This window comes from Staurois parvus, unplaced genomic scaffold, assembly GCF_062004578.1.
Source record: "Staurois parvus isolate SC_StPar_1 unplaced genomic scaffold, SC_StPar_1.0 ptg000711l, whole genome shotgun sequence".
In the NCBI taxonomy this organism is placed as follows: domain Eukaryota; kingdom Metazoa; phylum Chordata; class Amphibia; order Anura; family Ranidae; genus Staurois; species Staurois parvus.
In genome coordinates this window covers 636,740-703,861 of record NW_028318507.1, presented here as the reverse complement: position 1 = coordinate 703,861, position 67,122 = coordinate 636,740, and the positions used below count along the sequence as shown (strand labels likewise).

General features: G+C 44.1%; 1 protein-coding gene and 1 long non-coding RNA gene across 4 annotated transcripts; both read left to right on the top strand.

The window, feature by feature from the left end:
* Positions 1-7,519: 7,519 nt before the first annotated feature.
* Positions 7,520-24,425, top strand: LOC149445764 (threonine synthase-like 2). Of its 2 annotated transcripts, none has more exons than XM_089653412.1 (5): positions 7,520-7,653; positions 15,663-15,893; positions 19,302-19,496; positions 21,184-21,336; positions 24,146-24,425. In XM_089653412.1, exons 2-5 carry the CDS (start codon positions 15,671-15,673, stop codon positions 24,394-24,396), a joined length of 822 nt encoding a protein of 273 aa, XP_089509538.1. In that variant the 5' UTR covers positions 7,520-7,653; positions 15,663-15,670; the 3' UTR covers positions 24,397-24,425. The 2 variants fall into 2 exon arrangements, with proteins under 2 accessions (XP_089509538.1, XP_089509539.1); XM_089653413.1 differs by lacking the exon at positions 7,520-7,653 and adding an exon at positions 10,053-10,128.
* A 1,443-nt stretch (positions 24,426-25,868) lies between these two features.
* LOC149445763 (uncharacterized) lies at positions 25,869-54,450 on the top strand. Of its 2 annotated transcripts, none has more exons than XR_016306346.1 (4): positions 25,869-26,818; positions 35,918-36,025; positions 42,721-42,846; positions 52,725-54,450. It is a non-coding gene; the product is annotated as an uncharacterized LOC149445763 (long non-coding RNA). The 2 variants fall into 2 exon arrangements; XR_016306345.1 differs by having other exon boundaries at positions 25,870-26,861.
* The last annotated feature ends 12,672 nt before the right edge of the window (positions 54,451-67,122 follow it).

Sequence of the window (67,122 nt, the reverse complement as noted above, 5' to 3'; positions counted from 1 at the left end):
ATCACCGCTGCCATTTTATTATTAAAAAAAAAAAATTTTTTTTTGTATTTCATTCACTTCACCGGAGAAGACGAACGATCACTCTAGCCAAAAGCCCCACTCATGTTTTGCGACACAGACACCCCTATACACGTGCCTGTACCCCAAACAAAGGGGGATTTGTTGTGGGCCTTTTGAATTATGTCTCAAAAATATGACTTTATCAAGACATAATATTATATGACAAGCAGCTTAGCATAGCCGGATGTTAAGGGTTAATTTGGCTTGGTTGGAAAGTCGAATGACCATCTGGCTGGAGAGGTGTAGACGGTGGGTGAAGGGATTTTTTTTTCCTCCTAGAGACAATCTACTATTTTGAAGTTCTACAGGTGGTCAAACACCATTATTCAGACTTCAATAAGCAGGTAAACATATACAAGGTCTGGACATGACAATAGAGGAACCAAACTGATTGTCCGAGAGCTTACCCAAACCTTGTAGAGTGTGATAAACCAACAGACCTCTGAAACTATCACAATATACTATTGTCCACCAAGGGTGAAAGTATTAAGAGTTGTTTACCGTGACTCAAATACAAGAGCCAGGCAAACAGAGAGTTTTTCCCTACACATAGAAAATGTTGGTTCTAAAACAAAGAAGTTAAATTCAGGACATTTAAGTCTAAAAATTGACTGTATATAACTACAAAGATATACTACAAAAACATATTATAAATGAGATGTTATAAAGGATAGGTTTCACACACCACCAAATATTCAGCAATGGGAACTATATATCACTAACTTGAGTATTGAGATGATGGAAAGTAAGATGTATTATAAACTAGCATTAGTTACATGTCTTATCAGGAAACAAACAGGATGGTATTTCAAGAAGGAATAACTGAATATACACCTATATTCCATGGTCCCTATTTAGAATATTATAGGTATGATCACTTATATCTGGAAAAAGACGTATATTTGATCCCTGAAATTACCTTAAGATTCCACCCGAGGTATGAGTCATCTCAAATACTCAAATTGTTCTATGATACATGACCGCCACCTGGCGGGCAGGTGAGAAATAGCTTATGTACACACATTTCTCAACTAGCCAATCAAGAAGCCTGGTGGGAAGGTACCTTAGAACAATGGATTAGTTGGTATAAAAGCCCTTGTACCTTTAAGAAAGAGGAAACCTCATCAAGAAAAAACTCATCAAAAGAAAAGACCTCAGCAAAAGAAAACCTGACTGAAGAAAGACCTGATTCTGAATAACTACTCTTCCATACTTTCAAACTTCCTAAAACTTTACTAAATTTCTAAACCTCTATCCTTATAACTTCCTACATTCTCCCATACTAAATATCTATCACTTGCCCTATAATATCATTTCTAAAGGCGTTCCACTGCCAGCTAAATCCACGGGAGAGTTGCCTAGTCTGAATGCCGGGTGCGGTGAGATTGTTTATTTGATTTTGTATTACCTATTTTCTCTGTTGTGTGGAATCATAGAATTACCTTAGTGTATCACAACAATATTGGGTAGTTAGATATATGTAGAGAGATCCTGTTTTACTGTTAAAAATTATTTGTTGCCATATTATAATTTTTTTTTTTTTCATATTTCATAATTTATTGAATATTAATAATCAGAGTATAATATATCAAGGGCCAGCTTCTTGCAATCCTATGGCCACGGCTTGTGAGAATATAACCTTTGAGATACTCGAAATTATTAATTATTAATAAATTTAATAAATAATCAGATCATTTAAAAATTGTGATATTGATGTAATTAGTTAGAAACCTTATTATTGTGTCTTACATTGGTAGGATATATTTTTGATTGTGTGTACCAATATTCATTTATCACCAGTCTTTTGCGTTTTGTGTTTATATATAATGTTTGTACATAAATAAATTTTTATATTTATCTATTATAAGGCAAATTTTGTGTGTATGGTACGAAATCATATTGGCTAAAAGAATTCAAGGTATAATAATAAGTGGTGATCAAATTATCAAGGTGTCCAAATTATTGGTTTACTAAATATTTGCCGTATTTTAACGGCTGGAGGCACTGTAATATTTCATCTAAGGGAAAGGGACACGCCCTATATAAATAAAATATATCCTTACATAAACCACCACATACATAAGGGGGGATATGATCACCATATATAATACATAAGGGGGGATATGATCTCCATGTATAATACATAAGGGGGGATATGATCAACATGTATAATACATAAGGGGGGATATGATCACCATGTATAATACATAAGGGGGATATGATCACCATGTATAATACATAAGGGGGGATATGATCTCCATGTATAATACATAAGGGGGGGATATGATCACCATGTATAGTACATAAGGGGGATATGATCAACATGTATAATACATAAGGGGGGGTATGATCTCCATGTATAATACATAAGGGGGGATATGATCTCCATGTATAATACATAAGGGGGGATATGATCACCATGTATAATACATAAGGGGGGATATGATCACCATGTATAATACATAAGGGGGGATATGATGAACATGTATAAATACATCAGTGGTTCATATAGTGAACTCGATGTAGAGCTATTCACCCTGAGGTCATCACAGAGGACAAGGGGGCACTCTTTACATCTGGAGGAAAATAAATGTAATCTCCAAACACGGAAAGGTTTCTTCACAGTAAGAGCTGTGAAAATGTGGAATAGACTCCCTCAAGAGTTGGTTCTGGCCAGCTCAGTGGATTGCTTCAAAAAAGTCCTGGATTCTTTCTTGGATACACAGAATATAACTGGATACTAACATTTATAGGTAAAGTTAATTCAGGGAATATCCGATTGCCTCTCGGGGGATCAGGAAGGAATTTTTTCCCAGCAGGTGCAAATTGGATTATGCTTTGCTGGGATTTTTTGCCTTCCTCTGGATCAACTGTGGGTGTAGGATTATAACTTTTTTTTTTCTATGGTTGAACTGGATGGACTTTTGTCTTTTTTCAGCCGGACTAACTATGTAACTATAATATATCCATAAAGGGCCATATAAAGGCAAATGTAAAACAGTAAAGTCAAAGGAAAGCCAAAGATTGGATAACTCGCCAGTCATCTGCAGTATAATGCCCAAAAGACTTTGCTGCTAGCCCTGGACATGTATTTGCTGCCATGTAAGGTAACATTGGCAACAAGTCTTCTTGATGTAGTCACCTGTGTAAGCTGAGTTTTGCTTTTCCCTTATCAGTAATAAGTGTTTAATGCGTGACAAAGTCCATGGTCATTGAACTTGAACATCCTCAGCCCTGCAGCCCGCTCTATACAGAATCCAGCTGTCATCATCCCACCATCCTCTCCATGCTGGTGAGGATTCAGCTGAGCTGCTGCCTTGTATGGTATCCTCGAGCTGCCGGCTGGGATGTTATTAGCTTTACATAGGAAGGAGGAATTCATAGAAGCTGATGATCTGCCGTATTTATACATATCTGCCTGCATTCCTGAATCCTGGTGAAGAGTGATCCATCCTAACACTAACCCAGCTGAATCAGAGTTCTAGATTTTAAAATAGTTTTAAATGAAATCCTATTACTATCACCTCAGTCAATACAAAAGTAAGAAATCAGATCCTGTCTCATAGTATTAGGTAGAAACATTCTAATATTTTTTGCATTGTAAAATCATAGCATATAATAATAAATACATTTAAATAACCACTTTGCTTCTGGAGCACCTTTTTAAAATTTTCATGGTAAAATTTTAATTTTTTCAGCTAGAAAATTACTTAAACCTCCCCCAAACAATTATGTTCTCTGAAAGCAGAGGCCCCGATGAATAAAATGGTGGTAGCTGAAAATGTTTATACTGCAAGATAATTATACAATTGTTTATCAAATCTATATTAAAAAAATTGAGCCCAAATGAATAGTGCACAGAAACACAATTTTTTTTTGTAAAATATTTAAAAGTTGATTTTCTATCGAGTAAATAGATGCAAAACATGTCAAGCCAACTTTACAGTGCTGTAGAAGTGATTGGGTGACTCTACAGCCACATAGATCACTTTTATGGGATATCTAGAAGCTGTCTGAAAAAATGCTAATGCTAATCCTTTTGGATATATTAAATGTATAAAGTCACATGACTGTGTTTGGTACCTAAATATCATGTCCAGCAAGATTTGACAGACCAGCAAGTACGGTATGTTTTTGTACTTGCAATGCAACACATTCCAATGGGTTTTTTTTTGCCCTAATACAAATTTTTTTTTTAAATAACAAACATGTTATACTTACCTGCTCTGAGCAATGGATTTGCACAGAGCAGCCCCGAACCTCCTCTATTTGGGTCCCCTACTGGCGCCCCTGGCTCCTCCCCTTGCTTGCTATGGGTGCACTTGTGCATGCTCACTCCCAAGCCAGCTCTGTGTGTCCAATGACACACAGAGAGGGGCTCAGCCCCGTCCCTCCGCTCCCTCCTCACTGGCTGTGATTGACAGCAGAAGAAGCCAATAGCTCCCACTGCTTTGTCTGAGCCAGTGAGAAGGGGAAGAGCCAGGAGAGCTGCTGCTCTAGTACCCATCTCAGGATCGAGATCAGGCCCAGTTAAGAGGGTGCTGAGGAAACTGCACAGTGAAGGTTTTTTACTTTCATGCACAAAATGCATGAAAGTAAAAAAAACCTTCGGCCTTTACAACCACTATAAGGCTGCTTTCACACTGATTTGTTTTTTTACGCATGTGACCATGTAATCCTATGGAACTCTTCACACTGATCCTTTTTGGGTCAGTTGTGTCTTTTAACCACTTCAATACCGGGCACTTATACCCCCTTCCTGCCCAGGCCAATTTTCAGCTTTCAGCGCTGTCGCACTTTGAATAACGATTGCGCAGTCATGCAACACTGTACCCGTATGAAATTTTTATCATTTTGTTTCACACAAATAGAGCTTTCTTTTGGTGGTATTTAATCACCACTGAGTTTTTTATTTTTTGCTAAATAAAACAAAAAACACCTGAAACTTTAAAAAAAAAAAACGCACTTTTCTTTGTTTGTTATAAAATTTTGCAAATAAATAAAATTTCTTCATAAATTTAGGTCAAAATGTATTCTGCTACATTTCTTTGGTGAAAATAATAATAATTGAATTTGTAATTTTTTTTCAAATGTTTCTATTATTTTTTTTATTTTTTATTACATTTTTTCTTTTTTTTACTATTTTATTTTTCAGCACACTGTGATCAAAGCAATAAAATATTACCTTAGTAACATTGAACTACTCTGGGCAAGTGATCTGGATTTATTTTTTTAACACATTGCTAATACCAATGTATTTCATTGATATTTGCAATCATTGCTACTGAATGAAACGGATTCATTCAGTCTTTTGTTGTGATTAGCTGTGATTGGGTAAAGCTGATCACATGATACAGATGGGCTGTGAATGGCCCTGTCTGTATCATGTGATTGCTTTGACCATTCACAGCTAACAACACAATTGTATAGAATGAATGGCATGACAGGAAGCCATCCATTGTATACAATTGACATGTGATCTGCTGTGATTGGTCACAGCAATCACATGACACTGGCAACAGGCCGGTGTAGTGATATGTCATCGGCTGTGTCCCATGGACACAGCCGATGACAGATCGCGCCGCTGTGCGACTCGTTTTGACAGGTCGTCATATGACTCCCAGTCGCAACAGCGAGTGTCTCGCCCGGCCATCAATCTGCTATAGGCTGGGCGGGAAGGTGTTAAAATCCCGCTTGCTGCATTTTTGGAGCAGGTTTGGTGGAGTGAAAAAAAAAAGCACACCAAAAAATGTACCCTCCCCATTGAAATGGATGGAAACGTGGCAAAAACGCACTACATTGTGTTTATGGTGCGTTTTTTGAGTTGCATAACCTGTAAAAAAAACTAGTACCGCATATGTGTTTTTGCTACAGATCAGTGTGAAAGTAACCTAATGGCTCATACACATTGACAGAAAAATGCAGCTGCTTTGGGCTTCTGAATTTTTTTATTTTTATCTTTTATGCCTATGAATGCAGCTGCATGTTATTTAGTATGGCCATGTACAACCAGGCGTTTATGTGTCTATTAATGTGTAGCATTTAGGGGAATAAGGCCTCATGCACACATGTACGCTCCAAATATGCCACCAGAAATTGGTAGGAAAAATGTCTCTAATCTCAGGAATTCCCCTGATGAAGCCACGTGACCCGGTGGCGTAACACGTAGGGGAGGGGCTCTGACATCACAACGCTATTCAGAACACACACGGCGAGTACAGACAGTGTGCAAAGCATACACAGAGGAATTATATGTTTTAAAAAGCGCAATTAATTTTAAAAAATGTGAGTGGATATATATGCAGCATTAATAAATAATTTTAAAAAAGGATAAGGCACTATCAGGGGCGGACTGACATTTGGAAACTCGGGCACTGCCCGAGGGCCCGGGGTTAGTAGGGGGCCCCATGAGATGCCCCTGGTACCTTTTTCATAGGCTTTTTTGAGTTTGGCCAAGGACACAGGGGCCCCATGATCCCCTATTGCCCCATGAGTTGTCAGTCCGCCCCTGGGCACTATATATAGATTCTTTTGCATAATAACCCACAATAGGGAGGAATAAAGAGGAGAGGTGGAGGAAGTGCAAAGACCCCTGGAGGACAGAGGAAGAAAATCCATCCATTCATAATACAAACAGGGATCAGCAAGTCCAGGAGACCCCCTGTGGGAAAAGTGCATTACTACATTCAACTACCCATCGTTTTTGGAATATGGTCAAAGCTTGAAAATCACCTACCTGTCCACAGAAGGACACAAAGCTGTTTTAGCCTAACTTCACGGTTTGGCTACAATTAAAGGTGAGAACATAAAGAAGAAAGATCCATTCATTTTCTGATTACCATCATGGAGTGGACTTTTTTGGTTTCTTGATTTAGACACTATTTTGTAAATTGAACACTAAATATTTTATACACTTGATATATATTTTATTTTTTATTTAATTATTTATTTTTTATTCATATTTTATTTTTCATATCACTATAAAAGAAAAATGTTTGGGTATCTTAAATTGATAATTTATAATAATATATTTTACTAGAGCACATATTGCACTGTAAAAATATATTAAGGTTTATTAAATTTCACTTGTATTTAAATACTGATTTTTGCAAAAATATTAATTATTCACAGTGGAGCACGACACAAATTTAATATTATATATTTGCACATGTTTATAACTCTTTAACTCTTCTCCACTCTAACTAAAAAACAAGTTTTATTTTTTATTATTATTATATATTATTTTTATTTAAGTTATATTTTAAGCAGTATGAGCATTCTTCACGTTATTAGAAAATCGAATACTATGACTATTTATTATACTGTGCTCAAGCTGGTCTAGAGATCGATCTGCACAGACAGGACATGTGTGTACTCAGGCTGGACGACTGACGGTGAGCGTTGTCAGCACAGCTGCTCCTTTCAGAAGCCGGTCACATGATTCTGGGAGCAGAGGGCACTTCAGCGTTGGAAGGAAGAGGTTTATGGAAACGCAAATCACAAGCAAGAGACTTCATTTCTGTACATGATAATTCTGTTGCCTGTGAGAGCAGCAAAGGATCCCCTGCACAATACTCATCATACACCGCCGGGGTGAGAATCACTATTAGTGAAGAGTAGAAATGTTTGTTTTCTTTACAAAAACTTTGTCCTGCATATGAAGCGGTATCTTCCATTATTACTCTGGTTCTACAGCCTAGCTCAGAACAGATTCTAAGAAGACCGCAATACGTATATATACGTTCCAGAAGTGGGGAAGAGATCAGCCATAAACTTTTCTTTCAGCCTGGATTTCTGATGAAAGTGGTCTGAGCAGTTCATTAGCCACTGGAACACTTTCTGTACCTGTGCCCCCCCCCCCCCCCCCCTGCTGCTCACCGGTGTTTCTCGGGCTCACTGTTAAAACCAGCGTGCACGAGAAAAGATCCGACGGTGCGGCTCGCTGCTCCTAGAGGCAATGAGAGATTCTATGGTCTCTGATCACCTCTATGGTGTTGGAGGTCCAAAGCGGCATCATGACGTCACATCCAGTCCAGGACAGATGTAAACAATTGTTTTCTTAAAGAAAAAGAACAAAACATTTTTTTTTTAATCTTTTGCTTTTAAAGGAGAGATTTGGAGTCTTTTTGACCCCAGATCTCTCCTTAACCACTTTGCGCCGGCACCTCCTGGCGCTTTAAAAGTTTCAGAAGCCGGGCGGGGTTTTAGGGTCATGTGACCGCCGTGATTCGCCATCATGGTGGTCACATGATCGGAAAAGGTCCCGATCGCAAGGGGAGATCAGAACCAGGGGCGGACTGACAACTCATGGGGCCCCGGGCAATAGGGGATCATGGGACCCCTGTGTCCTTGCCCAAACTCGGAGAACCCAGCCATTATGTACGAAATTGTCCCGCAAAACTACGTAAGTCTCTGACTACCCTGCCTGCTAAACTACCACCTGCAACCATTAGAGAAAGGTGGTACAAAGGATACACATCACCCTGGACTGTAGTGTACTTTATAGTTTTTTTTTATATTACATCAGAATGTTTTGTATTTATGCACTTAATTGTTGCAGTGCAACACATCTGAGTTGATTACTAAAACTGGAGAGTTCAAAATCTGGTGACAACTCATGGGGTGTCTGGGGTGTCCCCATGAGTTGTCTGGTGACAACTCATGGGGCCCCCGGGCAATAGGGGATCATGGGGCCACTGTGTCCTTGCCCAAACTCCAAAAAGCCTATGAAAAAGGTACCAGGGGCATCTCATGGGGCCCCCTACTGACCCCGGGCCCTCGGGCAGTGCCTGAGTTTCTAAATGGTCAGTCCGCCCCTGATCGGGACCTTCCCGTGAGTCACGGACATATGTGCTGGTAGTGCGCAGGGTGCTCGCTCTCAGCACATATGTATTTTCTAATGGCACGCAAATATGCAAGGCCCAGATGCCGAGAGGTCACATATTTGCATGCGCTCGGCATCCAGGGGTTAAAGAGGACCTATCATGCTTATTTCTATTACAAGGGATGTTCACATTTCTTGTAATAGGAATAAAAGTGGTAAACAAAATATAAAAGTGGTAAAAATGTAAAGCTCCCCCATCCCTCCGTGCACGCAGAAGTTAACACATATGTAAGTCATGCACGCATGTGTAAACGGTGTTCGCAGCACACATGAGGTATTGCCCTGAACGTTAGAGCAATAATTCTAGTGCTAGACCTCCTCTGCAACTTTAAACAGGTAACTTGGAAAAATTTTTGAAAGAGTCGCCTATGGAGATTTTTTCAGTAGTTTGTCACCATTCCACGAGTGTGCCCAATTTTAAAGCACCGTAACATATTTTTCAGATTTCAATTTCAGCTTAAAATTTATTTTTTCAAAAAAATTGTGTTTGAAAAACTGCTGCACAAATACATGTGACATAAAAAATTACAACGATCGCCATTTTATTATCTAGGGTCTTTGCTAACAAAAAAATATATAATGTTTGGTGGTTAGAAGTAATTTTCTAGTAAAAAATACTGATTTAAACTTGTAAGTAAAACGTGCCAGAAAATGCTTGGTCTTCAAGTGCTTTTAAAGGGCCACAAAATCTAATCCAAAAATGTTCTTACATAAGAACATGGTCACTAATTTGACTTTTGCTAAACAGAAAATCCTAAAAACACAAAGAAGTCTTCTGCTCCTCACAGCCATTCAGAAAGCACAGAAGCCAGAGCGTCAGTGTAACAGCCAGGAAACCTGCATTTTCAGAAGGGGTCAGTAGTAGCAGTCTATATATTTTTCTCAGGAAAGTTTATCTTTAAAAGTTCAGTCGACTTCTACATAATGCACCCTTCCTACTCCCACCCCCCAGTCACCGGTGTACTTACCTCTGGGGTTGCCAAGCTATTAGCACCCCCACAGCCACTCCAGTGTTCTGAGAATTTGAAATCCCATTCTTCTCTCTCTCTTCCATCCAGTGCTTCAGGGATGGACCAGATGTATTCACTGTGACAGTGATGACCATGATTGGTACAAGTGGATAGCCATCCATCTATCCATAGGCTGCATAGAGCTGTATTAGACCTTGTATGTTTAATGTCCTGGTAAGCCATGTGGTGTGGGGGTGGCTGCGTGCACTGTAATTGGTGGAGGTGGTACAAAGGATACACATCACCCTGGACTGTAGTGTACTTTATAGGTTTTTTTGATATTACATCAGAACGTTTTGTATTTATGCACTTAATTGTTGCAGTGCAACACATCGGAGCTGATTTACTAAAACTAGAGAGTGCAAAATCTGGTGCAGCCAGGGGTGGACTGACAACTCATGGGGCCCCCGGGCAATAGGAGATCATAGGGCCCCTGTGTCCTTGCCCAAACTCAAAAAAGCCTATGAAAAAGGTACCAGGGGCATCTCATGGGGCCCCCTACTGACCCCGGGCCCTCGGGCAGTGCCCAAGTTTCCAAATGGTCAGTCCGCCCCTGGGTGCAGCTGTGCATGTTAGCCAATCAGCTTCTAACTTCTATACTAACATACTAACATTTATAGGTAAAGGTGATCCAGGGAATATTCGATTGTCTCTTGGGGTATCAGGAAGGATTTTTTTCCCTGCAGGAGCAAATTGGCTCTTTCTTTTTTTTTTGCCCTCCTCTGGATCAACTGTGGGTATAGGATTATAATTTTTTTTTTTTAAAATGGTTGAACTGGCTGGACTTTTGTCTTTTTTTCAGCCAGACTAACTATGTAACTTCAGCTTGTTCAATCAAGTTTTGACAATAAAACCTGGAAACAGATTGGTTTCTATGAAGAGCTGCACTGGATTTTATACACTCCAGTTTTAGTAAATCAACCCCATTATTTATGTTTAGTCTGGTTATTGGGTATTCAGAGATCAGTGAGTGCTGCTGTTACCTTCATATGTATATTTTTTGTATGGTTTACACTAAGAGCGGTTTGTGTGCTATTTTTGGTTTCACATGTTGTGCTAATATAATCAACTCTGTGCTGAACTGTGCCACAAGCCACTAGTGCTTTTTATTATACATATTCACCAGCTTCTTGTGATAATCAATGCCATGTGTGCCATTGTTAAGGGATTATCAGTGATCTGTGTTTGAGATATGACAAAGATGCAGCCTGCAGTATCTATATTTAACCATTTAGCCGCCTGGCCTATAGCCGTTTGGCGGCCGCAAAAATGCTGTAGCTTTCCGGTTGCACGCCATTTGGCGTGCTCCCGCACGTGCGCAGTTTGCGCGGTTGCAGAGCTGCGCAGCGGCGCGATCTGTCACCGGCCGTGTACCTCGGACACGGCCGATGACAGATCTGAGTACCGGCCCCCGTTGCCGGTACCATGTGACCTGCTGTGACCAATCACAGCAGGTCACATGACAGTTGTATACAATGGATGGCTTCATTCATGCCATCCATTGTATACTAGTGCCTAGCTGTGAATGGTCACATCAGGTCACATGCACATGTCATGTGATTAGCTGTGGCCAAATCACAGCTAAGCACAAAAAAAAAAAAAAAAACCTGAATGAATCGATTTCATTCAGGTAAATGCTTGCTTATAGCAAAGTAATTCCTTGCTATAAGCAAATTGTGTAAAAAAAAAAAAATACTGATCACTTCCCCAAAGTAGTACAATGTTACTATGGTAACATTGTACTACTTTGGTCATAGTGAAATATGAAAAAAAATCTTAAAAAAAATTAAAAAAAATGTAATTAAAAATAGTAAAAAAAAAAAAAAAAAAAATTTATATAATTTTTTTTCATACTGTCACCAGTCAATGTCCCTGTTCACCGCCATGCCAGTTATATGATGATGCTGTACTGCACTGGTGACAATATGTAAAAAAAAATAGTGAAAAAACTTTTTTAAATTTTTTCATTTTCTGAAAAATTATGACAAAAAAAATACAACTTCAAAAAAACTCGCCATGCCTCTTATGAAGTACGTCGGACTGTCTACTCTGCAAAAAGGGGTCATTTGGGGGATATCTGTACTATTCTGACATTCTTGGACCTCAAGAAATTAGATTGGCTGTCAGTACTTCAGGATTGATCAATTTTCAGATCTATACCATAGTTTGTGAACTCTATAACTTTCCTACAAACTAAATAATACATCCTAATTTGGGTTATTTTCACCAAAGACATGTAGCAGAATACATCTCGGCCTAAATTTATGAAGAACAATTATTTATTTGTAAACTTTTATAACAGAAACAAAGAAAAACGTGGGGTTTTTTTCAAAATTTTTGGTCTTTCTTTGTTAATTTAGCAAAAAATAAAAACCCCAGCGGTGATTAAATACCACCAAAAGAAAGCTCTAGTTGTGTGAAGAAAATGATAACATTTTAGTTTGGGTACAATGTTGTATGACAGCGCAATTGTCATTCAAAGTGTGAGAGCGCTGAAACCTGAAAAATGGCCTGGGCAGGAAGGGGTAAAATTGCCCGGTAATGAAATGGTTAAAGAGGAGCAGAAAACACATGTTGCTCACTTGCAGTCCAAGTTTAATGTGTTAAACTGAAATGGATAACATTATACAGCTAATTACTGGTTCACACTAGCCCGCAGGCTTCAGGCTGGTTGCAGGTTCAGGAATTGCACCTGTTCCCACACCCACAACCACCCACATGTACATTGTGTTTCTCTTGTGAAGAATGTGGGGTGTCATTAATTCTGAATGGCACCCCCACGCATCTCATCACGCAGCGCGATCGTGGGTGCAGGAAACTGCATGGTGCTTTTGCTTGGTGAAACAAGGGCACAGCAGGTCATTCAAATGAAAAACGATGGCCGCACGGCCTTCACTAGTATGATTCAGGCCAGCAGCAGTGGCAGTGCAGGCCACATGGAAAAGCACATTAATTTGTATTAGAGAATTACCATTACTAACATATAGGATACAAAACAGAGAAAGTGAGTGTCAGAACAAACACAAAACTGACCAAAGATAGCATAAACATAGGGGTTGATTTACTAAAGGCAAATAGATTGTGCTTCTGCTCGTTTACAAAACCTTAGAGCAACTGCACTGCAAGTGCACAGTCTATTTGACTTTAGTAAATCAACCCCCAAAGTGTGACTAACCTGTATTTAAAGAGGAAAAGAAAAAACATGTTGCTCACTTGCATTACGAGTTTAATGCGAGCTTATTGGTATAGTCTCCTGAAGTCACTCTACAAATCATTAGAGCTCCCTCTAGCTGCAGCCTAGTAATAGCATTACTGGGAGGTTTATTTTACTTTCTACACTATAAACAGGTGAAGACATGAAAATATATGAACATTTATAACTGTTAACCACTTGAGCTCCTGAGGATTTACCCCCCTTAATGACCAGGCCTCTTTTTGCTACTCGGCGCTGCACTAATTCAACTGATAATTGCGCAGTCATGCAATGCTGCACCCAAATGAAATGTACGTCTTTTTTTCACACAAATAGAGCTTTCTTTCGGTGTAAATTGATCACATGTGCGCTTTTTATTTTTCACGCTATAAACAAAAAAAGGCCAAAAATTTTGAAGAAAAACAATATTTTTTACTTTCAGCTGTAAAAAATATATAGTAAACTCAAAGTTGGTTATAAATTTAGGCCAAAATGTATTCTACTCCATGTTTTTGGTAAAAAAAATCCCAATAAGTGTATATTGATTGCTTTGTGTGGAAGTTATAGCGTCTACAAACTATGGTATAAATACTGCAATTTACACCATTTTTCTGCTATACAGCACTGCACTAGTTTAACGGACAATTGCGCGGTCATGCAATACGGTACATAAATGAAATTTACATCCTTTTTTCCCCACAAATTGAGCTTTCTTTTGGTGGTATTTGATCGCCTGTGCGATTTTTATTTTTTGCGCTATAAAAAAAAAGTCTGACCATTTTGAGGAAAAAAAAACAATATTTTGGACTTTTTGCTATAGAACATGTCCAGTAAAAAAAAAATGCAAAAATCAAATTTAGTCATAAATTTCTGCCAAAATGCATTCTGTGACATGTCTTTGCTAAAAAAAATCCCAATACGTGTAAATTGATTGGTTTACGTGAAAGTTATAGCGTTTACAGATACTGGAATTTTTTATTTTTATTTATACTAATAATGGCGCCGATCAGCGACATATGGCGGCAATCAGCAACATATGGCGGCAACCAGCGACTTATGGCAGGACTGCGGGACTGTGGCGGACATTTTGACACTGGGGGGGAACTGACTTGGGGTCACTGACATCCCCAGTGACACCAATACAGTGATCAGTGAAAAAAACCCACTGAAACTGTACTAATGTCACTGGGGAGGAAGGGGTTAACATTTTTAGAATTTGCTGTGTAAGGGGAGTGTTTTACTAGGCGGGGAGTGTGTACTGGATGGGGGAGGGAGGGGGAAGCTGATCAAGGGAGAGAAACTCTGCAGCTTCTCACAAGCTGTCAAAGAACTGACACAGAACAGGGCTGTGTGTAAACAATGCAGCCCTGCTCTGTGTCAGCGATCACCGTCAATCGCGGGAAAACGGCCGGTAAAAACCGGCTGTGACCTGGTGGCTTACACCCGCTGCTGACACCCGCGGGACAGGTAGGGCGGGCGCGCGCAAGGCGCGCGCCCCCTACCTGGTTTGAAGGCAGCCGTTTTAAAATGTGCTTTTGCCTACGAGTGCCGCCCTGCCGCTGTTTATATGCGGTGGCTGGGGGGCAAATGGTTAAGAAGCAAAGTGTCCATAAATATGTCTTTTAAAAACTCCCACAAATAATGAGAAACTTCCACAAGTAAAAAACGTTTCTGTTTTGTGTTCAGGTTGATTCAATGGACTTTCATCTGGCATGATTTTTTATATGTGATTTTTCATGTGTTGGACACTTGCACTTGTGTATTAGTTGCGTTCCCCTAAAGGGAATCACTTGCCTCACAGTTATTTGTTCCCCCTGATTGGGGTTATTTTATGTGGGGGGGTCATTTGTGCAGTTTGTGACAGCTCACCTATATGTTTCTATGTCTTTTATGTTTATATGTGTTATTGATACTTCTGTTTAGTATTTATTTTAGCGCTACACCATTTTCTTCATAATATTTGTATACTTTGTGGTTAAAAGAGGGTGCTAGCTGCTTAGGGTAGGTTACATCCATTTCAGCGCAGGGGGTCTTTCTCCTTCCACTCAGCTGGTCTCTCACAATGAACATGGTGGATGGCTGTATAGCAGTGGGCCCCTATATCAAGTACGTTGACCACCAGCTTCCTGAACCCTGTCCACTCTTAAGAAACTATTTGAATTCCTGCATGCTTTCTATTCCCTGTTACTTCCTGTACATTATGGCATTAGTTACTAAAACAGAAAGTGATGGGAAATCTCTCCAATGGAGACACAAATGGTAATAAAAACCTGACTGAGGTTCCCTACTTAGGCCGTTGTTTGGTGGACTGCACAGTTGTAGCCATATCTACAGCTGACATAATGCTGCTTACAATAGTGGATCCTAGTTTTAGTTTTTTTGCAGCAATAATTACTAAATATGTGAAGGGTTAAGTCTTTTTAAGGTGTCATCCTTATTTTGTGCCTAGAGTAAATATACTGTAAATCCTGATGCATGTCGTCTGTACATTTGAGTGTTTTTCTTCCCTTTATAGCTGAAAAAATGAAGTACACCAGCACAAGAGGAGCTGTGTCTGGTGTGGGGTTTGATGAGGTCTTATTTTCGGGATTTGCTGCAGATGATGGTCTGTATATGCCGGAGCAGATCCCGAAGCTGGATGAGCAGACTCTCAGATCATGGAGCGCTCTCTCCTACAAGGAGTTGGTGAAGGAAGTGTGCTCTCTCTTTATTCCTTCGGAGCTCATCCCCAGGAATGATCTACATGGTAAGTTACACGTTAACGAAAAGTGAGAGAAATGTATAAATTGCTACTGCTAAAGTGTTCACAAAGGTTGATTGGTGGCCAGGAGAAGTATCTCCAGTTCTTAGTAAGGGCAAGTCGATATGCAGTATACGGCACTATTTAGATCTTTAGTTGAGCAAAAGCACTAAGGAAAAAAAGGTCCCTAACTCACTATAAGCGCCATGTCACTCCTTGACACGGGTGCATTTCAGCGTAGCAACTGGTGTGCAGTGCAATTTGGGTGAGATCAGACTTTTTTTTTTGTTTTTACATTTTTGTAACAACTTCTCAACCGTGCCATAGCCAAAAGACGGTTACAGTGCGGTCTTCTACTTCTGAGAGGGTGTCTATAGATGTCCCCCCAGAACCCTGCGCCCTGCATGCCCCCCGGGTGCGCATTGGGCACGCTCTGTAATCACCTTTGGACACAGTTGATCACAGATCAAAGTAAAGGCTCAATCACAGCGGCCCTTTGCCATGTGATCCCCTGTGTCCAATCACAGCTGATCACATGTAAACAAATCTGCCGGTTATCAGCATTTCAGCATATCGGCTCTCCTTTCCTCACACAGTGACAGCACGTGAGGAAAGGAGAGCTGATAACGGCAATCCTGACAGGCCACATCTACAATGATAATCAGGGCACTGATCTTCAGTGCCCCAATTATCAATGCAGCCCCATCAGTGCAGGTTCTTAGTGCCTATCAGTGCCGGCTTATCAGTGCAGCCTCATGAGTGCCCATCAGTGCAGCCTCATGAGTGCCCATCGGTGCAGCCTCATGAGTGCCCATCGGTGCAGCCTCATGAGTGCCCATCAGTGCAGCCTATCAGTGCCAGCTTATCAGTGCAGCCTCATGAGTGCCCATCAGTGCAGCCTCATCAGAGCACATCGGTGAAGAAGAAAATTTTCATAACGAAAACTAAGAAAAACTTTTTTTCAAAATGTTCAGGCATTTTTCCTTTGTTTTGTGGCAATAGCCGCCCATCACAGTGCCACAGCATCTGCTGTGAATAGACCCTTATTTCAAAAGGAAAAATACATTGTAACTGCTTAAAATGCCTAAAATGTGGTAGCTGGAGTTAGGCTTTAATTTCTTAGTCATTTATGTAAAGTCCATCTAAATCTACTAGTCCATCTAACACTAACCTCACCCTAGGATGACAGCACTGCTGTCCAAGGGTGGCTACATGGCTGCTCCATAGATACAGCTGATGATTGAGTGTAGCCACCCTAAGGCTTCATGCACATGGGTGAATGAATTTATGCTGCCAAAAGGTGGCAGAAAAAAATGCCACTGATTTTGTGTTTTTTCACTTTTAGGTGCATTTTATGCGCATTTATATGCATATGGTGTTTAGAAGCGGTTGCGCACAAACTCATTCTATTGGCTAGAATATTCATTCATTCTATCCATTAGAATACAGTGAAGGAAATAAGTATTTGATCTCCTGCTGATTTTGAATGTTTGCCCACTCACAAAGAAATGATCAGTCTAAAAATCGAATGGTAGGTGTATTGTAACACAGAGACAGAATTGCAACCCAAAATTCAAAAGAAATGCATGTCTAACAAATTATCAAGTATTTGATCCCCTTCACAAAACATGACTTAGTACTTGGTAACAAATCCCTTGTTGGCAATCACAGAGGTCAGACGATTCCTGTAGTTGGCCACCAGGTTCGCACACATCTTAGGAGGGATTTTGGCCCACTCCTCTTGGCAGATCCTCTCCAGGTCATTAAGGTTTGGTGGCTGACGTTTGGCAACTTGAACTTTCAGCTCCCTCCACAGATTTTCAGTCGGATTAAGGTCTGGAGACTGGCTAGGCCACTCCAGGACCTTAATGTGCTTCTTCTTGAGCCACTCCTTTGTTGCCTTGGCCGTGTGTTTTGGGTCATTGTCATGCTGGGACACCCATCCACGACCCATTTTCAATGCCCTGGCTGAGGGAAGAAGGTTCTCACCCAAGCTTTGACGGTACATTGCCCCGTCCATCGTCCCTTTGATGCGGTGCAGTTGTCCTGTCCCCTTAGCAGAACCCCCCCCCCCCCCCCCGAAGCAGAATGGTTCGCCTCCATGTTTGACAGTTGGGATGGTGTTCTTGGGGTCATAAGCAGCATTCCTCCTCCTCCAACATGGCCAGCTGAGTTGATGCCAAAGAGCTCGATTTTGGTCTCATCTGACCACAACACTTTCAACCAGTCCTCTTCTGCATCATTCAGATGTTCAGTGGCAAGCTTCAGATGGGCCTGGACATGTGCTTTCTTGAGCAAAGGGACCTTGCGGGCTCTGCTGGATTTCAATCCTTGTTGGCATAGTTCGTTACCAATTGTTTTCTTGGTGACTGTGGTCCCAGCTGCCTGGAGATCATTGACAAGATCCTCACATGTAGTTCTGGGATGATTCCTCACTGTTCCCATGATCATTGACACTCCATGAGGTGAGATCTTGTATGGTGCACCAGACCTAGGGAAACTGACAGTTGTTTTGTGTTTCTTCCATTTGCGATGATTGCACCAACTGTTGTCACCTTCTCACCAAGCTGCTTGGCGATAGTTTGGTAGCCCAGTCCAGCCTTGTGTAGGTCTACAATCTTGTCCCTGACATCCTTGGACAGCTCTTTGGTCTTTGCCATGGTGGAGAGTTTGCAATCTGATTGTTTGATTGTTCCTGTGGACAGGTGTCTTTTATACAGGTAACACAATGAGATAGAACTCCCTTTAAGAGACTGCTTCTAATCTCAGATTGTTTCCTGTATAGAAGACACCTGGTAGCCAGAAATTCTGCTGAATGATAGGGGATCAAATACTTACCATGAACATGCAAATCAGTGCATCATTTGTTAGTCATGCATTTCTTTTGAATTTTTTGTAGCTATTCTGTCTCAGTGTTACAATACACCGAACATTCGATGTTTAGACCGATCATTTCTTTGTGAGTGGGCAAACATTCAAAATCAGCAGGGGATCAAAAACTTCTTTCCTTCACTGTAAATACACACACGTGTTTACATGTGTTTAGGGGCATGTATATGTGTTGTGTGGAGAAACCACAAAAGCCGCTTCTTGGGGAATGCATGCTTGGGAAATTTCTTTCCGCCACTGGACAAAAACACCTGCATGTGCATGGGCCCATTACCTAAAATGCAGTGGTGTTCAGAGGTGAAAAAAAAACCCCAAACACCCTTGAAAGTGGCGTTTTCTGCATCTGTGTGCATGAGGTCTAAGACAGGAGGTGGATTGCTGCCAGATCACCAGGTAAAGATAAAAGAAAAAAGAAAGAAAACTAATGCAGCCACCACATCTAAGGACTGGTAAGCTGCAGTATATTACATTTATGGTTTTTGGGTTTAGATATGTGGAATGCAGTGATAACTCTTCTCTGTATAGATCTGATCGACAAAGCTTTACTGCGCTTCAGACACCAAGACATCGTTCCAATTACCAGACTGGAAAATGGGTTGAATGTGATGGAGATGTGGCACGGTCCAACATACGCTTTTAAAGACCTCGCTATGTCCTCTGTGGGGCAGTTTCTGGATTACTTTTTGAAGAAAAGCAAGCGGCATGTGAACATCCTGGTTGGTACGTTGTCACCAATATATCATTGTTATCCCACAGATGGCTGACTTTTCTCATATCGTTCATAAAATATATGAAAGCACATTAAAGCGGTTGTAAATCCTCACATATACCCAGTGAAGTGACTGGCCTCAAAGTGGTTGTAAAGGCTCAAGGTTTTTTTACCTTTTGTGCATTCTATGCACGAAGGTGAAAAACCTGTGTGCAGCATCCCCCCCCCCAGCCCCCCTAATACTCCCCTAAGCCCCCTCTTGATCCAGCGATGTGCACTGGACTGTTCCTGGACTCCCTCTCCTCATTGGCTGAGACAGAAGCGGGAGGCATTGGCTGTCAATCACAGCAAGTGAACCAATGAGAAGTGAGAGAGCAGGGGGCCGAGCCGTGGCTCCGTGTGACTGGACACACAGACAGCGGGTGCCCCCATAGCAAGCTGATTGCTGTGGGGTCACCTGACAGGAGGGAGTGGCCAGGAGAGCATGCAGTGGACCTGAGAAGAGGAGGATCCAGGCTGCTCTGTGCAAAACCACTGCACACAACAGGTAAGTATATAGACATATTTGTTATTTTTTCTTAAACAAAAACCTTTAGAAACACTTCAAGTAATACACAGAGATGAAAAACGTCCTCTTACATAAGTTGTACCTGTTTATCTACAGTTGTGTTTCTCCTACATCCATTCAAAGTGCAGAATTTACACAGGATCTCTCAGCTATGAAAAGCAGGGGGTGGGGTGCTGAAGTTACATCAATGAGGAGAACTGATTGGAGGGAAGGGAACCCCCCCCCTTAAAACAGGAACAGAGCTGCGGCTGTCAATCACAGGCTGTGTCCTCTCCTGTCACCATTTTTCTGTTCGTGTCATGAAAACTTGTCAGAAGTGACTCATATTATAGCAGAGAGACAGAAATGACTCTTAGTGCTCTGGATTGAGACAAATACACACTATAGAGGGATATGTTTTGTTCATATTTCATGTCTGAGGTTTACAACCACTTTAAGTGACACAACATCTGAAATACACATATTTTTCAGTGGACAGATTTCCTTTAAGTGTGGTACTTTGGAGAGTAAATCAGACTTAACACAAGCTACATGTTTTCTTGCTGTGTGCTGCACGCAGTAATGTGTCTAATGTGTAAAACTTCCAGCTATTTCTACCTCTCACTGAGATCACAGCACTCCCCCCAACAATGTATTCATCTGATTTCCTCTCCTGAAGAACTGCACCATCTTTGTTCAGCCACCATCCAGGGTCAGCATCTACTTTCTGGACTGAGGTGACAGTCATGTAAATTTTAGTGCTTGTGCAATTCTTGGCTGTGTTCACAAATGCCTTACACAAATCAGCCTCTGCTGCATCCTCTCACCTTGCAGTGTTATAATGTACAGTCTGATCCTCCTACCTGCAGCGCACTGGTGACATCATTTGAGCCTAGACAAAGACTGACTGAATCTTGAGGATTGCCTTTTAACGATAAAAGTTGGAGCTTTTCTGAAAAGAAAATGATACTGTTACTCTGTATTGTGACATATCAGGAATTTATTCATGCAGACTTGTTATGTTACTGACAGGTCCACTTTAACCCCGTGTTTATATCTCACATTTATTACTGACTGATTATTTTAATTACTGACCAGAAGCTTTCAGAAAGCTTTCTGTATTATTCAGCGCTGTGTATCTTATGTTTCAGCAACATCTGGAGACACGGGAAGTGCTGCAATTGAGGGTGTTCGAGAAAATCTGAATATTGATATCATTGTTCTGTTCCCACTTGGACGCTGTACTAAGATCCAGGAGCTGCAGATGATCACAGTGTTTGAGGATAATGTTCACGTGTTAGGGGGTAGGTAGCCGGTACATTACTATTAGTCAGGATTTAACCACTATGTACGTCCCGAGAGCAAAGTGCTCAAAGCAAACTTGTGGCAGTAGCAGCCATGTGCTTTGTATTTATTTCAGTCAAAGCCAGGGGCGGACTGACCATTTGGAAACTCAGGCACTGTCCGAGGCCCAGGGTCAGTAGGGGGCCCATGAGATGCCCCTGGTACGTTTTTCATAGGCTTTTTTTGAGTTTGGGCAAGGATACAGGGGCCCCATGATCTCCTATTGCCCGGGGGCCCCATGAGTTGTCAGTCCGCCCCGGTCAAAGCTGGCCTCCAGTTAATTTAAAAGTGATCCGGGCACATTACATGGGGAGGCTGCAGGGCACATTGCATGGGGAGGCTGCAGGGCACATTGCATGGGGGGCAGCAGCAGGGCGCATTACATGGGGGGCAGCAGCAGGGCACGTTACATGGGGTACAGCAGCAGGGCGCGTTGCATGGGGGGCAGCAGCAGGGCGCGTTGCATGGGGGGCAGCAGCAGGGCGCGTTGCATGGGGGGCAGCAGCAGGGCGCGTTGCATGGGGGGCAGCAGCAGGGCGCGTTGCATGGGGGGCAGCAGCAGGGCACGTTACATGGGGGGCAGCAGCAGGGCGCGGTACATGGGGGGCAGCAGCAGGGCGCGTTGCATGGAGGGGTAGCACCAGGATATATTATTTTGTACATGGAGTCAGCAGCAGGCTATATTACATCTTCCTTCATCCTTGGGTCAGCTGATAGCTTTCCATGGTTTCCAACACCATTTCTATGCTGATGACACACAAATCTATCTCTCTACTCCTCAGCTCACCCCATCAGTTTCCTCACGTATCACCGATTTACTAACAGATATATCAGACTGGATGTCACACCTCTTCCTAAAATTCAATCTATCCAAAACTGAGCTCATAATATTTCCTCCCCCACGTGTCTCTTCCCCTGATTTCTCAGTCAGGATCAATAGCACGACTATCAACCCATCCCCACATGCCAGGGTGCTAGGGGTAACCCTGGATTCTGAACTATCCTTTCAGGCTCACATCCAATCCCTGTCCAAATCATGCCGCCTCAACCTCCGCAACATCTCCAGAATATGCCCCTTAATAACCAAGGATACCACAAAGCTCCTAATTCACTCCCTGGTCATCTCTTGACTTGACTACTGCAACTCCCTCCTCATTGGTTTACCTTTACATAGACTATCCCCCCTCCAGTCCATCATGAATACTGCTGCCAAGCTCATCCAACTTACCAACCATTCAGTGTCTGCTACCCCTCTCTGCCAATCCCTCCACTGGCTTCCACTCGCTCAATGAACAAAATTCAAAATACTAACAACAACTTACAAAGCCATCCACAACTCTGCCCCCAGCTACATCACCTACCTGGTCTCCAAATATCAACCAAACTGCTCTCTTCAATCCTCCCAAGACCTTCTGCTCTCTAGTTCCCGTGTCACCTCCACGCTTGCACCTCCATGCTTGCCTCCAGGACTTCTCCCGAGCTTCTCCCATCCTATGGAACTCCCTACCCCAATCTGTCCGGCTGTCTCCTAATCTATCCACCTTTAGACAATCCCTGAAAACCTTTCTCTTTAAATAAGTCTATCCTGCTTCTACATAGTAAACCGCCATTTATTTCCTCCATCAGCTCATCCCCCCCACAGCTATTACCTTTTGTATCACTCAACCCTTCCTCCTAGATTGTAAGCTCTAACGAGCCAGGCCTTCTGTTCCTCTTGTACCAAATTGTATTGTAATAGTAATGTCTACCTTCATTTTGTAAAGCGCTGCGCAAACTGTTGGCGCTATATAAATCCTGTATTATAATAATAATAATTACATGGGAGGGAGCAGAAGGGCACATTACATGAGGGACTGTAGCGGCCGAGCACAGCAAGCGGAGATGGCAATATACTGTAGAGTAGGTTTTGGGAGTCCTGGTCCTCACCAGCCCCACCATTCTTCTCCATCCCAGGTGATGTCACATACATGCACCTAGGATGGACAGGAGGGGAGTAGGGGCCGCGGGGAACAGAGTGCTACAGCACGACTCCCTGAAGCTTCACACTGCAGATCTGTATGTAGGGGAGACCTGGGGATGAGAAACAATCTGATTACTAATGCAGGCCATAGATGGGTTGAAAATCGGCTGTTTAAAATAAAAAAAAAATTAAAAAATCGGTCGTTCAATCGGCCGACATTACCACCAATGGCAAAAAAATCAGCCACTTTTCGTCCCGTCTACGGCCGGCATTTTTACTTCTGTCCCTTGCAGAGAGCTCCGCTATTATATGTTACATGAAAAAGTCTTGCGGTTGCAACATTGTATCTATTTCAGATAAAGATATTTTTATTCGGATACAAATAGATACATTTTTGCAACTGCAAGACTTTTAATATAAAATATAAAAGCGGACTATTCTTCTTCTTCTTCTTCTTGCAGGTCACAGCTCATGTGCAGATTTTTTATGGGTAAAACGATCGGCCGATTTGCCCATCATTGCCGGGAAAATTGGCCAATTGTCAAAATCGGCCGTGAATTTTCCAACTTTACCGATGAAAAAAAATGTGCCAAAACCCCGAAAAACGGCCGACCAATTGACCCACTAACGATGCGAAAATCAGCTGATTTTTTTTCGGACGAAATTTCGGCCAATTTTTGACCCATCTATGGCCTGCATAAGTGATTACATTGGAATGTGTGAGATATTGTACATCCTCCATACGCATGAGCAACCTAATAATTCATATAAAATGCAACTCTTCTAAATTTTCTCCTGTTCCTTGACAGTTGAAGGAACATCGGATGAGCTGGATGTACCTGTAAGAAAACGCTTCGCAGACACAAGTTTTGCAAGCAAGCATAACTTAATGAGCACTAATTCTGTAAACTGGGCTCGAGTGATGGTCCAGGTAGCCCATTTCATCTACGGGTACTTCCGATGTGCTCCAGCATCAGAGGAAGACATACTGCGCCCAGTGGAGATAGTCGTACCAACAGGTGGAGCAGGGAATATTACAGGTAAGAGATGGGTAACATGAAGTGAGCACGCACCAGTACCCCAACAGCAAATGGCTTGCTATGGGGGGGGGGGGGCCACTGGTCAAGGGGGAGGAGCCAGGAGCGCTGGCGGGGGAAAAAGAGGATCCTGGTTGCTCTGTGCAAAACCAGCACAGAGCAGGTAAGCATAACATGTTTGTCATAACCTCTGTGACCAAACCCCGTTGGGTAGGGTGAAATGCATCAGAGGGTGTGGCCAGAATGGCGGCTGAGGCTATTCCTCAACATTGGACTCCTGTGGTCGGTTGATCAGCGTCCATCCCTTCACAGGTACAACATGTTTGTTATAAAAAAAACAAAACAACGAACCTTTAGAATCACTTTAACTATTTTAATCCTTATGCTGCTAGCATTAGTAAATAGATCATATTAATATAGTTACTCTTTTTTAATTTTTTTTTTTACATTTCTTCAGTTACTTCCTGGTTTCTGGCCTAGATCAAAATGATGCCATACATCCCTGGAGTTTTAATGAGCATTTTGTTTTCTTTCATCTGGAGGAGGAGCTTTCACAGTAACAACACTCAGGAACAAACTGGCACCCAATATAATTAACCCTCCCAAACAACCCAGTTTTTTCTTTAACCGCAGTGGTTTTTATCCCTGCAATAGGTGCATGTTATGCGTTTGTAATGGTATACACAAAAGTACTGTAAAATCTTTTAGATCAAACGCTACAGGTAAAACGTACGACATTGAAAATACCATTACATGTAACACTACACATGTGGTCTACCTCTTAGAGTGCTCCTGCGGGAAGCAATACGTAGGGAGGACAACCCGAAGGCTAAGAGACAGGTTGCGTGAACACCTCAAAAACATCACTAAGGGATTTAAGGAACACTCTGTATCCATGCATTTCAGACAACACCACCACAGAAACCCCCACTGTCTGAAATTCACGGGAATTGATGTTATCAAAAAACAATGGCGAGGTACATACAGCAAAAGAGCTGTATCTAAACTAGAAACGAAATGGATATATTTATTGCAAACGCTGTCACCATCAGGCCTGAACATCGACCTCGACATTAATTGCTTCATTGACACCAGTTAATAGCATCACAAAATCCCACATCCCCTCAGTTGGGTTCATCTGTTTCCATTTTTTATACTCATGATTACTGGTTCCACCCCATGTGGGTGTGTATTTTATATGTTTATATTTTTTATATTCTAATACCTTTGTGACCCATGTCTCATATATTCACAGTTTTATGGTCACTATTATTCGTTTTAATATGTCCGCATACGTTTATGTTACTGTCATTTGGCCTTATAGGCCTTTATGCTGGATTTAAGCGGTATGATATTAGTTAATATTATTCTTTAACCTTTTTTACATATGGTTTATTAATAGGGTATTGATGACCATCATTGTAATTTCCATTAATTTTTTAACACACATGTTTTATATTATTTTATACTGTTTTTAAACTATTATTATCCAGTCACTATGAGGTAGTGATTCTTCTTCTTGTAAGACATTTATGACTAATCATAGATTGTTAGATGATTTGCTTCATATATGTTTCCTGGCTTTATTTAGGAGAGATCCTTTTCCCCATATCGTCTTTTCCAATTTGGTCACTAGGTGGTGCTGTGGCTTCCATTAAATCCTTGCACAGGGATTTGGGTCATACTATAGCCTTACCGATGAGTAATCGATTGTCACAGACCCCATTGCGCCACAGAGGAATAAGTAGACATCCACATGCCCGGATAAACCTTTTAATTTAGAAGGAACATTCCCCTGTGCGCTGGGCACATCTCTCATTGATGTATTGTTTTCAACCCACGGCAAAATGGCCACCGGAGGTCTTACTGGGCATGCGCGACTGCTGTTTGTCCTCTATGCACTATAAGCCAAAAACATGGCCGCCGCGCGCGCTAGTGCGCATGCGCGGGCGGCACGCGCTAGTGCGCATGCGCGGGAAGCCCGCGATGCCGCAGATGTGCAGAATGAGCACATTTGCTCTTTCTTTATTTAAGGATTCACTTGGGACAGGGTTCTCTCCCTTTGAAAATGTGTTATTACACGAAACGCGTTAGAGAGATACCCTTTCTTATGGAATGTTAACCACTAACTACCTCAGATGTAAGTGCTGATTTTGTTTACTTACTTGTACTTTGATGTTACCCCTATTTTGATCATTAAACATACTACACTATTGGAGTTCTTTTCTCTCTGGGCTTTTATCTGGCACTGAGAGTCCCTGTTCTGAAGGATTTTTCCTGGCTCCTATCTGCCTCGTATGATCCCCCTGATGGCTGGAAATTGTACTGCTGGACACAGCTAACCTGAGATGTGGAAACCTGCTTTGGATAGATGACAGCTGGTGAAGTACCTCCACCTGATGATCACATCCGCATGCTGAGTTCCCACCCCCAGAGTACCGAGGAGTAGGTCTTATTTACTCCAACGCACATTTATCTGTGCTATCTGGTTAGTGCATAGTACGCTCATTGCTTCCAGCCACAGCAGTCACGAAAGTTATCCGCTGTTCTTTGTGTCACCACAGTCACATCATCTCATATGAACTATATCCTGTCAGTCAATTGGTGCATAGTATGCTCATTGCTTCCAGTTTTAATAGTCACGTATTTTACTTTTCTGTTTACTGTATATCCACAGTCACCTCACTCCGCATTATCTATACCTAATAAGCGGTGTTGCTGTTAATATCATTTAACACCACGGTCACGGCAGTCACAGAAGGTTTATTACTGCTCGTTGTGTCACAACAGTCACATTAATTTATATATACTATATTAATGAAGTTTTAACACTGTGAGATATCTTCAATATGTTGCAACTATGATCGAGCGCCGCATTTGTACCTTTATTTCTGATATTTATTGGAGGATCTGAGGTTGTTTCCTCTTCTATGCTGGCTGCTCCTATTTTTCTGTACTTAACTGGTCTACTGTAACCCAGCGCTCATATTTCTATTGTTTTTATTACTCTTCCTTTCACAGTAAGCACACACTCCTGCCTGCATGCCTGAACTAAGGACAAATGGATTCCAGGAAGTAAATGTTACATGAATCATCTGCCATTACCAGGGGTGGACTGACAACTCATGGGGCCCCTGGGCAATAAGGGATCATGGGGCCCCTGTGTCCTTGCCCTCACTCACAAAAGCCTATGGAAAAGGTACTAGGGGCATCTCATTGGGCCCCCTACTGACCCTGGGCCCTCAGGCAGTGCCTGAGTTTCCAAATGGCCAGTCTGCCCCTGGCCATTACACAAGGCTGTGGTTAGAAATGCTGAGGGTTGGTTTTCAAAATAATTTCTCAACAAAATAAAGCACGGAGAAATGGATGGATGGGTGAGCATGCTTTATGAACTAAATGGTGTTTTCAGTGGTCAGATACAGTTAAGTTCCACTTTAAAGTGTGACTTCCCAGACTTCAGGGCTAAGTTTCATAGGGGGGTGCAGTGGAGATCCCTGTTGTAGTTCCTTGAGCCACCACAAGAGATCTCTACTACATAGTTACATAGTCTGGTTGGAAAAAGACAAAAGTCCATCCAGTTCAACCATAGAAAAAAAAAAAAAGTTATAATCCTATACCCACAGTTGATCCAGAGGAAGGATCTCAGCAAAAACTCAGCAAAGCATGATCCAATTTGCTCCTGCTGGGAAACAAAATCCTTCTTGATCCCCCGAGAGGCAATAGGATATTCCCTGGATCAAGCTTACCTTCAAATGTTAGTATCCAGTTATATTCTGTGTATCCAAGAAAGAATCCAGGACTTTTTTGAAGCAATCCACTGAGCTGGCCAGAACCAACTCTTGAGGGAGTCTATTCCACATTTTCACAGCTCTTACTGTGAAGAAACCTTTCCGTGTTTGGAGATTAAATTTCTTTTCTTCCAGACGTAAAGAGTGCCCCCTTATCCTCTGTGATGACCTCAGGGTGAATAACTCTACACCGAGTTCACTATATGAACCACTGATGTATTTATACATGTTGATCATATCACCCCTTATGTATTATACATGGAGATCATATCCCCCTTATGTATTATACATGGAGATCATATCCCCCTTATGTATTATACATGGAGATCATATCCCCCCTTATGTATTATACATGGAGATCATATCCCCCTTATGTATTATACATGGAGATCATATCCCCCTTATGTATTATACATGGAGATCATATCCCCCTTATGTATTATACATGGTGATCATATCCCCCTTATGTATTATACATGGAGATCATATCCCCCCTTATGTATTATACATGGTGATCATATCCCCCCTTATGTATTATACATGGAGATCATATCCCCCCTTATGTATTATACATGGAGATCATATCCCCCTTATGTATTTATACATGTTGATCATATCCCCCTTATGTATTATACATGGAGATCATATCCCCCCTTATGTATTATACATGGTGATCATATCCCCCCTTATGTATTATACACGGAGATCATATCCCCCCTTATGTATTATACATGGTGATCATATCCCCCCTTATGTATTATACATGGAGATCATATCCCCCTTATGTATTATACATGGTGATCATATCCCCCCTTATGTATTATACATGGTGAACATATCCCCCTTATGTATTATACATGGAGATCATATCCCCCTTATGTATTATACATGGTGATCATATCCCCCCTTATGTATTATACATGGAGATCATATCCCCCCTTATGTATTATACATGGTGATCATATCCCCCTTATGTATTATACATGGAGATCATATCCCCCCTTATGTATTATACATGGAGATCATATCCCCCCTTATGTATTATACATGGAGATCATATCCCCCCTTATGTATTATACATGGAGATCATATCCCCCCTTATGTATTATACATGGAGATCATATCCCCCCTTATGTATTATACATGTTGATCATATCCCCCTTATGTATTATACATGGTGATCATATCCCCCTTATGTATTATACATGGTGATCATATCCCCCTTATGTATTATACATGGTGATCATATCCCCCTTATGTATTATACATGGTGATCATATCCCCCCTTATGTATTATACATGGTGATCATATCCCCCCTTATGTATTATACATGGTGATCATATCCCCCCTTATGTATTATACATGGAGATCATATCCCCCCTTATGTATTATACATGGTGATCATATCCTCCCTTATGTACTATACATGGTGATCATATCCCCCTTATGTATTATACATGGAGATCATATCCCCCCTTATGTATTATACATGGTGATCATATCCCCCCTTTATCTCCTCAAGAGAGAATAAATTCAGTTCCTCTAATCTTTCCTCATAGCTGTTTGGTTGCCCTTCTCTGTACTTTCTCCAGTTCCCCAATATTCTTTTTGTGAATTGGTGCCCAAAACTGAACTGCATATTCCAGATGAGGTCTTACTAATAATTTGTACCGGGGTAATATGATATCTCTCTCTGGAGTCTATACCTCTTTTAATACAAGAGAGGATTTTGCTCGCTTTAGAAACTGCAGCTTGGCATTGCATGCCATTATTAAGCTTGTGATCTACCAGAACCCCCAGATCCTTCTCCACCATTGATTCCCCCAGTTGTACCCCCCCAGTATGTATGATGCATGCATATTCTTAGCCCCCAAGTGCAGAACCTTACATTTATCAACATTAAACCTCATTTGCCACATAGTTGCCCAATTACACAGTACATTGAGGTCGGCTTGTAAATTGGAGACATCCTGTAAGGACGTTATTCCACTGCACAGCTTGGTGTCATCTACAAAGACTGAAATGGGATTTATAATCCCAGACCCTATATTGTTTATAAATATATTAAAAAGTAAGGGTCCCAACACTGAACCTTGGGGTACACCACTGACGACCCTAGACCATTCAGAGTATGAATCAATAACCACTACTCTCTGAATACGATCTTTTAGCCAGTTTTCTATCAATTTACATTCAGATTTTTCCAAGCCTGTAGACTTTACCTTACACATTAGCCGTGTGTGGGGAACTGTGTCAAACACTTTGGCAAAATCCAAGTATACCATTTTTATATTTATTAAAAGCTCTTTTCTTATTATCTATAGCCTTTTTAACTTTGGCCGTAAGCCACATAGATTTGATTTTTAGCCCTTTAAACGTGTTGCCCATGGGAATATATTTTGCAGTGTGTTCACATACAGTCTTTGAAGAACTCCCATTTCTGTGTTGTGTTCATCAATGCCAATATTCCCTCCCAGTCTAAGGCTTGGAGAGCAACTCTCAGCCTTGAAAAATTAGCTCTCTTGAAATTGATCCTTTTTATTTTTCCCGTATGTGCTTGCTGTTTACAGCTAACAATAAATGAAATCATGTAATGGTCACTGCTACCCAGTGTCAAGGTCCTACCTTTTCCCTGAAGTTATGTTACTCCATGTGCTGGCGTCCATCTTGGATTCTGCTGTGCATGGTGGGAATCCTTTTATGCCTTCAGGTCTCTGAGGTCCATCCCCCAGAGGGGTGTGGCTGATGACATATAAACCTGTGGCCCGCACATGCTCTTTGCACTTGTGTCTTGTGTCTTGGTCTTCCTACAGCTCTGTGTATACGCTCGTGACTCTTCTGGTATCTGACTCGGCTTGTGTTTAAGACCATTCTCTGTGTTTTCCTTCAATCTGACCTTCCGTTGCTGAACCCGGCCCGTGACCTGTGATTCTCTGTCTACTGTCCTGTACCGTTTTGTCCCGTTGTTGTCGACCCGGCTTGCCTGACTACGCTATTGTCATTCTCACCAGCTACACACCATTGGCGGCGGCTATTACCGCAGCTGGGGTGTCTCGGGGGCCGCGACCTGGTTCCTGGCTGCGTCAAGTCCATCCCCACCATCAGGGGCCCTGGTGAAGGGCAGCCTGGGACTTAGACTCCGCGCCCTGAGGGACTTCGGTCTGTTGGTGGTGGTTGTCGTCAGCCAGTGCGTTACCCTGCCACTAGGCCTACCTGTCCGTTCCACAGCCCTGCCCTGACACCCAGATGTTCTTTTATATGGACATTAGTAATAAGCTCTGGTTTGAGATTACCAGGTCCAGCAGAGCATCGTTCCTAGTAGGGGCCTCTATGAACTGGACCATAAAATTGTCCTGTAGTAGGTTTAAAAATGTTTGCCCTTTAACTGTTCCTGCAGTACCATTACTCCAGTCAATTTCCGAGTAGTTAAAATCCCCCATTATTATCACTGTCCCAGCCCTTTCGATCTGTGCAAGGAGCTGAGTTTCCACCTGCTCATTAACACTGGGAAGTGTAACTTGGTTATTAATTTTGATATAAGGAAGCTGCCATCTTAGCCTCTGTTTGATCTGCAGTTGCCGTGGTTCTTCACATTTGATCAGTTATGACACCAGACAATTTATGGCTTGTCAGTTCAGTTGAGAGCTGTCATTCACAGCATGCTTTGAATACAACAGTTCTGGGAAACCATTACATTGATGGGTTTTGTTCCACTTTAAAGTCGGCACTCCACCTTAAGTTGCTCAGCACCCATGCTCTGCCCCAGCCTTTTTCAACCAGGGTACCTTTTGGGTTCTTCAAGGGTGCTTTGGAAAATGCCTAAAAACTTCCCCAAAATTGTGTACAACCCAGTGGGTAGATTAAGCCTGTTTTTTGTTACACAAGGCCATCGTTTTTAATTAACTGTGCAGGCCAGTCACCAGCATTCTAACAATCACTGACATCATTGGTTGATAAGGAGAACATCAGACACCTACACGGCATCTTTATTTAACCCTTCCTCCCCGCCCCACTCTGTCAGCACTGGTTCACGTTAACTGAATTGGGGAGAGAAAATAAGGAAGCAATGTTGGAATACTAGTCAGTACCAGTCTGGATAAGAGTAATTGCTTTGAAATAATAAATCACCTCTAATGTTGGGTGTCTTATGTGTGTGGATGTTGATGTATTATGTAAAACGATTAGTTTAGATTTTTACATTTTAGAATGGGGTGCCTTGAGATCATCTATAATTTTAAAGGATGTCTTGACTGTTAAAAGGTTTAGAAAAATGGTTCTACCCATCTGTGATGTTCCTGGAGGGCTATTTAATTAGGTTGATGGGATAGTGAAAAAGGCCTTCAAGCTGTGGTAAGAAGCAAGTAGTAGTTCTCGCCTTGGACCTGTTCATAGCCTCCATGTAACCAGGAAGCTTTTCCACATAAGCTTTCCCTCCAGGGGGAGCATAAGGACTTTTCCCACTTGATGGGGTAAGACAAATCGTATTCCACCCTTAGAGGAATGTTGGGACTACAGTTGCAAGAAAAAGTATGTGAACCGCTTGGGATTATGTGGAGTTTTGCATGAATTGGGCATAAAATGTGCTGTGAACGTCATCTAAGTCACAACAATAGAAGAACACAGTCTGCTGAACATAATACTACACAAACATTAGATGTTGCCATGGTTTAATTGCACATAACATGTAAACATTCACAGTGCAGGGAGGAAAAAGTATGTGAGGCCCTAGCTTAATGACTTCTCCCAGAGCTAATTGGAGCCAGGAGTGAGCCAACCTTGACTCCAATCAGTGTGATGATATTGGGTGTGTTGCTGACAGCTGTCCTTAAAAAACACACACCTGTTTTGGGTTTACTGGTTTCAAGAAGCACTGTCTGATGTGAACCATGCCTCGCAGAAAAGAGCTCTCAGAAGACCTACGATCAAGAATTGTTGACTTACATGAAGCTGGAAAGGGTTACAAAAGTATCTCCAAAAGCCTTGATGTTCATGTGTCCACGGTAAGACAGACTGTCTACAAATGGAGAAAGTTTAGCACTGTTGCTACTCTCCCTAGGCATGGTCGTCCTGTAAAAATAACTGCAAGAGCACAGCGCAGAATGCTGCATGAGGTAACGAAGAATCCCAGAGTGTCAGCTAAAGACCTACAGAAATCTCTGGCACATGCTAACATTTTTGTTGACACATCTACAATAAGGAAAACATTAAACAAAAATGGAGTACATGGGAGGATACCACAGAGGAAACCATTGCTGTCCAAAAAGAATATTGCAGCACGTTTGAAGTTTGCAAAAGAGCACCTGGATGTTCCACAGCACTACTGGCAAAATATACTGTGGACAGATGAAACCAAGATTGAGTTGTTTGGGAAGAACACACAACACTATGTGTGGAGAAAAAAAGGCACAGCACACCAACATCAAAACCTCATCCCCACTGTAAAACATGGCGGAGGGAGCATCATGGTTTGGGGCTGCTTTGCGGCCTCAGGGCCTGGACGGATTGTTGTCATTGATGGGAAAATGAATTCCAGAGTTTATCAAGACATTTTGCAGGAAAACGTACGACCATCTGTCCGCCAACTGAAGCTCCGCAGAGGATGGGTGATGCAACAGGACAATGACCCAAAGCATGCAAGTAATTCAACAAAACAATGGCTGCAACAGCACAGAATACACCTTCTGGAGTGGCCCAGTCAGAGTCCTGACCTCAACCCGATTGAAATGCTGTGGCATGACCTTAAGAGAGCGATTCACGCCAGACATCCCAAGAATATTGTTACACTGAAACAGTTTTGTGAAGAGGAGTGGTCCAAAATTACTCCAGATCATTGTGCAGGTCTGATCTGCAACTACAGGAAAAATTTGGTTGAGGTTATTGCTGCCAAAGGAGGGTCAACCAATTATTAAGTCCAAAGGTTCACATACTTTTTCCTCCCTGCACTGTGAATGTTTACATGTTATGTGCAATTAAACCATGGCAACATCTAATGTTTGTGTAGTATTATGTTCAGCAGACTGTGTTCTTCTATTGTTGTGACTTCAGAGCACATTTTATGCCCAATTCATGCAAAACTCCACGTAATCCCAAGGGGTTCACATACTTTTTCTTGCAACTGTATGTTCTATCCACTGCTATGCCACTGGTCTCTCCCTCTCCACCTTTCCTTGTATTAAAGGAATTGTTGTAACTGTCTTGGAAATTCGCTTTAACGAATTTCTCCTTACCGTGAGTACTCGCAGTTGGATGCGCAGAAATCCCCCATAAAGCTGTGCGAATCTCGCTTACCACGACTGCAGCCAAACTACACGATTCCTGCCCATCCAAATACTTTGGTTCTGTTGAATTTGTGGGTGATGGAGCTCCGTTACCCTAGAATGATCACACGACACTCTAAGGCTGGTTGCAATCCACATAAGGGCCGGCTTTAGGCTCAGCTCTCTATTTTTATTAAAAATACACACATGCCCCCCACATGAATAAAGTCAATCCCTCCCACCAAACAATACAATGGGGATTGTCTATACAGAGGATATACATTCCAATTGGAGCATAGCCTTTGCTATTATCTATCACTGGTCCTCCCCCATGAACCTTCTGAGGTCAGCAGACTTCCTCCCCTTCCCCCCTATGAGCCATCTGAGGTCATATTTCCTGTCCTACTAGCTTCTATTGGTATGTAAAATTCTCTGCACAAGCGCTCCCTAAAAATATCAGTCTGTACCTGGATGGGCCCGATACGATCTTTATTAAAACACATCCATCCAAGATACAGTTTCAAGTTGGTAATGGGTTGTAAGATATGCATAAGCCTACACGTGGAGTTCACACCGCTTGCGCATTGCGTTATGAAGCCCACGTGGTACCATGCTGCTGATATGTGGATACAGGCCCACGGTCTACTGACAGCAGCATTCGCATGGAATGCCGTGGTGGTATACACGCCGGTCTATAAGCGCAGATCTGCCATCTCATCCATTACCAAGCCGAGTACTGTAATACATACATTGTACATGCGCATGGCCCAATTGCAGCCTTCAGAGCTTTAATTAAGCCACACGAGAGACATATGAATAACACGAATACATGACACATTTAAAGTTCGACCAACAATACAAAATTTCCATGACATAACTCATAACGCTTGCTGCCACCATTACCCTACATGGCTGGCTGTTCACTTGTAGGACTATGCTTGGACATGGCCAAGGAGAATAAGGAAGACCAAGGATGGTTGGAAGAAATTGCCGGTTCAGTTGAAGAGCCTGGGTTCAGATTAGGCCAGGCTGGGATGCTCACAGGGTGTCTTGGGGCGATGTCTGGAGGTTTCTGCTTAGGAAACTACAGGAGCACTGGCGTTAAGGGGCCACAGAGTGTCCATGGATTGCCCAAGCTGGTAAGGAAAGAGTAAGGGGTAGATTTACTAAAGCTGGAGAGTACAAAATCTGGTGCAGCTCTGCATAGAAACCAATCAGTTTCCAGGTTGTTTTTGTCGAAGTTTAATTGAACAAGCTGAAGTTAGGAGCTGATTGGCTACCATGCACAGCTACACCAGATTTTGAGTGCTCCAGTTTTAGTAAATCTCCCCCTTAGACTTCACATGGTCCTGTCACATCACATTATCACCCTTGACACTGATCCCCACTTATTTTTCTAGTCGGTGAGAATATCTTGTAGTTTTATGTGATTGTTATGTGAGATAGGCAGAACTATTGTGTAGACTTACCTTTTTCTGTTCTGTTTCTGCCCATCCAGCTGGTTGCTGCTGTAAATAAAAATGATATCATTCACAGAGCCATTCAACATGGAGACTTCTCATTGGGAGAAACAGAGATGACATTAGCCTCTGCAATGGATATCCAGGTATTAAATGTTATACAGCTGACACCTTCTATATGTTTTCAGAGTGCTTATCTTGTAGAGGTGGCAGGAACAGCAGCCTGGGCAAGTCAATCCAGAAAACCTGCCAATGGGCCCACTTTCTGGCAAAGTCCAACCCATCTCCACATTTCATTTTTGTCACATGCTATTGTAGTTTTTCCCTCCTTTATGGACCCTAAGCATTGCATCTGCAGGTCTATAGATGAATGGAAATAGATGTAAGGGAGCTGTTTAATCTTTCAAAGCATTTGTCTTTCTGTCCAACCAGTTCTGAGATTCAAACAGCTCTGCCACAGACCACAACCATGCCTGGAGGACAGAAGACCTGAAATTCTCTGCTCCACTTCCATAACACTTGCAGATGTCCACCCCACATCACCCTGTGATTTGACAATAAAAGGACAAGCAGCAGAAAGATGACTCTTCATTAAAAAAGTGATAAAAAATATATTTTTATAAGTATTTTTATTATAACAAAATTTAGGGGAAACCATTTTTGCAACATTTTCAGTCTTTTTTTTTCTTCCTTTTTATAGTAAAAAAATAAAGAAAAAAACAAAACAATGGTTTCTAAATACATTAAAAAGAAAGCTCTACCTATCTAAATGATATACACAAAATTAATGTTTGTACAGTGTGTCATGACATGAGTAATTGTCAGTCAAACTATCAATGAAACCTGAAAATGGCTTTCTAATGAAGGGGTACTACAGGCTGGTGCTCAAGTTGTTCGAGACCCTACAAGTGGAAAAAATACCTCTTGATCTGCAGAAATGCATTCAACAACTAATTCCTGTTTTAAGCTGACAACACGCAGCATTTTTGTGGACTGAGTGGTGTCAGCCCTGCTCAGTTGTCTGTTATTAAACAACTCAACCTCTTCCACTGTGAAAATATGAATCTGTGAAATAATTTCGTAGGTCTCATGGAACCCTTGGTATGAATAGTCAGTTGGGTCTATTGGAAAAATGTCTCGTACCTTGGTGGTCAGTGGGAAGATTGCCCTCCTTAGAGTGGTGGCTTCAATGACGCCCTTACAGTCAGCTAAAAAGATCATTGGTGTCTTTCCACTGACTCTGCAAAGTGGTTATGGACCTGCAACTATGAAGGCACCATGATAAGGGACACAGCTCAAGGAACTTCCAGCAACCTCTGGAGGAACCCTCGACTGAGAATGGCTGACAAAGACAGTAATTATTCTGTATTCCAAAGATAAGGACTAGGAGGGCTAATTTCTCTCCTTAAAGTGTTACTAAACTCACAACAATAATATCAGCCTGTATATGCAGTAAAGCATGCTTGTTATACTCACTGTGGAACCTAAGGGGTTAATCATCTGCACTGTGTAAAAAGGATGTTTGATCCTATCTTCTCTCTTCCTCCCCTTTTTCAAGCGACCACCTCTTATCTCCTGATAAGACAGACTGAACCGTAGGTATTTTGCACATGCTCAGTTTGGTGTGTATTACTAGAACGGTTTTTTTTTTTTCTTGGGAGAGTGTATGTGATGAGCACAGGGACAATCAGCACTGGTCAGACAGAGGTCAGGGGTTCTGCATCCTACTATAGCAAAAAGAAAACTCCTACTAGCTTTAGCTGGAAGATAATAAAAATCACAAGACTGCTCTAACTGCTGATGAGAAAAGGTATTTAGCAGTTTACATTTACTAAAATAATTGCATTTCCATGTTGTGTGTAGTGTGGGAGACTGGATATAGTGAATGCAGGGTCCAGGGAGATCATATATAGTGAATGCCGGGTCCTGGGAGACCATATATAGTGAATGCAGGGTCCAGGGAGACCGGATATAGTGAATGCAGGGTCCGGGGAGACCGGATATAGTGAATGCGGGGTCCGGGGAGACCGGATATAGTGAATGTGGGGTCCGGGGAGACCGGATATAGTGAATGCGGGGTCCGGGGAGACCGGATATAGTGAATGCGGGGTCCGGGGAGACCGGATATAGTGAATGCAGGGTCCGGGGAGACCAAATATAGTGAATGCAGGGTCCAGGGAGACCGGATATAGTGAATGCAGGGTCCGGGGGGACCCGATATAGTGAATGCAGGGTCCGGGGAGACCCGATATAGTGAATGCAGGGTCCGGGGAGACCAGATATATAGTGAATGCGGGGTCTGGGGAGACCAGATATAGTGAATGCGGGGTCCGGGGAGACCGGATATAGTTAATGCGGGATCTGGGGAGACCGGATATAGTGAATGCGGGGTCCGGGGAGACCGGATATAGTGAATGCGGGGTCTGGGAAGACCGGATATAGTGAATGCGGGGTCTGGGGAGACCGGATAAAGTGAATGCGGGGTCTGGGGAGACCGGATATAGTGAATGCGGGGTCCGGGGAGACCGGATATAGTGAATGCAGGGTCCGGGGAGACCGGATATAGTGAATGCGGGGTCTGGAAAGACCGGATATAGTGAATGCGGGGTCTGGGGAGACCGGATATAGTGAATGCGGGGTCTGGGGAGACCGGATATAGTGAATGCGGGGTCCGGGGAGACCGGATATAGTGAATGCAGGGTCCGGGGAGACTGGATATAGTGAATGCGGGGTCCGGAGAGACCGGATATAGTGAATGTGGGGTCCGGGGAGACCGGATATAGTTAGTGCAGGGTCCGGGGAGACCAAATATAGTGAATGCAGGGTCTGGGGAGACCGGATATAGTGAATGCGGGGTCCGGGGAGACCGGATATAGTGAATGCAGGGTCCGGGGAGAGCAGATATAGTGAATGCAGGGTCCGGGGAGACCGGATATAGTGAATGCAGGGTCCGGGGAGACCCGATATAGTGAATGCAGGGTCCGGGGAGACCAGATATAGTGAATGCAGGGTCCGGGGAGACCAGATATAGTGAATGCAGGGTCCTGGGAGACCAGATATAGTGAATGCAGGGTCCGGGGAGACCAGATATAGTGAATGCAGGGTCCGGGGAGACCAGATATAGTGAATGCAGGGTCCGGGGAGACCAGATATAGTGAATGCAGGGTCTGGGGAGACCGGATATAGTGAATGCAGGGTCCGGGGAGAGCAGATGTAGTGAATGCAGGGTCCGGGGAGACCGGATGTAGTGAATGCAGGGTCCGGGGAGAGCAGATGTAGTGAATGCAGGGTCCGGGGAGAGCAGATGTAGTGAATGCAGGGTCCGGGGTTTAGTAACACTTTAAGATAACAGAGGAAGTATGCACAGGACAACCCTGAATATTTCCAGGATCAAGTGATATTATCAAACAGATATAACAAAACACTTACAATTGTATAATTGACAAATTAAAAAGGTGCAAATAAGAGAAGTTCATTATTAGGGTTTTCATACACCTTAAAGAATAAGTTCACCTTCCGAAACATGTTACATGTTATACCCATATTCTGCGTGTAACATGTTCTGGAAGGAGTGGCCCCCCTTCCCCCAATGTGACAGCCCCCTCCCCTTCCCCCACTAGCTGTCACAATTTAAAAAAAAGTGTTTGTGCAGGACTCTGCCTTCCTGTGTCACTCATTCACAGTATGCTGTGAATGGGAAGAATACAAGTTCCCACATCCTCTGCGGCTGTTGTCTTGTAGTTCTCAATAAACTACCACGGCTCTGTTGAGTGCTCTGGTAGTTCATTGATTCTTTGTCAGTGTGTATCTGCTTGCCCATATGATGTACGAGCAGACAGCTTACACCGACAGTCTGCAGTTCTGCATGGCACCGGTGATCTGCTGGTGCAATGCTTTCCAGGCTCACAGAACAAAAAATAGTAAATGCACATTTTTATTACCTGCAAAAAATGTGCAATTATTATTTTTTGTTAGAGGTGATTGCAGCCGTATTAGTGCATTTGCGACAGAAACAATTGAGTACTGTCCGTGATAATTTTTTTTATTTGCACGGAGTATGTCCCCTTCTTCAAGGTCCAAGTAGTACCGTTATGATGGGTCTGTTATGATGGGTCCCATCATAACAGTACTGCTTGGACTTTGAAGAAGGGGACATACCCCGTGCAAATAAAAAAAAAGTATCACGGACAGTACTCAATTGTTTATTTTTTGTTAAAAAGTGAACTTATCCTTTTAACCTGTTCCATTTTTTTTATGAGATTGGGTGGATAGCTCTATAAATATCTCTGTTTTACCCCCTTAGGACCTATATAGTGCAAATCTTAAAGTGTCTTGTGCTAATTGTAAACACACTTATATTAATTATAAAACATCCATTCATATGTGTGAACTACCAAATGTGGCTTCCACCTGTGCAAACAAATCTTATGTTTTTCACAAGATGCCACAGGTGGAAGCCTCCTGTGTTCACTAAGCAGCACGGCAACCGCTTGGCATGGGATCCAGGAGCTAATAGAAATCACTGTAGTAGCTGTGCCTACTACAGTGATTTCTGTCTCCAGGGGGATTTTCCAGAAATGGCACATACATACTTACGCAGGGCCCTCTGATTCCTCCTGTATTCATTTGTATTGTAATTGTATTGTCCAAGCTGGATCAATGTCACTACTCACCACATACCTTGAATTCAGCTTTAAAGATCTGTTCTCTGCTGACATCTAGTGGAGAAATAGCAGAATGCAATTAATATTTTACTGCCTGTCACCCAATACAAAATTAAAGGCACAACCACCTTTCCAGACTTTTGCTGTAAAACCCATTTCACATGAGGTGGATTACATTCTTATCAGCAGGGGATCAGCTCACAGGTCCCCTGCTGATTGGTGCAGAGCGGGCAGATGACACATCAATAATAACAAAAATCACCAGCACCAAAAAATAATGTGAAATAATTCTTAACCTCCCTGGAGGTATTCCTGAGTTTAGCTCGGGTAAAGTTTCAGCACCACATGCGGTAACCCCGAGCTACACTCGGGAATACAATGCAGCATTGCTCCGGGATCCCTCGATCATTTACCTTGTCCTGCACTACTGCGATGTCCCCCCTGCAGCGTCCCCAGCCATCTCCTCCAGCCAATGCCGGCATCTGTCTTCCGGGTTCCATTCCCTGCGACGTCGGGACGTACGGGTCTTACGGGGATGTAACCGACAGGAAATTTAAAAATTTTAAAAAGTGACATTCCCTAAATACATTAAAATCACATAGTAAAACATTACTGTATCAAAGCATTTCACATACATTTTGTCCTGAGTGCTTTGTCCTGTGCCCTGCCTGCATTTTTACTGTTCTTTCTGCCTGGAAACTGAGAAACGTCCATGGCGTCCAAAAAGAGTCCCTTTAGGTCAAAAGTGGTTTTAGACCGGCTAGAGAACAGCGATAGTAAATCAGAACCACTTGCAGAATTGAATGATAATGATTCGTGGGGAAACAATTTTGCGACTTTGCTCAGTGATGTGCGAACTTGGTGCTATATTTCAAATTTCAGTGTTTTTGGTTTGATTACATTATTGAATTAAATTTATTATTATTATATTATTTTTTATGATTATTTATTAAATTATAATTTATAATTTCGCGTTTCAAATTTTAACATACCCGGGATGTTTACTAGGCTCTTGTTCAGACAGTTTTCAGTGAGATATTAAGAGAATTACAGGCCTACAATAAAAAAATGACATATTTCCATGCAAAAAAATGTACCGCTTTGAGCACAGAAATATGAACATAATGAGACCGCTAGGGAGGCTACTATGTAAAATGTTGCTGCTCCTTAGTGATATCAATAATAAAAATAAAAAATATATATATAAAACAGCACAAACAAATATTAGATATATATATTAACTCACAAAAACTCAATTAGTGCAGAAAAAAAATATTTCTGCAGAAATTTTTTTTTTGTTGAGATGGTCCCAAATATATTAGATAGGATATGATAGGATAAAGTCCTTATTCCAAGACCCTTGACCAGTGATCTTTGCTCGCCCTGGAGGTTGGAGGCTGATTACAATTACAATGTGGATCTCTGAGGCATTGAGTGAAAGGCAATAGTCTTACCTACAACTGGGGATTTCTGCCTAAACCTTGAGATTGGAGGCTGATCCGAGGAGGATCTTGGATTCATGAGTCCATAAAATTTATGGCATTTCATTCACCTATATCTGGGGAGTGCGGTGTGTGATAATACCACAAATGGGTGTGAATTCTGGTCAAGGGCCTTGGAATAAGGACTTTATCCTATCTATTATATCCTATCTAATATATTTGGAGTGGGACTATCTCAACAAAAAAAAATTTTTCTGCACAAATATTTTTTCTGCACTAGATGACACATCCATGTCCACTCACTATCTGCAGAGTGACCACTCAGTTTCTGCAGAGCAGACACGGACAGAACCTGCTCTGCTCTTTTTGGGCAACTGGTAGTTAATAGACTCCACTGTCCTTTTTACACCCCACTTCCCTTCGATCAGCTCTGCCTAAATGGAAGAGGATAGATTCCCTTCTGACCCGATCGGACCAGGAGGTAGGCGGGTGTAAATGGACACAAGTCCATTTTTACCCCCACTGTCCATAGGTATACATGGACCTTCTGACGAGGTGCCAGGTCTACCGGAAAAACTGACAGGTGGACCTGATTTGATTGCCCGTGTGAAAAGGGCCTAAGTCTTGCTGCTAGAACTGTGATTAATCTGGGAACAGAAGACGCCAATCACTTACTGACTGACACTGTTCTTGGTCCACTAAAAAGAACATCAATTCATGTTTTATCTTTTATAGGAGCCTTACAACATGGAAAGGATATTGTGGCTAGTTGCTGATGGGGACTGTGGAAAAATTAAAGCCATGATGGAAGAATTCAACGCTAAAAAACAGCTCCGATTACCAGCAGACCTTCACCAAAAGGTAGATTATAGGCATTATAATTAAACATTCGTTATTTAGTTGCTTCTGTTTTACATATTGGGGTGGATTTACTAAAGGCTAATAGATTGTACCCTTTAAAATTGCAGTTGCTCCAGAGCTTAGTGAATGAGGTAAAGCTTTACTTTGCAAAGAATACCCAATCACATGCAAGGAAAATAAAAAACAGCATTTTTGCTTGCACGTGATTGGATGATGGAAGTCAGCAGAGCTTCCCCTCATTCACTAAGCTCTGGAGCAACTGCACTTGTAAAATGCAGTCTATTTGTCTTTAGTAAATCCACTTCACTGGGTTGCCAACATTTTGGTTTTACATGGTTTTGACTCCCAGGAATCATGCACATTGGGCGTGTGCTGCTGTTTTTGTTTTTTTTTTTACAGCCAGTAAACTCCCCAGCATGTTATCCTATGACAATTTTCCTTTGTGACACATTGGGGTTGATTTACTAAAGGCAAATAGACTGTGCACTCTGTAAGTGCAGTTGCTCCAGAGCTTAGGAAATGAGGCAAAGCTTCCCTTTGCCAAGAATACCCAATTAGGCTGGAAATACATTATACAATTTTCTGTCCAATTTCTGCCAAATTCCCTTTAGATTTACCTTCAACTATGTAGCTCAAGAGCCTACCTAAGGCTGGCTATACATTACACAATTTTCTGTCCAATTTCTGCCCAATTCCCTTTAGATTTACCTTTAACTATGTAGTGCAAGAGCTTACCTAAGGCTGGCCATACATTATACAATTTTCTTGAGATTTTTACTTTAGATTTACCAAAAACCATATAATATGTGGTCAAACCTAAACAACACTTTCAGTTGTATCCAATTAGGAAGGCCCATGCGCTACATAAGTTAAAGTTTTATTTAAGCCATGCGCTACATAGTTGAAGGTAAATCTAAAGGAAAATGGGCAGAAAATGGACAGAAAATTGTATAATGTATGGGCAGCCTAATTGGATACAATTGAAAGTGTTGTTAGTTTTGACCTCCTATTATATGTTTTTTTTGTAAATCTAAACCAAAAACCTCAAGAAAATTGTATAATGTATGGCCAGCCTTACATGCAAAGAAACTAAAAAACCAGCACTTTTGCTTGTACATGATTGGATGATGGAAGTCAGCTGAGCTGCTGCTCATTTCCTAAGCTCTGGAGCAACTGCACTTACAGAGTGCACAGTCTAATTGCCTTTAGTAAATCATCCCCATAGGCTTTACTCAGCGTTTTTTGGAAGGGGAATTTTCTGGCTGGAAAAACCCCAAAACTAGTGGGTTTCAAGAGGAGTTTTTTAGCTGTAAAAATGCTCTAACGCCGGTAAATGCAGTAAAACGCAGCAAACTGGTGTTTTTGAGCCAACATTTTTAATGTGTAAAAAACGTGTCTAAACGCAACAAAACAACACTAATGTAAAGAACGTGGTAAAACGTGCATTTTTATGGCGACTTTATAGGTGTCAGAGGAAAATCCCAGATGGACTGTTTTGTTGGTAGTCAGTAGTGGCTGAGCTGTGAGCACCCCGAGTCCAAGTGTAGATAGTGTACCCTCCCAGTCACCAGACGAAATTAAACGCTCACCTTCGGGGTATGACAAAAAAAGGTCAAAAATCGCATTTCCCTTCTGGGGCATGTAAGCACTGAAGGCTCCATTCAGTCTCGAACTGTATGGTATCAATCAAACTACATATGGAAAGAGGCAAAAACAGAAGGATAGTGCTCTCCGTATAATATACTTTTATTAAAATATAAAAAACACACTTACAAAGGAGGCAAAACGTGCATAACCGAGTGCTCTAGATCACAGTGCATAGATGCAAGATAGCCGCGGGTGACGTCATAGGCGTGGCTCCTCCCCCGTACACATTACATCCTAAGACCGGACTTCGTCAGCGGGAACGGGAACAGAGCCAATCAGCACTGTCCAGGCAGAGGGTCAGGGGTTATGCAGCCTCATAGGACAGTCATTGCAGAACGAAAACTCCTCCAATAAGCTTTAACTAGTGCTCTGATAGCAGTCACAAGACTGCTATATACTGCTGATGAGAAAAGGTATTTAGCAGTTTATCTTTACTAAAATAATTGCATTTCCATGTTCTGTGTACTGTGGGAGACCAGATATAGTGAGTGCAGGGTCTGGGGAGACCAGATATAGTGAATGCAGGGTCTGGGGAGACCAGATATAGTGAGTGCAGGGTCTGGGGAGACCAGATATAGTGAATGCAGGGTCCGGGGAGACCATATATAGTGAATGCAGGGTCCTGGGAGACCAGATAGGGGGCCCAGTGAGAGGCTCACTGGGCACATTTCACTAAGCGGTATCTTACCACATCCGAGTATGCGGTAGGATACCGCACAGCATTTTTAAAAAAAAGTTTGAATTCACCAAAAAACACTACTAAAATATCCTGTGAGTTATTTTATCAAGTCATGCAATATTTTAGTAGTGAAAACTATGCAGCGTTAATGTTTTAGCTGTCTGCAGGGTTCCCACTGACAGCTGAATGTAAAAGATAGAATTGCCAGCAATTAAAAAAAATAATTTAAAAAACAGCGTGGGGTCCCCCCCCCTCCATCCATACCAAGCCCTTTGAGTCTGGTATGGGTTTTGAGGGGAACCCCCACGCCAAAAGTGAAAAAAAAATAGCGTGGGGGTACCCCCCCAAAATCCATAGCAGACCCTTTTCCGAGCATGCAGCCTGGCAGATCAGCAAACGGGGGGAATAAGCGAGCGCCCACCCCCTCTTGAACCATAGCAGGCCACATGTCCTCAACATGGGGGGGGGTGCTTTGGGGCCGGGGGGCTCCCCTCCTTAAAGCACCTTGTCCTCATGTTGATGGGTACAAGGGCCTCTTCTCCACAACCCTGGGAATTGTGGGGGTGTGTGGATGCGGGGCTGGTCGGAATCTGGAAGCCCCCTTTAGCAAGGGTGCCCCCAGATCCTTCCCCCCCCATGTGAATGAGTATGGGGTGCATGCTACCACTACCCATTCACAAAAAACACAGGAGATAGTCTTTGACAAGTCTTTTATTAAAAGAAGAAAAATAAAAGAATGCCCCCCAAAGTAAATCCAATGTCAATGTCAATCACGATGCCCGCCGACACTGCCAACCCGATACAAGAAAAAAAAGAAAGGATCCGCTCCCGATGCTGGCTCCCGGCCATCTGACTGCTCTGCTGGCTTGACAGTTGAGTATAACAAGCATGCTTTACTGCAGATACAGACTGTTTTTACTGTTGTGGGTTTAGTAACACTTTCAGTAAAATGAGTACGGTACAGTCATCCTTTATTAATGTAATATTGTTTAAACATAACATTCATTATTACATGAAGCTTGTTCTTGTGCATTTCTTCCAGATCTGTGCAGTAATCCAAGATAATAAAGACCGGTCACTGCTGCTCTCCTTCTTGTGCAGGGTGACTGATCTTGTGTCCGCCCCCTCCTATAGTTCTCTGCAGGCAGCCTGTGGTGGGTGGAACCTGCTCAGTCCCTCCCACAGCTCTTTCCTCTGCACAGGCTATATACAGCACAATGATGATGTCACCTCTACCCAGGTAATAACTGGGTTTGCAAAGTCTTTTAATGCACACAAAATAGATTTATATCTTTTGTCATTGTTAAGAATTATATTTCAATAAACGTTTTTGTACCTAGAGTTCAGCTTTAAGCTGTTAAAGGGGGGATTGTGGCTGAGTCAACTTTATTTCCATGACTGCCACACACAGCTTGGAGACCAATTATACAGTTGAAAGAAAAAGTATGTGAACCCCTTGGGATTACGTGGAGTTTTGCATGAATTGGGCATAAAATGTGCTCTGAACGTCATCTAAGTCACAACAACAGAAGAAGACAGTCTGCTGAACATAATTACTACACAAACATTAGATGTTGCCATGGTTTAATTGCACATAACATGTAAACATTCACAGTGCAGGGAGGAAAAAGTATGTGAGGCCCTAGCTTAATGACTTCTCCCAGAGCTAATTGGAGCCAGGAGTGAGCCAACCTTGACTCCAATCAGTGTGATGATATTGGATGTGTTGCTGACAGCTGTCCTGCCCTTAAAAAACACACACCTGTTTTGGGTTTACTGGTTTCAAGAAGCACTGTCTGATGTGAACCATGCCTCGCAGAAAAGAGCTCTCAGAAGACCTACGATCAAGAATTGTTGACTTGCATGAAGCTGGAAAGGGTTACAAAAGTATCTCCAAAAGCCGACTTTTTCCTCCCTGCACTGTGAATGTTTACATGTTATGTGCAATTAAACCATGGCAGCATCTAATGTTTGTGTAGTATTATGTTCAGCAGACTGTGTTCTTCTATTGTTGTGACTTAGATGACGTTCAGAGCACATTTTATGCCCAATTCATGCAAAACTCCACGTAATCCCAAGGGGTTCACATACTTTTTCTTGCAACTGTAAGTCTGAATATCAGCAGATCACAATTCTGCAAACTATTATCAGTTTGTTAAGATTTGTGACCGCGCCCTGTCAGTCACCTCCCCCTTCCTCACCCCTCCTTTTCTACTTTTATCCTTTTCGCTTCTACTTTTTCTCCTAGATTGGGCTTCTCCTATTTTGTTTTTTTTTTTATAAATACGATTTATATTCAACAATCATATATATTCAGTAGCCAAATATCTTGGACTTTATATAAGCAGGCTGCTGTTTTATGATATCACCATGCCGCTTCTCCACCTCTTCCAATCAGAGAACACTTTAAACTTGCTCAGAAAATGCAAAGCAATCTCTGAATGGCACCCATGCTGAGCGGCTCAAGTTGGACCAATGTAACCATGTATAAATATCCAGGGGCGGACTGAACATTCGAGCACTCGGGCACTGCCTGAGGGCCCGGGATCAGTAGGGGACCCCATGAGATGCCCCTGGTACCTTTTATTGGCTTTTTCATAGGCTTTTTTGGATGTGGGCGAGGACACTGGGGCCCCATGATCCCCTATTGCCCGGGGGCCCCATGAGTTGTCAGTCCGCCCCTGAAAATATCAATATGTGAAGTTCTGCTTTAAGGTGAGCTTGGACTTTAAAAGTCACCCCCTGAATACAAGTGTCAGGCAGACCATAGATGATACAATTTTCTTTTCTTCCACCATCAACGCTGATTCCCTCCCACAGCATTACTGTGTTCTGTAGTCAGGGAGCCTTCCCTGCGGCAGAACACAATGATTACTGCTGGCTGATATACCCACCGGCAGTGTTCACATGCATAAAATCAGACAGGCTGGTTGTACTGAAGTTGATCGATGGCTAGCCATCAATTCATCTATGGCCAGCTTTAGAATTTCATTATTAGTGGAAAAGCGCTTAAAGTATGAAAAGTGCAAAGGTTTAAATTGCATTGTGTTCAATAGTTTAAAGTTTTAATAGCAATAATACACACACATCTCCATCCACCCAGTCATACAATCATTGGTGGTCAGTGGCATTTTAAAAGGCCCCACCCTGCATCACTGGTGGTCCGCGGCATATTCAAACCTTCCAAAACACTCCCAGAACGTTAGTGACCAGTGGCATTTAAACTCCACCAAAACAATCCCACAATCATAGGTGATCACTGGCACTTTAAAATCCCTACATCCTATTACTGGTGGTGAGCGGCGCTTTAAAACCCAAAAAGCAATCCCAAAAGACTGGTGGTTAATGGCCTTTTAACCCCCCCCCCCCCACCTTCAATTGCAGCCTTCCCATAGGATTGATTCATTCCTTGAATCCTTCATTCTGTAGTGAGAGGAAGAGGAGGGAACAACAATATAAACAGTACTACACTATTTACATTGGTGATCTCTGTGATTGGTAATCACATCTATCCCATGGCACAGAGCCACCCTGATCGTCTCTGTGCCCTTACTAAATGTTCTCCATTGACTAATAATGGCAGGAGTAAGAGCTTTGTGTGTGTGCAAACAAAAGATTGTACTGGTACATCCATCCACCCATGTAAGGAGGTTAAACTTTTCAGGCCCCAGATTAGCACCCCCTTTAAACTTCTCTTTAGACCAGCCCCCCTAAACTTTAATTCAGACTCCAGATCAGTATCAGCTTATATCACATGACCAGAAACAAGATGTGTGGATAGTTTTCCACACCTTCCTGTATAGGCACCATGCTAGTTGAAGGTTTGATACCAGTGCTGGATTGTAGGAAAAAGCATTCAGCACTGCCAGAACATAGGGTGGGTCTGCGGGACCCTTGTATTTATTTCAAAGTCCCCAGGTTAGTTGGGAGGTATACTGTAGTCACTATGCCACAAAGAACAAAATTGTAAATTCGATCATTACATATACAGTGGGGCAAAAAAGTATTTAGTCAGCCACCAATTGTACAAGTTCTCCCACTTACAAAGATGAGAGAGGCCTGTAATTGGCATCATAGGTAGACCTCAACTATGAGAGACAAATGAGAAAACAAATCCAGACAATCACATTGGCTGATTTGGAAAGAATTTATTTGCAAATTATGGTGGAAAATAAGTATTTGGTCACCTACAAACAAGCAAGATTTCTGGCTCTCACAGACCTGTACCTTCTCCTTTAAGAGGCTCCTCTGTCCTGCACTCATTACCTGTATCAATGGCACCTGTTTGAACTTGTTATCAGTATAAAAGACACCTGTCCACAACCTCAAACAGTCACACTCCAAACTCCACTATGGTGAAGACCAAAGAGCTGTCGAAGGACACCAGAAACAACATTGTAGACCTGCACCAGGCTGGGAAGACTGAATTTGCAATAGGCAAGGAGCTTGGTGTGAACAAATCAACTGTGGGAGCAATAATTAGAAAATGGAAGACATACAAGACCACTGATAATCTCCCTCGATCTGAGGCTCCACGCAAGATCTCACCGCGTGAGTTCAAATTGATCACAAGAACGGTGAGCAAAAATCCCAGGACCACATGGGGGGACCTAGTGAATGACCTGCAGAGAGCTGGGACCAACGTAACAAAGGCTACCATCAGTAACACACTACGCCGCCAGGGACTCAGATCCTGCAGTGCCAGACGTGTCCCCCTGCTTAAGCCAGTACATGTCCGGGCCCATCTGAAGTTTGCTAGAGAGCATTTGGATGATCCAGAAGAGGATTGGGAGAATGTAATATGGTCAGATGAAACCAAAATAGAACTGTTTGATAGAAACACAACTCGTCGTGTTTGGAGGAGAGAGAATGCTGAGTTGCATCCAAAGAACACCATACCTACTGTGAAGCATGGGGGTGGCAACATCATGCTTTGGGGCTGTTTCTCCGCAAAGGGACCAGGACGACTGATCCATGTACAGGACAGAATGAATGGGGCCATGTATCGTGAGATTTTGAGTGCAAACCTCCTTCCATCAGCAAGGGCATTGAAGATGAAATGTGGCTGGGCCTTCCAACATCACAATGATCCCAAACATACCGCCCAGGCAAGGAAGGAGTGGCTTCGTAAGAAGCATTTCAAGGTCCTGGAGTGGCCCAGCCAGTCTCCAGATCTCAACCCCATAGAAAACCTTTGGAGGGAGTTGAAAGTCCGTGTTGCCCAGCGACAGCCCCAAAACATCACTGCTCTAGAGGAGATCTGCATGGAGGAATGGGCCAACATACCAGCAACAGTGTGTGCCAACCTTGTGAAGACTTACAGGAAACGTTTGACCTCTGTCATTGCCAACATAGGATATATAACAAAGTATTGAGATGAACTTTTGATATTGACCAAATACTTATTTTCCACCATAATTTGCAAATAAATTCTTTCCAAATCAGCCAATGTGATTGTCTGGATTTGTTTTCTCGATTTGTCTCTCATAGTTGAGGTCTACCTATGATGCCAATTACAGGTCTCTCTCATCTTTTTAAGTGGGAGAACTTGCACAATTGGTGGCTGACTAAATACATTTTTGCCCCGCTGTAGTTCCCTGCTTACAGGATATAGATGTGAACACCTTGTCTGGTTCGTTTAAATAATTGGGAACTACCTAGCAACTGGACACCAGAGAGACAATAAATGTCTTGGTCAGAATTAGGTAATCACGTACTATACATACTGTATATGACATCATATAAAGTGCAGGGTCAGGACTGTGAAACATACAGGGGTCAGAAGGGTGTAACATGGGGCCCTTACTTTGCTGGTGAGATCACACTGCCAGGCAGTAGGTGCATAGATCAGAGCTGAGCGCTGGAACAAGAGATTCAGCCCTGGACTTCAGGACATGACCTGGATCAGCAGGACACCAGGATTATGCTTCAATCCTGGGACAATCCCATAGACAATGCCCCACAGTTCTAGAAGGGGCAGGACTTACGTTGTGAGGAGCACAGGGACATTGCTGATAGTCCACTGTGTGTTAACTAATCTTCACTTCAGGTCTGTGAAAGAAGAACGTGGCTCCAACGTCCCCTAGCATCCAATCTCATCAATATCACAAGCGCTGCTCTGCTACATGAATCCTTGCTGCAGCTCTAGTGCTTGTGATGTGGAGAAGATCTGGCTTCAGGGGAGCTGCAGGGTGAGAAGACCAGATGAGTTTGGTGACACCCCCTCTCTATGCGGCGCTCGGGGAACATAATGGGAGCAAAATTGATGCTCAGAGAGGGTCAGAAGGTATATTGGTGCTAAGAAGGTGGTGAAGGGAATAGTAAACCTTAGCAAGGGGGACAATAATGCCCAGTGGGAGGTGGGAGGGAACAATAATGCTCTGGGGAGGGGGGGAGGTTATAAGCAGGGTATGGGAGGAACAACAATGCAAAGATTGGGTTGAGGGAATAACTAGTCCCCAGCCAAAGTAGAGAGAACAATGTTGCCCAGCGGAGGGCGAGGGGAATAAAAATACCCTAGATGACTGTGAAAGGTGGGCGAGAACAGTAGTGCACAGAACTGGGTGTGGAAAAAATAGTGGTCAGTAACGGTACCAGTGTGTATTGGGGGGAATCAGTAGTGACCTGTGGGCTGGTTTACAATAGTACCCAGAGGGCGGTGGGGAGGAACAACAGCACCCAGTAGGGGGTGAAAGTAAACAATGGTGTCAGTGGACAAAACTTACCTTGCACTGCAGTCCTTGTCCCGCGAATCTGCTCTCTTCGTCCTCCTCCTTCTGCTACCTGGACTGAGTAGACTCTGTCAAGCAGGAGATCAGTTCGTCTGCAAAGAGCTGGAGCTGTGCGCTCCATCTCTCGGTCCTAGACACACGGGATACCAGGATTCTGTTAAAATCCTGGGACAGTCCAGAGGAGTCTGGGATAGTTTTGGTGGTATTTGGGGTTATGCCAATCCAGATGGGCTTGAGACATTAAAGATCTAAGCCCTTCAAGAGCACCTATCTTTACATTTAGGCTCTCATTAAAGGGGAATGTGAGCTCTCTTATGACAGTGATAAACCTCAATTAAAAAAATGAATACATATGAAATGTTCATGACTGGGTAGGGCGAAACGCGTTGAGGCGCATGGCCTGGATGGAGCCTGGGCTGAGGCTGCTTTTACCATACAGATTGTTGGGTTTTGCTGGATGTGAGACACCTGGGACGTTCTTTCTACATTCTGTGAATGGCTGTCACAGTGCCGATCATTACTAGAGTGCCTGGGAGATGTCAAAGACTGTGCCAAAGACTGTGCTGAAAGCATGCATTGAGTGAACTCTCAGCACAGAAACTCCCGTCACCCAAGGAAACATATGTGTAGTGTGTGGGCATTAAAGCCCACCCTCTTTGCCGCTGCACATATGTGTTACATTGGCAAGAGGCTAAGATAGAGTGGATGTCACAATTTTATAGGTATGTGAAAACTGTTTTGCTCATACTTAGATATATTCTTCTTAATCCATGTAGCTGCCTTTACCCTTGCTAATATATTTTGTCTTCCTTTCTCAACAGAGCAGTTTATGGGTCATACCACCACATGGATTTCATTTGAAATTTGGATAGGCAGTTACTAATTCCCTAATCCCAGGGGCCGCCCACACCATCTACTACTGATGCCCCCCTGATGGCGGACCAGCTCTTTGCGAAAGCCAATAGTCTTCTAGCACCATCTGTATTGCCAGTTGCTGGTTTCCAAAGGATGTCTTACATTGCATTTGGAAGGATCCAAAGGATTGGGAATACTTCTTGTTTTAAACAGGGTAAAAAGAACACTCAATTTTCTTGTTAAGAAAAAAGAAATTAAAAACACATCAAGTATTAATTTCCAGGCCCTCAGGCGAGGAAGGAAATTCCTGAGCGTTCGCCACAATCAAGGCTGGAGATATTCTTTGAATATTGTGGTTCAGGCAAGACTTGCATTGTTCAGCCTTAGTCAGCAGCAGAGTAGCAGAAATGGAGCCGTTTCTGCTGTTTTTCTTTTGGTGGAGGTGGATGGGTCACTGCCAGCATGGAGTATTTCACTGAAGCAAGCACCGCTCCATCCAGATGTAGCCAATCCAAAGCCAGGCTACGGGGAGGAGAGATCTTCTAATCAACAACTCCTTCAATCAAGTTCACAATAAACAATGATTCAACTAATCAGAGCATCGCTGCTTCCCTTCAGAGATTGTGAGATTGGTAATAACAGTCTTTTGGTATGATGCAATAAAAAAAATGTCTAAAAGGCCCCACACATGAGCTTCAAAGGCATTCCTACACCTGCGCATAATTTGCATGGAAAAATGGCTTATTGTCTAACAATGTACCTATGCAGTAAACACGCTCCGTATTTTGCATTATTTCCAGACAGGGCAAAATTGATGGTATTTTTAGACCTCTAGACTCCTTAGGTATGGAAATTAAAACTACCAGGGCATGTTTTGTATTATGTTCTGAAGCGGTTGGTTTAACCTGGTCGGAACTTTTGAATATTATGTTCTGAAGTGGTTGGTTTGACCTGGTCGGAACTTTTGAATATTATGTTCTGAAGCGGTTGGTTTGACCTGGTCGGAACTTTTGAAAAGTCTGCTATTAAAGCAGTTGTGCAGCTTAAATAAGAATGTGCTTTGTAATACCTATTGTGGAAAAAAAAAGGTGTGCACCCTCCTGTACACTTTAGTGCAGCCTCTCTCAACCAGGGTTCCTTGGAACCCTAAAGCCTGGTACACACAGTAATCTGGGCTGAACAAAAAAAAACTGAGGAGCTTGTGAGAAGTTCTTTGTACAATCGATGCGATGATAGTACCGCAATCTCCCCACTGAGCTATTGTTTTCAGAACACACACGATCAGCGCTCGCAGCCATTGGCTGAAAGCACTGATCGGATGTCAGTCGGCTACTGACTTTCCAGCATGCTCGTTCGACAGAAGCCATCTGTGACATCGGCTTCTGTCAAATAATGACTTGTACACACAGACCAAATGTCAGCTGGTATCTACTACTGTACCAGCTGATTTCAGCCAATATTCAACCTGGCTATATGGGGCTTTAGGTTCCTCCAGAGCAGTGTTACTTATCCTTTTTACATTGGAGGGACCCCTGGAAAAAGTTGGAGATTTCGGGGAACCCATAAAGTAATGTTGAGATGTACAACTCACAGAACATTGGTTTGATCAGCAAGCTGTTGATATAACAGCAATTATTTTTTAAATAGTATTAAAAAATAGAATCAATATTAAAATATACATGTTTATTGTAAGACTTGTGCTTGCTTTTTTCTGAAAAAAAAAAATGCTAAACTCTGGATAAAACTTGAGATAAGCAGAGTATGGGGGGGGGGGGGGGGCAACAGAGCACACTACATGGGAGGCAGCAAGGCACATCACTTGGGAACAGTGCACACAGTGGGCCCCATTACATAGGATCAGGGCACCTGGGATCTGAGCACCTTACATAGGATCAGGGCACATGGTATCAAAGAACCTTACATGGGATCAGAGCACCTTACATAGGATCAAGGTACATGGGATCAAAGCACCTTACATGGGATCAGGGCACATGGGATCACAGCGCTTTAAATGGGATCAGGGTACATGAGATCACAGCACCTTACATGGGATCATGGCACGTGGGATCACAGCACCTTACATGGGATCATAGCACATGGGATCACAGCACCTTACATGGGATCATAGCACATGGGATCAAAGCACCTTACATGGGATCAGGGCACATGGGATCACAGCGCTTTAAATGGGATCAGGGTACATGGGATCAGATCACCTTAAATGGGATCAGGGCACATGGGATCAGAACGCTTTAAATGGGATCATAGCACATGGGATCACAGCACCTTACATGGGATCATAGCACATGGGATCACAGCACCTTACATGGGATCATGCCACATGGGATCACAGCACCTTACATGGGATCAGGGCACATGGGATCAAAGCACCTTACATAGGATCAGGGCACATGGGATCAGATCACCTTAAATGGGATCAGGGCACATGGGATCAGAACGCTTTAAATGGGATCAGGGCACATGAAATCACAGCACCTTACATGGGATCATGGCACATGAGGTCAGAGCACCTTACATGGGATGAGGGCACCTTACATGGGATCAGAGCACCTTGCATGGGATCATGGCACATAGGATCAGGTCACCTTACATGGGACCAAAATACTTTACATGGGATTAGGGCACATGGGATCACAGCACCTTACATGGGATCACAGCACCATGCATTGGATCATGGCACACAGAATCAAAGAGCCTTACATGGGATCATGGCACATAGGATCACAGCACTTCACATAGGATCAGGGCACCTTACAAGGAATCATAGCACCTTACATGAGATAAGGGCACTTTACATAGGATCAGAGCACTGCACATAGGATCAGGGCACCTTACATGGGATCAGAGCACCTTACATGGGATCAGGGGATCTTGCATGGGATCAGAGCATCTTAAATTGGATAAGGGCACCTTACATAGGATCAGAGCACCTTACATAGGATCATGGCACTGTACATGAGATCATGGCACCTTACATGGGATTAGGGCACATGGGATCAAGGCACATGGGATTAGGGCATTTTACATGGGATCATGACACATTACATGGAATCATGGCACATTACATGGGATCATGACATATTACATGGGATCAGAGCACTTTACTAGTGATGGGCCAAACACCCCCCCTGTTCGTTTCACGGTTGAACATTCGAACCTAAGGAAAATTCAACTGTGACCTTCGAATCAGAGGGGACAATTCACTAGATAAGATACCACAGCAAATCGTAAGATACCGCACAGCTGCTAAAATACTGCATAAGTTATATTATTAAGTAATGCAGTATTTTAATATAGAAAACATTATTTAATGTTTCAGCTGTCAGCGGCATGACTAGTGCACCAGAGATAGGTTCATCCAGATCCCCCCCTTTTAATTATACTTAACGCTCTCCCTCTACCAACCAGCTCCCCAGGTATACTTTTCAAACCCCCTGGCACTATACTTAACCCTTTCTATTCTTCCTTCCCACTCTAGGCCTAGTCATGCCTGCCCTGCGCTAATTCTTTTTTCTTTTCTGCTACGGGCATTTCTTTGTCAATGTTTCAGCTGTCAGCGGCATTGTCCGGCAATTAAAATTTGTTTAAAAAAAACAGTGTAGGGTTCCTCCCTCCCCATGCCTACCAAGCCCTTCAGGTCTGATATGGATTTTGAGGGGAACCCCCCACGCCAAAATAAAAAAAAAATGTGTGGGCATTCCTCCCAAAATCCATACCAGACCCTTATTCGACCATGCAGCCAGCAGGTCAGGAAAGGAAGGGGAACGAGTGAGCGCCCTACCCCCGAACCATACCAGGCCACATGTCCTCAGCATGGTGGGGAGCTTTTGTGGGGACAAGGGGCCCCCCAGATCCCGGACCCCCTCTATGTAAATGAGTATGGGGTACAAGGTACCGCTGCTTATTCACAAAAAAAAGTGCAGTGTAAAAAATGACAGTAGACATTGTTTGACAAATCCTTTATTAAAAACAAAAATATGTCCCCCTGAAGTAGATCCAAGGTCAATCACGATGCCACCTTACATGGGATCGAAGCACCTTACATGGGACCAGGGCACCTTACATGGGATCGGAGCACCTTACATGGGATCTGACTAAAGACTGTTTTAAGCCTGCTGTGACTCCTTGTGGCTTCACAGCTGGCTCCCCACCACAAATGCACGAGCTGCACTGTGATCTGTGAGTGGCCCTGCAGCTTCCTAGGAACTTTGAACTGTCCCAGGAGACTGCAGGAGGTGAGGAGCGGGACAAATTTCCTCTGGGATCACCCAGGCAATGGCAGCAGAAGTGAGAGTGAGAACTTGTCAAAACCAAGTACCCACTCCCCCTTCCCCTTCCAAAATAAAACAGCTTTGCATTAGTGGCAGAGTAGGGAGGAAAGGAGTAGGAACAGCAAAACTTGCAAAACAGTTTACATCAAAATCAACATTTATTCCTTTAGTCTTCCTAGGACCAATGTTTTTTGAATCTTCAATCCATTACTATGTGTTTGTTTAGCACCATAGAGATTTAGAGAAGCCCAACTTGGGAAACATTGTCTGTAGCGCAACCCATCTCCACCTAAAAGAGCCCTGGAGAACACAAGGTGGTTCCATAGACTCTGCACCTCATCGGTGGGGGACTCCAGAAGAGGCTTGAGACTGCTCTGTGCAAAACCATTGCACAGAGAAGTTCAGTTTGACATTTTGACAGTACATATACAGCGGCAAAATCATGTATATATATATACGTGATTATTATTATTATACAGGATTTATATATGTGGCTGCACATTTGCGTGCAATTAAAAAAAACGTGCTGAGTACGTGCGCCCCCAGCACACATGTCCGATACTCACGGAAAGGTCCCGATCTCCTCTTGTGATCGGAACCTTTCCCGATCATGTGACAGCAAATCACGGCAGTCACATGACCCAAAAACCCCACCTGCCTCCCGGCTTCTGAAACCCTTAAAGGATCGGGAGGTGCCGGCACCAAGGAGTTAAGGTCCTGGAATAGCCTAGCCAGTCTCCAGACCTTAATCCTATGGAAAATTTATGGACGGAGATGAAACTTCCAGTTGCCAAGTGACAGCCAAGAAACCTGAAGGATTTAGAGATCATTAGATTAGCGTGGACCAAAATCCCCCCTGAGATGTGTGCAAACCTGGGAACCAACTACAAGAAACATCTTACCTCTTCTGTGCTTGCCAACAAGGGTTTCTCCACCAAGTATGTTTTGTTTGCGGATCAAATACTTATTTTGCTCACAGAACTGCGACTCAATTTATATCATTTGTATCATGTTTTTCCTGGATTTTTGGTTAATATTCTGTCTCTGTCATTTAAAATACACTTCCGATAAAAAAAATTACAGACCTTTCATTTCTTTCTCAGTGGGCAAACTTTCAAAATCTGCAGGGGATCAAATCATTATTTTCCCCACTGTATTTACAAATTCAGATGCTAGAGGGCAGCAGATCTCTACACTGGCACAGCAAATGCAAGATGTACAGAGGTGAAAGTTCAGTGCAAATGCAAATTAAAAGCAAATGCAAGAATGAGACACTTGAAAAAAGCATCAGTACCGTATTTGCCGGCGTATAAGACGACTGGGCGTATAAGACGACCCCCTACTTTTCCTGCTAAAATGTAGTGTTTGGGCTATACTTGCCGTATAAGACTACCCCTCTTCCAATGCAAAACAGTGGGAGGAATAGTGCCCCATCATCGGTGTCAGTGGCAGGAATAGTGCCCCATCATTGGTGTCAGTGGCAGGAATAGTGCCCCATCATTGGTATCAGTGGGGGAATAGGTGCCCCATCATTGGTATCAGTGGCAGGAATAGTGCCCCATCATTGGTGTCAGTGGCAGGAATAGTGCCCCATCATTAGTATCAGTGGGGGAAATAGGTGCCCCATCATTGGTATCAGTGGCAGGAATAGTGCCCCATCATTGGTATCAGTGGCAGGAATAGTGCCCCATCATTGGTATCAGTGGCAGGAATAGTGCCCCATCATTGGTATCAGTGGGAGGAATAGTGCCCCATCATCGGTATCAGTGGCGGGAATAGTGCCCCATCATCGGTATCAGTGGCGGGAATAGTGCCGCATCATCGGTATCAGTGGCGGGAATAGTGCCCCATCATCGGTGTCAGTGGCGGGAATAGTGCCCCATCATCGGTGTCAGTGGCGGGAATAGTGCCCCATCATCGGTGTCAGTGGCGGGAATAGTGCCCCATCATCGGTGTCAGTGGGGGGAATAGTGCCCCATCATCGGTGTCAGTGGCGGGAATAGTGCCCCATCATCGGTATCAGTGGGGGGAATAGTGCCCCATCATCGGTGTCAGTGGGGGGAATAGTGCCCCATCATCGGTGTCAGTGGCGGGAATAGTGCCCCATCATCGGTGTCAGTGGCGGGAATAGTGCCCCATCATCGGTGTCAGTGGCGGGAATAGTGCCCCATCATCGGTGTCAGTGGCGGGAATAGTGCCCCATCATCGGTGTCAGTGGCGGGAATAGTGCCCCATCATCGGTGTCAGTGGGGGGAATAGTGCCCCATCATCGGTGTCAGTGGGGGGAATAGTGCCCCATCATCGGTATCAGTGGGGGGAATAGTGCCCCATCATCGGTATCAGTGGGGGGAATAGTGCCCCATCATCGGTATCAGTGGGGGGAATAGTGCCCCATCATCGGTATCAGTGGGGGGAATAGTGCCCCATCATCGGTATCAGTGGGGGGAATAGTGCCCCATCATCGGTATCAGTGGGGGGAATAGTGCCCCATCATCGGTATCAGTGGGGGGAATAGTGCCCCATCATCGGTATCAGTGGGGGGAATAGTGCCCCATCATCGGTATCAGTGGGGGGAATAGTGCCCCATCATCGGTATCAGTGGGGGGAATAGTGCCCCATCATCGGTATCAGTGGGGGGAATAGTGCCCCATCATCGGTATCAGTGGGGGGAATAGTGCCCCATCATCGGTGTCAGTGGGGGGAATAGTGCCCCATCATCGGTGTCAGTGGGGGGAATAGTGCCCCATCATCGGTGTCAGTGGGGGGAATAGTGCCCCATCATCGGTGTCAGTGGGGGGAATAGTGCCCCATCATCGGTGTCAGTGGGGGGAATAGTGCCCCATCATCGGTGTCAGTGGGGGGAATAGTGCCCCATCATCGGTGTCAGTGGGGGGAATAGTGCCCCATCATCGGTGTCAGTGGGGGGAATAGTGCCCCATCATCGGTGTCAGTGGGGGGAATAGTGCCCCATCATCGGTGTCAGTGGGGGGAATAGTGCCCCATCATCGGTGTCAGTGGGGGGAATAGTGCCCCATCATCGGTGTCAGTGGGGGGAATAGTGCCCCATCATCGGTGTCAGTGGGGGGAATAGTGCCCCATCATCGGTGTCAGTGGGGGGAATAGTGCCCCATCATCGGTGTCAGTGGGGGGAATAGTGCCCCATCATCGGTGTCAGTGGGGGGAATAGTGCCCCATCATCGGTGTCAGTGGCGGGAATAGTGCCCCATCATCGGTGTCAGTGGCGGGAATAGTGCCCCATCATCGGTGTCAGTGGCGGGAATAGTGCCCCATCATCGGTGTCAGTGGCGGGAATAGTGCCCCATCATCGGTGTCAGTGGCGGGAATAGTGCCCCATCATCGGTGTCAGTGGCGGGAATAGTGCCCCATCATCGGTGTCAGTGGCGGGAATAGTGCCCCATCATCGGTGTCAGTGGCGGGAATAGTGCCCCATCATCGGTGTCAGTGGCGGGAATAGTGCCCCATCATCGGTGTCAGTGGCGGGAATAGTGCCCCATCATCGGTGTCAGTGGCGGGAATAGTGCCCCATCATCGGTGTCAGTGGCAGGAATAGTGCCCCATCATCGGTGTCAGTGGCAGGAATAGTGCCCCATCATCGGTGTCAGTGGCAGGAATAGTGCCCCAACATTGGTGTCAGTGGGAGGAATAGTGCCCCAACATTGGTGTCAGTGGGAGGAATAGTGTCCCAACATTGGTGTCAGTGGGAGGAATGGTATCCCATCGGTGTCAGTGGGGGGTGGAATAGTGCCCCATCATTGGTGTCAGTGGGGGGGGGGGGAATAGTGCCCCGTTGTTGGTGTCAGTGGGGGAGTAATAGTGCCCCATCGTTGGTGTCAGTGGGAGGAATAGTGCCCCGTTGTTGGTGTCAGTGGGGGGGAGTAATAGTGCCCCATCGTTGGTGTCAGTGGGAGGAATAGTGCCCCATCATTGGTGTCAGTGGGAGGAATAGTGCCCCATCATTGGTGTCAGTGGGAGGAATAGTGCCCCATCATTGGTGTCAGTGGGGGGAATAGTGCCCCATCATCGGTGTCAGTGGGGGGAATAGTGCCCCATCATCGGTGTCAGTGGGGGGAATAGTGCCCCATCATCGGTGTCAGTGGGGGGAATAGTGCCCCATCATCGGTGTCAGTGGGGGGAATAGTGCCCCATCATCGGTGTCAGTGGGGGGAATAGTGCCCCATCATCGGTGTCAGTGGGGGGAATAGTGCCCCATCATCGGTGTCAGTGGGGGGAATAGTGCCCCATCATCGGTGTCAGTGGGGGGAATAGTGCCCCATCATCGGTGTCAGTGGGGGGAATAGTGCCCCATCATCGGTGTCAGTGGGGGGAATAGTGCCCCATCATCGGTGTCAGTGGCGGGAATAGTGCCCCATCATCGGTGTCAGTGGCGGGAATAGTGCCCCATCATCGGTGTCAGTGGCGGGAATAGTGCCCCATCATCGGTGTCAGTGGCGGGAATAGTGCCCCATCATCGGTGTCAGTGGCGGGAATAGTGCCCCATCATCGGTGTCAGTGGCGGGAATAGTGCCCCATCATCGGTGTCAGTGGCGGGAATAGTGCCCCATCATCGGTGTCAGTGGCGGGAATAGTGCCCCATCATCGGTGTCAGTGGCGGGAATAGTGCCCCATCATCGGTGTCAGTGGCGGGAATAGTGCCCCATCATCGGTGTCAGTGGCGGGAATAGTGCCCCATCATCGGTGTCAGTGGCGGGAATAGTGCCCCATCATCGGTGTCAGTGGCAGGAATAGTGCCCCATCATCGGTGTCAGTGGCAGGAATAGTGCCCCAACATTGGTGTCAGTGGGAGGAATAGTGCCCCAACATTGGTGTCAGTGGGAGGAATAGTGCCCCAACATTGGTGTCAGTGGGAGGAATAGTGTCCCAACATTGGTGTCAGTGGGAGGAATGGTATCCCATCGGTGTCAGTGGGGGGTGGAATAGTGCCCCATCATTGGTGTCAGTGGGGGGGGGGGGAATAGTGCCCCGTTGTTGGTGTCAGTGGGGGAGTAATAGTGCCCCATCGTTGGTGTCAGTGGGAGGAATAGTGCCCCGTTGTTGGTGTCAGTGGGGGGGAGTAATAGTGCCCCATCGTTGGTGTCAGTGGGAGGAATAGTGCCCCATCATTGGTGTCAGTGGGAGGAATAGTGCCCCATCATTGGTGTCAGTGGGAGGAATAGTGCCCCATCATTGGTGTCAGTGGGGGGAGGAATAGTGCCCCGTCGGTGTCAGTGGGAGGAATAATGCCCCATCATTGGTATCAATGACACCAATGATGGGGCACTATTCCTCCCACTGACACCAATTACACTTGCTGACCCTGTTCTAGTATGGTGCTGCTGCAGCCAGCATATGTGGTTGCAGCAGCACCTCTACACTGAACACTTACCTGCTGCTACTGCACTCGATTTTCGTGGGGCCACTCGGCTCCGCCCCCTCACCGGCGATTGGCCGCCTGTGTGCCTTTCCTGAGCTACAGTTCTGGCGGCCAATCACCGGTGAGGAGGCGGAGCCGAGCAGCCACCCGAACATCCAGTGGCCGAACTGAGGGAGCAGCCGAGCTTCCTGGACCGGATCGTCGTGGGACCGGAGCCAGGTAAGAGACAGCCCCTGTCCACCCCTGTACTTAGTGTCCCTTCCGTTGGAAGGGGGGGGGGGGGGGCAGCACCGCGCCGCCCCCCTAAAAAGTGTCAGTATGCCGTATACCGGCGTATAAGACGACCCCCGACTTCAGAGAAGATTTTCAAGGGGTAAAAAGTCGTCTTATACGCCGGCAAATACGGTATATACATGTGCCTACTGGCAAACTTGGAAGGGACATACCTAGGCACAATATTACATAGAATGATGAAAGAATGTATTGTAGCACTTGGGGTGCCCATGCTCAGTACTCATATTCCTCATGCTCAATGTTACGGTGACTAGCTGTGCCGCGCTCCATGGTCCTGCGCGGGCTCATGGCTTTCTCTCTCTCTCCACTGTACAAAACAGGATTTCCTGCCTCCCAGCAATGCACCCATGAAGCCTGAACATGTGACCCCAAAAACGCAGTGCATTTTCAATGTTTTTTGTTGTGTTACCACTGAATTCTATGGAAGGTGCAGGACTTTTCAAACTGAAGCACAAATGCAGCACACTAATGTGAACAGCTACATACGATGTAACCACTTCCTGTCAGGCCCATGTATATAAACGACCGGACGGTGGCAGTGCAGGGGCGCGTTGCCATTCATAAATGGCACCCACCATTTAAGCCTGTGCGCGCTCCCTGGGAAGGCGATCCAGAACACCGATCGCTGTGCGGGACCTCAGTGTGAGGTCGTGATCACTGATTGGCCAATCAGTGACCACATGAATAGTAGTAAGCAAAATATCCCTTTCTGACATCATTGCTTACTACTAGTGAAATCTGTGAATGATCACAGAGATCACATGGTACAGGGCTATTCACAACAGCCTTGTACCATGTGACAAGCTGTGACCAATCACAGCTCTCACAGTATTTCTCAATGTCTGCAAGAATGCAGCCAGAGAGAAGGAGAAATTATTGCTTTTATAGCCTTTATGGCTATAAAAGCAATCAGTGTAAAAAAAAAAAAATCATCACACCCCCCCCCCCCACAAGTAGTACTGTGTCACTATGGTGACACTGTACTGCTAGCGTGACAGTATGTAAAAAAAAAAAACCATAACAAATATAAAAAAATAAAAGAAATTTACAAAAAATATAATTTTTGGTTATAAACTAATTTGGATAATTGTTTTAACTAAAAAGATAGATGAATACATTTTGGCCAAGATTTACGAAGAAAGATTATTTATCTGCAAAATCTTATAAGAAAAGCACTTTTTTTCAAAATGTTTGGACTTTTTCATTTACATTGCAAAAAAAAAAATCCCAGTGATGAATAAATACCAGCAAAATAAAGTTTTGTCTGTCTCAAAAAAAAATGCTAAAAAATTAATATGGGTACAGTGTTGCATGACTGCGCAACTGTCATTTCAAAGTGTGATAGCACTGAAAGCTGAGAATTGGCCTGGACAGGAAGGGGGTGAAAGTGTCCGGACTTGAAGTGGTTAAAGGGGCATCATTTTCATGTGCTTTTGTTGTGCTGGACAGATGCGTTTTATCACAAAAAAAGCGCATTAGTGGAAAGAGGCCTCCCCCCCCCCCCCGGGTCACATAAAAGCAGATTTTGAATTTATGCGACTTACAGTGAAGTCGGGTGACCTGCTGATTTCATTGCGATTTGCAAGACGTCTGACACAGATGTAAATCACACCAAACGTAGTGCATGTAGTACTGTAGAAATCGGTACGTCTCTGACCAAGTCAGAACCGCACCGATATGACCGCTCTAGTAGCGGACAATAGGGTGTGACTTGGTCTATGATTTCAAGTCGCCTGGCATGCAAATCGCACCCGATGTGACCGGGGTTTAGGCAAATGACTCAATGTCCCGTCTTTTACAGGCATGAGGGTGCACAGGTGTTGCATCCATCCCCATACCAGCGTCCCATTTTAGTCTATTGGGACACACGGCTGCATGGACACAGCTGCTGTGGCCCTATATGACATGTGGTTGCGGGTCCCCAAACGCACACACTGTTCTGAACATTCAGTTTAAAAAGATGGAAAGTACATTCATAGAAAACAAAGGTGTGCAAAATCTTACAGTTCCATTTCCTTTCAAAGCTGCCACAGCCTGAGTGGAGTAGCAGTCCTATAAAAGGACCTTTGCTCTGTGTGTGGAAGCAGTGGTCTCTCTCCTGGGGTGTGACACACCCCCTGCTGAGTCAGAATCAGTACTCTCCAATCAGCAGGACACTCATTGATTGCTTCACTGATTGCAGAGCCATATACAGTATCTGACACAGCAGGGGCCCTGTGTGTTGGACCATTGCAGAGAGACCACTGCTTCCACACATAGAACAAAGGTCCTTCTCTTCAGCTCATACCCAACATTGGGCTTCAACATTCTGACTTGTACCTAATGTAGCACTACCCCCTTAGGAGTTGCAATAGATTTGGGTCCCCCTATAGTCCTGCACAGCCAAGCAACACACATTTTCCACTCAGACTTGCATCAGGAGGCAGTGACCAGTCCTTGAGCTTCGTTTTGAAGTTTTATTAGGGGGTTCAGAACTTGGATGGGGTGAGGGGCGTATAGGATGGCCGGGGGGAACGGCAACAGAAGGCAAATTCCTTAGCAATGATGTACAAGTCTATACAGCAAAATGTCTCTTCTGGAGAGCTACCCAGCGTCCACTGTAGTACCGCCCCCGAGGACTCCTCTCCTCATCCACATGTACTGGGTGCATCATTGGGCAGGGAATCCAATGCTTGCCACTTCAGAGTGTACAGTCCCGGGTAAGAGAACAAATCGAGCTTCCCACCAGAGGGCTCCTCTTCCCTTACTGGCAGGGTGCAGGCTTCTTCACTTGGTCCCCTCCTGTGCTGCCAGTGACTGCTACCAGACCTTCTAGCTGGGCCGCTCCTTCCCTGCTGTACAGGTGGGCCTCTCTCAGGGGACAGAAGTCCCAAATTATCTTACAGGGTCCTGTGCCTGTAGGTGAGCCCCTCTCCATCCGGGCACCCTAACATCCTATCCTACTAACTGCTCCTCCATGTACCCCTCCACTGAATGCCTGCTATCCTACTAACTACCCCTCCATGTACCCCTCCACTGAGTGCCTGCTATCCTACTAACTACCCCTCCCTGTAAAGCGCCACTGAGTGCCTGCTATCCTACTAACTACCCCGCCCTGTAAAGCGCCACTGAGTGCCTGCTATCCTACTAACTACCCCTCCCTGTAAAGCGCCACTGAGTGCCTGCTATCCTACTAACTACCCCTCCCTGTAAAGCGCCACTGAGTGCCTGCTATCCTACTAACTACCCCTCCCTGTAAAGCGCCACTGAGTGCCTGCTATCCTACTAACTACCCTTCCCTGTACCCCGCCACTGTGTGCCTGCTATCCTACTAACTACCCTTCCCTGTACCCCGCCACTGTGTGCCTGCTATCCTACTAACTACCCCTCCCTGTACCCCGCCACTGAATGCCTGCTATCCTACTAACTACCCCTCCCTGTACCCCGCCACTGAGTGCCTGCTATCCTACTACCTGTCCCTGCACCCTGCCACTGAATGCCTGCTATCATACTAACTACCCCTCCCTGTACCCCGCCACTGAGTGCCTGCTATCCTACTACCTGTCCCTGCACCCTGCCACTGAATGCCTGCTATCCTACTAACTACCCCTCCCTGTACCCCGCCACTGAGTGCCTGCTATCCTACTAACTACCCCTCCCTGTAACCAACCACTGAGTGCCTGCTATCCTACTAACTACCCCTCCCTGTACCCCGCCACTGTGGGGGGAGGGAGGTCCTTGTAGAAGCAGCCCGGTGTAACGGCAAGATGTGTATCCTATGAAGAAATGTCTCCCCTGAAGCAACTGCGCATGTGCCGGTTTTAGACAGAAGAAGCCGATCGCCATCTTTAGCACAGAGCTGCCACAGTTAACCCCTTACAGGCTGCACTGCTGAAGCTGATTCCGCGGATCACTAGCCGCCGACGCTCCCGTAAGATGGATCCAAGCTGCGTACTGGGGAGCATAATGGATCGGAGAGAGGACAGTGACATGGGGAGGACTGTGAAATGGGGGGGGGGGGGGCAGTGACATGGGGACGACTGTGAAATGTGGGGGGGCACAGTGACATGGGGAGGACTGTGAAATGTGGGGGGGCACAGTGACATGGGGAGGACTGTGAAATGTGGGGGGGCACAGTGACATGGGGAGGACTGTGAAATGTGGGGGGGCACAGTGACATGGGGAGGACTGTGAAATGTGGGGGGAGACAGTGACATGGGAGGATAGTGACGTGGGGAAGCAGTGACATGGAGAGGATGGTGACATGGAAGAGAACACTGACATAGGGGGGAGTGACATGGGGGGATGAGAGATATGGGGGGGCTGACATGGGGAGGGTAGTGGCATGTGGGGGACCTGACATGGGGTAGACAGTGACATTGGGGGGCGTGACATGCGGGACAGTGA

Excerpts from the sequence above, each read along its gene's own strand:
- LOC149445764 (XM_089653412.1), top strand. The coding sequence starts at position 15,671 with ATGAAGTACACCAGCACAAGAGGAGCTGTGTCTGGTGTGGGGTTTGAT. Across the intron at positions 15,894-19,301 it reads CCCCAGGAATGATCTACATG|ATCTGATCGACAAAGCTTTA; the intron begins GTAAGTTACACG and ends TTCTCTGTATAG. Across the intron at positions 21,337-24,145 it reads TAATGTTCACGTGTTAGGGG|TTGAAGGAACATCGGATGAG; the intron begins GTAGGTAGCCGG and ends GTTCCTTGACAG.